Here is a 72,089-nt window from a genome sequence, read left to right as displayed (position 1 = left end):
GTATATCCCGTAATCTTTCAAAAAGTCTCTTATCTCTTTAGCCAACGGAAAACCTTAAGCTCTCAAACACTAACATGGATTGATAAATTTTCCAGACTGACTGAATACACTGAGACCCTACATATAAAAGGAATTTATGGGGCGCCTGGGTGGCTCAGTGGGTTAAAGCCTCTGCCTTCGGCTCAGATTATGATCCTAGAGTCCTGGGATCGAGCCCCGCACCGGGCTCTCTGCTCAGCGGGGAGCCTGCTTCCCCCTCTCTCTCTGCCTGCCTCTCTGCCTGCTTGTGATCTCTGTCTGTCAAATAAATAAATAATCTTAAAAAAATAAAATAAAAGGAATTTGTACCAACCTTTCCTCAAAGAACTAGATGAAATACTAATTTTTATTTTTTAAAATCTGTTGTGCAACCCACATTACTCATCAGCAGTGAGACTTTAATTCACAATGCCAGCACGGAATTACAAAGCAGGATTTTAGTTGTGAGTTAACTGGTAACTGGATAGTTAGAATATGTGGTACACTTGAGAAATACTTTCTCAATGTTTATGCTTGCTACCAGTCAGTATTGTCTCTTCCCATAGGGCTTGCTTAATGATGCTGTGGGAAAAAAATATTGTTTTCTGAATTAATATGTACTACATTCTAAGCCTGAACATATACCATTCCACTGTTGTAAAACATTTGCTTTCCGGTTCCAGAAATATCACTGAAGTCAACACTGATCGTATTGCAGCTAATTATAAAATCCGAGAATCTATTCATTCCATTGATGAGATCTAGAAATAGATTTTAGAAAATTCAGGAGTCCCTTTGGTACCATTTCTCCCCCTGCTTGTGTTCTCTCACTCTCTCTGTCATATAAATAAGTAAAATCTTAAAAAAAAAAAACACCTGTCATTCAAAAGTTAACTTTCACAGTGTTCAGCATCCAAACTAAAATTAACAGGCAACTGTGGAAAGGATAAATAGAATGTGCTATAGTTATACAATGGCAATAACAAGATATGAAATACTGGTGCCTGCTGTAATATGGATTAATCTTGAAAACATTTTGATAAGTAAAAAAAAAAACCAGTCACAAAGGACCACATATAGGGGCGCCTGGGTGGCTCAGTGAGTTAATCATCTGTCTTCAGCTCAGGTCATGATCTCAGGGTCCTGGGATTGACCCCCACATTGGGCTCCCTACTCACCGGGGAGCCTGCTTCTCCCTCTGCTCTCTCTCCACACCGCTCATGCTCTCTCTCTCTGTCTCTGAAATAAATAAAATCCTTAAAAATAAATAAGTAAATAAAAAAATTTTTTAAAGATTTTATTTATTTATTTGACAGAGATCACAAATAGGCAGAGAGGCAGGCAGAGAGAGAGGAAGGGAAGCAGGCTCCCTGTTGAGCAAAGAGCCCGATGTGGGGCTCAATCCCAGGACCCTGGGATCATGACCTGAGCCGAAGGCAGAGGCTTTAACCCACCGAGCCGCCCAGGCACCCCAGCAAATAAAATTTTTTAAAAAGGACTGCATATTATATGATTCCATTTATATCAATGGTTCGGAATAGGCACATAGAGAGAGACAGAAAGTAGACAAATAGTTGTGTCGGTCTGGTGGGAAAAGAGTTGGGGGAGATTGAAGGGGGCTGCTGGCTAAGGAGTGCAGGGTTTCTGTTTGAGGTGTTGGAAATATTCTAGGGGCGCCTGGGTGGCTCAGTGGGTTAAAGCCCCTGCCTTCGGCTCAGGTCATAATGCCAGGGTTGTGGAATCGAGCCCCACATCTGGCTCTCTCCTCTGTGGGGAGCCTGCTTCCTCCTCTCTCTGCCTGCCTCTCTGCCTCCTTGTGATCTCTGTCTGTCAAATAAAAAAAAAAATTCTAAAAGCGATACACGGCGATGCATATGGAGATGCATAACTCTGTAAATATACTAACAAACATGGAATTTTATACAGATAGTCCCTGACTTATGATGGTTTCACTAACAAGTTTTTGACTTTATGATGGTATGAAAGCTATGCACGTTCAATAGAAACAAAACCTTTGAATTTTGAATTTGGATCTTTTCCCAGGCTAGTGATAGGTGGTCCAATCCTCTCTCATGATGCTGGGCAATAACCGTGATTATTTTTTTCCTTCCTTGCTCCCAGGACTGCAGATTTTTTCCAGGTAGAGAGCTATGGCTCACCTCGTTTGTTTCCTGTCTCTGAGGGACGACTGTTCCTTGTTGCCTGAGGTTCAGCATCTTGAAAACCATCATTTCATATTTTTTCCTTTTGAAAAAATTTTAATTGTAAAAACACACATAACCTAAAACTTAGCATCATAAGCATTTTTAAGTGTACAGTTCAGTTGTGTTGTGTTCACAGTGTGGTGGAGTCCATCTCCAGAACTCTTTACGTCTTGCCAACCTGAAACGATACGCTCATTCAACAACTTTCCATTTCCTCCTCCCCTCTTCCTGTCTCTATGAAATTGACTGCTCTTAGCACCTGTTGTGGTATTCCATGGTATGGATGTACCATGGTTTGTTTAACCGTTCACCATTTTAAGAACATCTGGGCTGTTTCCAGAATGAAGCTGCTTGGAACATTTGTGTATAGATTTTATTGTGCATATAATTTTTGTTTCTCGTGGGAATTCCCAAGAATGCAATTTTTAGGTAATATAATGATGCCCAGTTTTATTTTATTTTATTTTATTTTAATTTTTATTTTTTAGAGCTAGGGGGAGGGGCAGAGGGAGAAGGAGAGAGAGAATCTTCAGCGGGCTTCCCCACCCAGGGCAGAGCCCGATGCCGGGCTCAATGTCACAACCCTGAGATCATGACCTGAGCCGAAATCAAGAGTCAGTTGCTTAACCAACTGAGCCACCGAGATGCTCCTCACATGTTCAGTTTTATAAGAAACTGCCAGACTTCTTCCAGAATGTCTGTGCTATTTCACATTCCCATCAGCAATGGATAAGCGACTTAGTTTCTCTGTATTCTCACTAACATTTGTTGTCAATATATTTTATTTCAGTCATTCCGATAGATGTATTGTGATATCTCATTATTGATCTTAATTCACATTTCCTTAATAGCTAATGAAATTGAACACCTTTTTATTTATTTATTATTATTATTTTTAAAGATTTTATTTATTTGACAGAGAGATCACAAGTAGGCAGAGAGGCAGAGAGAGGGGGAAGCAGGCTCCCTGCTGAACAGAGAGCCCGACCCGGGGCTAAATCCCAGGACTCAATCCCAGGACCCTGAGATCATGACCTGAGCCAAAGCCAGAGGACCCTGAACATTTTTTAAAATGCTTATTTGTCACCTGTATATCATCTTTGGTGAAATCTTCGTGTGTTTTGTCTATTTTTTATTTTGATTTTTTTAAATACTGAGTATTGAGAGTTCCTTATGTATTCTAAATACTAGTTCCTTGTGCAGATATATTATTTGAAAATATTCTCTTCCAGATGATAGCTTATCTTTTCATCCTTTCTTAATAGGGCTGTTTAGAGAGCAAGCTTTTCAAATTTTGATGAGGTCCAGTTGATCAAGCTTTCCTTTTATGAGATACGCTTTTGGGCTCCATTTTATTGCATACTTAGTCATGGGCAAGCATGATACTCTGCTTGATTAATATTTATCAAATCTTCACAATAATCTCATAGGCTAAGGGCTGTCCTTTCTATTTTTATCGATGAGAAAAAGCATTGGCTCAGAGAAGTCTTTTCCAGCTTTACCATCTAGTAACTGGTGGGGTTGATATTCAAACCTAGGCTCTGTTGATTTTAAAGCCTGTGCTGACCACCACACTCCATAAGATAGTCTCAGACTTTGAAAATTCATCTTTAGGGAAGATACAAAGAGAAACAGTCTTTGTATGCTTATTATGTATTTCACCTCTGTGAAATTGTGAAATGGAATCAATGACCCTTGGAGATGGAGGTGATTTAGAAATAGTCTAGTTGTCTCCAGAATGTGTCTTAGTCTATTTTTGAGGGAAACCCAATATAGCCTCTTTTGCTGCCACAGATTCAGAATTCAGCATTTAAAGAAAATAAAATTAGGTTTTGGGTATTGGTTAAGAAAATAATCATCATTTTAATGAAAAGAACTAATATTTAGCAAATGTTTTCTATGTGCCAGGCTCTGTTCTCGGCACATCAATATACATCATGTCATCTAATATACAGATAAGGGAACTGAGGCTTAGTGGTATAAACATTCGGCTCATAAGTAATGGAACCAGAATTGAAAACTCACATCTCTCTGACTCCAAAACTCATGCCTGTCAAATACTACACAACCTAACAAATGAGTGGCCTAAGGATGGGCATAAATTAAAAGGATACTTCTTTTCTTTATTTTTTCCTTAGCATCTAAAAAATCCGTGCTACTGCACAAAAATCTCAGTTTGATGGGTGGGGTTGGTAGGGAGGATGAAAGGTATGAAAAGAAAAGAGCCTATAACCTTGCTGGGGAGAAAGACACTGTTAGAGCACAGTATTCAACAGTATCTATCTTTGTTCTCACCTGTGTGCGACACCAATGGGGGAGACCATTAGGACCTAGAGAGCAATGTTCCTGAAGTTATTGGGGCATCTTCAGGCAGGGGGCCAAGAAAGAAGAGACAGTTCTTTAAGGTCGGACCTATATTTCCTTCATCTCTCTTTTCCCATGCCTAATACGGTGCCGCTGGTATAATGTGCCCTCCATCCATGTCAGGTATAATGGAGTAAGGACAGACTAGGAGGGGAAAAGCACAAGTACAGAGTTGGGGATATAGAGATAGGTGTGGTGTCAGGAGTGGAGAAGGGAGACTTAGTAGATTGTAGCCGAGGATTTAGGTTACTTAGTGATGGTTATATTCCATGTTTGGATAGGTGGTCAAGGGCCTTGAATGCCAGTAGGAAGATAGCACTCTTCACTGCAAGCAACAGAAGTGGATTGTGGCTCACCTGAGGTATATAAACACACACCCACACCCACACACATGTGCGTGCACGCACACATACACATATGCACATATATTAGGAGGGTTTAGGATAACTTCCACATCTGAAGGGAATACACAAAAACCAGGCCTTAGCAAGGACAAAATCCATGACAGCTCCAAGACTGTCCAAGAACTAAAATACAGACTGTTCAGCATTCTGCTCTTAGGATGATTAGATCCCAGTACTCTCAATCCTTTGAGTCAAGAGCACATTCCATGGAAAGTCTGATTGGCTTGGCCTAGGTTTCACAACGGACTTTTGGCCAGAGGAAGGTGGGACAGCATCCACCAGGGGCGGAGTTGTTTTCCAAAGGAAAATCATGATGCTGTTACTAACAACGGAGGCATGTTTGCTATGCAACTAGACACATCAGATATACACTGCACCACTGAAGGTGGAACCACGAAGAACAATCTTCTAGAAGAGTACAGGATTGACTAGAGGGGACAGGGCAACAAATTAAGAAGGTAATTTGGAATAGCCTATGTAGGGTTGGTGACAGTGAGAAAAGGAAAGAATCCACTAATTTGACAGGAGAAAAAAGGCCAGCAAAGGAGGTGAAGAAAGAGAAGTGGAAAAGCAAAATATCAGAGAAACTATCTTATGAGCAGTGTCCGACACTCTGGTCAAGGAGAATACAACTGAAGGGGAAAAAATCTTATTCTTCTAGAAGCGTTGCTCTATTCTTAACAGTTCAGACAGGTAATATTCCTAACATGGATAACCATCCTCCTCCCTCCCAGACACTTAAAAAAAAAACAAACTGGTTCTCCATCGCTCTCCAAGACCAGGATCTAAAATCCCTAGTACGATATTAATACCCTCCATGATCAGGTTCCTTCTTCCCTCTCAAGCCAAACCTCCTGTTATGCCATTTCATGTTCTAGCTATTTTGTTCCTCCCCTCTGTGAGTTTTTGTAGTGACTCTTCTCCCCTCCCCATTCTCCAAAACTGGGTTGATACTCTACTCTCCCTATAAGACTCAACTTAGGTATCATCTCCTTCAGGAAAAACTTTCTGGTCATCTAAGTCTGGGTCAATGCCATTCCTATGTGCTCCCATAACACGCATTCTCTTCTTTTGCATTCCAACGCCGTACAGAGTGCTTGGCACATTGTAAGCACTCAAAACTATGTTGAATGACTGACCCAGTGAATGAATGAATGGGATTTGGTAGCCTTGGAAAGCAGTCACTTGAGTGTGGTTGGTATAAAAGACAGCTTGTTAAATTTGTCAAATAGAAATAAGAGGTCGAAAGAGATTGGATGTGAGAGTGACTTTGTATCTGTCACATGTATCAAAAATTATCTAATCGTGAGTAAAACATAATCTGTAAGCTTTTTAAAAAATTTTTATTAACATTTAATGTATTAAGATTTTATTATTATTTTTTTGACAGAGAGAGAGAGATCACAAATAGGCAGAGAGGCAGGCAGAGAGAGAGGGGGAAGCAGGCTCCCTACTGAGCAGAGAGCCTGGTGTGGGACTCGATCCCAGGACCCTGGGATCATGACCTGTCCCGAAGGCAGAGGCTTAACCCACTGAGCCACCCAGATGCCCCTTAACATATAATGTATTATTTGCTTTGGGGGAATCTGTAAGCTTCTTGATGCTTTTCAAGTACTCACTGTGCTTTTTGAGCACCAGCTACAGAATATAAATTGTTAAATTTCAAAAATAACTTACTTCATTTTGTTCCAACACTAGCCATGGTTCCACATTTTCATTCCATGTGATTATGGTTGGTGTGCTTGTCTCCTGGGTTGGTGGCCTCTGTCTAACCATGGTGTAGACCGCCAAACCGCCCTTTCAGAAAAAATTGCCAATGGCCAGGAGCTTCCAGGGTTTTCTTGCTTTGTGGTTGAGGGATTTTAATGTGTTCCAGCAACTCCTGAAAAGGCAGTGAGTGTGATGAAAACTTCATGTCACATTGCGCCTTTGTACGTGTTCAAGCATGGACTGCTCCTCTCTGCTCATAATCATAATTAGAGGATTCTTTTTGAAAAGCGTGAAGCATGCATCTAGTTTTTCAGTGCGCAGAATGATATTTTAGACTTCTCTTTCAAATCTGACTTCAGGACCAGATTATTTTTGACAAGTCCATGATTTTTTAAAAAGGGCCTATAAAACAAAAACAAGGTGATCGACTCACTTTTCGGCTATTAAATGTGCTTTATCTACTCTAGTCTGTTGCTGTGGAGATAGATACAAGACAGGAGCCTTGGCAGTATGACAAGCAATTAAGACACCAAGATGTTTAGCCATGTATGAGTATTTTCTCACAGCGAGACCTCAAAGCTTAGCCTGCCACTGACATTGTTAGTCATTGAATCAATTACACAAGATGAGGTTGACAGGTGTAATTATATATTTCTATGGTGATTATGTATGGCCTGCCATAGAGACCAACAAGCCCATTACTTTGCGCTCATTTAAGCAGTCACTTGTCTAGCAAAGTATTTGGAGTTGGAGAGCCTCCTTGGTGAGAAGGGAATCCAAAACAATGTCAAAATCCATTGCCAGTTCTAACCAATGCCACTGGGTTGAGGAACATTGGCACTGTCATTGGAATGATGTCCAGCTGCCATGTTCTATAAACTATGTGTGGTTATACAAGGCTGGAGTGAAGACAACAATTGATAGTAAAAGTACCAGATGTTTAACTAAAATCAGACCCAGGTTAGTAATCTGTTTAGGAATGGAGTAAAGTCTTCTTTCAAAATTCAAACTAGTTTGTGTGTATAGATGCAATTTTTTTCTGTTTTCCTTTCTTTTCATTTGTCTGCTTTCCTTTCCTTTCAATTCAGATTCTGTGGGTGGGGGGAAACCCAGACAGCATAGTTTAAGACATTACTTGCTTTCTACATGCAGTGTCCCTGTTAGAACAGCTTAAATTTGCTTTGGGAGATCATTGCTTTTATATTCCCATTTTCCCCCAAGTGAGATTTTTTGAGAAGGTGGAATTAAACCAAATCAGCCTCAAAGTATTTCATAGAGAACAAGGGGGTTGATTTAAGAAATGTAATTGTCTTTTTAATCTCCCTCTAGTTTCACCAAGGCATCCCTCAAAGGCAGGATATTTTCGTCATTAATGAAATCTTAATTAGTATATGTCTGGATCAGTGTTCAGTGCCGATCTGGGTCAAAAACACCTATGATGCATCTGCGTTACCAGAGGGTTAAGTCGAGTTCTGTAAATTAGGTCTGTGCTCCATGTGTGAGCATACTGGGAAATATCCAGCAGAGATCAGCAAATGCATAGATTGTACTCACGTTGTCATGTCTGTTCTCAACCTAATTTTACAAATGTAACTGTCCTCTGAAATTCTCCAAACATGAAAGAAACATAAAACAAATAAACAAAATCTTGAAAACGAAACCAGCCTAAGTGTGCCATTTATTACTGCGCCAAGCTTCACCAGTTTTAAAGAAATATAGTAAGCATCCGGAATTGATAAAGTTGTATGTTTAAAAATGTATTTGTTGTAGTTCCCCCTCAGCTATGGTTTTGCGTTCCATAATTTCAGTTAACCTCATAGTCATCTCACGTCGTTACAAGAGGGGTGAGTGCACCCAATAGGATATTTTGAGAGGGGGAGACCATATTGCATAACTTTTATTACAGCATATTGTTATAATATATATTTTTATTTTATATGTTGTATTATTATTGATATCACACTGTGTTTAACTTATAAATTCAACTTTATCAGGGGTGCCTGGGTGGCTCAGTTGGTTAAGCATCTGCCTTAGGCTCAGGTCATGATCCCAGGGTCCTGGGATCAAGTCCCACATCGGGCTCCCTGCTCACTGGGGAGCCTGCTTCTCCCTCTTCTCCCCCACTTGTGTGCTCTTGCTCTCTGTCAAATAAGTAAATAAAATCTTTTTAAAAACTAAACAAACTTTGTCATAGGCATGAATGTATAGAAAAACTAAGTCTATGCCAGGCTTAGTACTATCCGCAGTTTCAGGCATCCACTGGGAATCTTACAGCGGACTCCCCGCAGATAAGTGGGGACTACTGTATTGAGTACATACTACTCGTCTAGCACTGCCCTGGGTCCTATTGTTTAGCGCTGCCATGGGTCCTGGAAAGAGAGGCTGATGAAACACTGCTTAGGACATGGGCCTTGAGAGAACGGAGTTTAGATACCTAGAGGAGACATAAGGACAACTGCTCAACTTCCTGCTTGCTAAACTGAGGAGTGCAAATTTGGAACTGCTGTTGGCTTTTAAAAAAGGAAGAACTGGGGGCACCTGGTGGCTCAGTTGGTTAAGCAACTGCCTTTGGCTCAGGTCGTGATCCTGGAGTCCTTGGATCAAGTTCCACATCAGGCTCCCTGCTCAGCAGGGAGTCTGCTTCTCCCTCTGACCTGTCCCCTCTCATGTTCTCTCTCTCAAATAAATAAGTAGAATCTTTAAAAAAAAAAAAAAGGAAGATCTGAATGCAGCCAGAACAGCCAGGAAAGGCCAGTTAGAGCAAACGGAGTAGGAGCCAGAGGCTGCGGATACTGATGGGCAAGAGAAAGACGGAGGCATTTTCTTTGATGGGAACAGCGTGAAGCAAGGACTGAAGTCAGCCGTGAAAATGCTGAGTTTAGGGACCAGTGAGGAAACTCTCCTGTCTGCACTGGAGGGTCTGTGTTTGTGAGTATAGGAGATGAGGTTGCCGAGAGTTGGTGGGGGGGAGCGGCTGGAACTCGCCATTCTAGAAACCAGAGTCTGAACTTCAGCAGTCGGGAGCCACCAGAAGGACCAGAAGTCAGGTTTGATAAGCCCTCCGTGTGATGATGATGGACTGTCAAGTTTGAGAACCACTGTATAAAGGGCCGTGAAATGGGAGGCTCTTGCTTAATTCAGCTCCTCATCAGGTCCTAAGGACCTAGATCAGAGTCTTCATCTCAGAAGCTAAACAGACCATCACTTGAATGCTAAAAGGTAGTGGTTGTGTCATCTACTGGTTTTCTCATCCATGAGGAATTAGCTGATTGGTAGACAAAGACAAGGATGTATGCAGAAGCATTTTCATACGTATATTACTAAACATACGTGATAGCGTAGGGGAGCTGATGAGTAGAATGGTTTGATGACCGTCTAGAGAGACTTTTGAGTGTCTCTGCCTTGCTTGCCAGGTAGCTCTTTATCTTGCTCCTCTGTTTTCTTTGTCATATCTATGATTGTAATATTCTCCAGGTTTTTTTGACAGAGGCTTGTTGTGACTCATCTATATAACACTACTGGAAATTCTTGTCTCTCTGATAACCTGTTGTTAATTTCTCCAATACCATTTTTATGGCTGCCATGTGTTTTGGATTTCCTTAAGGTTAAAAGTCATGTTTATTGCATTTGGGAGTTGGAGATGGAGTTCCCCCGAACGTATGACACATAGACTATGTCTGCATGGGGCCGGACCCCCTGGGTAGTCTAGTCAATGGAGAGCTGGAGGTGGGGCTGGAGGGAGAAGCTTCAGAAGCCGGAAGTTTAGCATCAAGAAATCAAAGCCTTTAAGTCAGCGACTTTTTTTTTTTTTATAGTCTTTCGACTAGTTATGTTGCCAAAATGAAGGCAAACGAGTTCTTTGGCGCTTCCAGAGTAGTGTAGTGAACTTTGGAGTCAAAAGACCAGACTTTGAATCTCACTTTTTGCCACTCTTTGAGATATGTGACCTTGAGCCAGTTACTTAGTTTTCTAGTTACCTTAGTTTGAATTTCGGTGTCCTTATCTGTGAAGCTGGGGGTGGTGGTGTTTCAGAGGGCAGTTGTACACCTTTGCAAACTATTGAGTGTTGTACTAGGTTACCTGCCAGGATCATAGTTCACTGTAGTTTCAGTGGTATGATGGCTCTTTAGGCAGCAGAGTCTACAAGAATAGCAATGCCAATCCATGTCTGCCCATGGTTTGATGGATCTGTCCTTAACCCAAGCCACCTGGATAGCTCCAGTTGCTACCATTTTCTCTGGTCCATGGAAGAGTGTCCTTAAATATGGGGTATAGTTTGGCCTTTATAATGAATTGTTCTGGAAGTCCTTGAGCTCATTGTTTTCCCTAATTTGGCTAGAACCCCCAAAACATCTAACATTCAAGAACGTTTGGACAACAGGAAAATAGGAATTTTACTGTTAAGTTTCAAGAGAATAACAACTAGGGGTATGAATTAATCACAGGATTCCCCCCATTCAGAGTTTTGCAAAGACATTCCATCCAGGAGGCAGTGTGGGATGGTGAAAGAATATTGGATTTAGAATAAAGCAGATCAGTGTTTGAATCCTGTTTTGCTCTACTGTCTGAGGCTCAGTCTTCTCATCTGTAGAATGGGGATTATATTAGAATCTACCTCATTGGGTTTTTGTGAGAATTAAAGAATGTATGTACAAAGGTCTGGCACAGTGTCTGCAAATGCTAGTTCCTTTTCTCAGGGACACATTGCCCAGGTACAGCATTGCCATGAGTTCTCAGGACCTTTTCTTCCAGAGGCCCCCCCAAATCCTATGGATTCCATAGTATGGGGATCTTTGGGAAGGACAAACAGTTCTGAGACTCTGTATAATGAATGATACTGTTAGGAACAAAATGCTTGAGAATCTGGGGAGTCAACTTACTCGTCACTCCATATTTTTCCAAGAATAATGTTTGCAACATATATGGGCTACTAATTTCATGCAGTACCCTAGACTGGGATCGGAGGTTTCCCCATAATCTGACCCTAACTACCATGATTTTGATTCCCCACTGTTCTTCTGAATTGTGTTCCTGTCAACCCGGGTTTATTCATTGTTGCCCAAATAGTCCAGGCATGTTCCTACTTCTGCACCTTTGCTCAGGCTAGCCCCACTCTAGAACGTCTTCCTTCTTCCTTCATACTCATGTACAAGTAGCATCCGCAAGACCTAGCTTCTGGAATGCCTCCTTCACAGAGACTATCATGACTACCTCATTCCCCAGGAGATCAAGTTGCTCCTCTGAACTATTGTAGCATCATAACCCATAATGGTGGATTGGAAGGGTTGGTTGGGTGAATGGTTGATATTTACACCAATCTGGAACTAGCCTGGGTCTGTGGGTCAAAAGACCTCTTTTCCATTGTATCTGCAACAAGGTACAAATGTAATTTCCTCACACTAGACTATGAGTCTCCCAAGACCAGAAGGACTATGTAGGCATGCAAGGAAGGTTTAATGGTGTTATGTACAGAACTGACATATGAATCTGGGTGTTCAGATGAAAAGCTGCCTTTTAAAACACCACCACACATTCCCAAATGGGGGCCCAAATGTCAGCTTTTGTGTGAAGTTTATAGTTATCTTTTAGCAGCAAATGAGTGATGATCCTCAAAGTATTAGCATCAAATTGTGCATGTTGAAGGGAAGAAGCCTACATATTCTGAACCCTTACTTGGCACCAGGCACTTTTCTAAATAGCTTTATAAATTCCAACATTGAAACCCTTGCCCCAGACTGCTTTGTGTTCTCACCAGTCCCTATGCCCCTCCACATCACCAAGAACCCAAGTGTTATGCATCTTTTTCTTCCTCCCAGTATTGGGCCCAAGGCCTGGCATATAGTAGGTGCTCAATAAATGTTGAACAAATGAACACGTGACTCTGTGACTGAAATCTCGCAAGGCTCAAAATGTAGCCTTTAATGCCTTCCAGTTTTTCTTCCAGAAATAAACAGAACAAACCCCTATTTAACATTTCAAAGATAAAAAGTCCCATGTCTTTCAGCCAGTCATTGCCCTGCCCTTTTGTGCCTGGCTTTATGAAGCTGTTAAAAAAGTTTTCCTTGGAAAACTTTCACCAAGAAACTACCTAATGGGGGCCAGCTGCAGCCCCAGGTTTTATGAACACTTTGATAGAAACCACATTAAATAGCAACACTGGTTCACACATCAATTCTGCCATGTTAAATCCCAGCTCGGGCATGTGGGGAGTTCATGGGAGATTGACTTTTCATCATCATCATTGCAGAAAATATGATTTGGTCTGGCTCTGTCTTTGCAGGCATAAAGCAAAATCACCTCAAAGTGCCTTAAGAAAACTGAACTTGGTCACAAGGTTTTTTTCTGTTTGGGGAGTGCAGTGAAGCAGGTGAGGGTCAATGATTACTGGAGAAATACTCAAAGAGTTCCCTAAGTGGTAGTAGTAGTAGTAGTTGGGCTGTTCCTTCTCACTGCAATCTTTGGTAGCTGTGTGGCCTCCCCAGAACTGGCGGATTTTTTTTTTCTTTCACTGATTGCCACTGCTTTGGTATTTCCCTTTGGTGCAATCTCGGAATTTCATTGGTTCCAGATGTCTCACCCTTTTGCCTGTATTGGCACCCAAGTGGGAGAGGGTACAAATGGCCCAGCAAACACTTAATAGATCCATATGGAGAAAAAAAAATAGGTGTGTCTTTTGAGTCAGGGAAATCTAGATTAGGACCCTGGTTCTGGCAAGGGCTAACTGTGTTTTCTTGGTAAATCACTTAAGTTGGAATAACTTCAGTTTGTTCATTTGTAAAATTGGGATAATTAGTACCCTCTACCGTTCGTTGTTGATCTGGGTTGAACAGGGGATAAGAACAGAGGTTTAGAGCCAAGCAGGTCTGGAGCTGTCTCTTAGCTCTCTCTCCCACTGCTTGTGTGACCTCGAAACTTCAAACGTTTTCTAGGGCCGTGGTGAGGATGACATAAGGCGAGGCATGTCGAGTGTCTGACACATAGTAGAACCACAAACACAGCTACTGTGATTCTTTTATAAGACAGACAAGAGGACAGCATGTATGGCTGACTTTGGCAGAAGTTTCTAATGAAAGATTAACCTTAACTCAGTGGTTTGCCGTGATGGGCAATTCTGCCCACTCCACCCAGGGGACATTTTTGGTTGTCATGACTGGTCTGTGGGGACAAGTGCTGCTGGTGTAGAGTGAGTAGAGACCAGGGGTGCTGCAAATATCTTGTAATGCACAGGGCAACTCCCACCACAACAACAAATTATCCCCCTAAAATGTCTATCGTGCTGACGTTGAGAAACCCTGCCCTCATTTGAGAAACACAGTTTACTGAGATTCTTGGGACTTCTACAAAGTTATTTGACTTAGTGGTTTAGCCTTGTGTATTTCTTCTTTCTCTCTCTTCAATTCTATAGGTACCACGAAATACCAAGTTACTCAACAATCACAAATTCCGTCATGGTAAACTTTCCTTTGCAATAGAATTGCCTAGAATGTACTATGTCCTTTTATTGTCCTATTCTGCTATTTCCAGACTACAGATAATTAGATTATTTGAGTTTGTAGCCTAATTCTTCCACCCCAAATCAAATAAACAAGGTCCCTGTACCTCTAAAGGCCAAACAAACTCCGTCCAGTAGCCTCTGAAACTATTTTTTTCCCTTGGAAGAGAGTAGAGAGACCAATGAGAGGCAGTGACCGCTTGGAACTAGGTCTCATGGGAATGGACAGGATTTGCTTTGCAGAGGTGGTTAGCTCTACAAGTGAGTCTGCCTTGAAAAGAAAATAATGCATAACATCTATGACTATTCATATTTCTAAAGGATTTGAAAGCAGCTTGTCAAATAAAAATAAAGACTGGACTTAGAAGCAAAACGCATTATGCCAGGAAGAAGCAACATGGTAACTGGAAACGGACTGATAAATTTAGCTCTGAGCTCACTGGTAGCCAAAGTAAAAATGGAAATATGATTCCAGTTGTCTAAATAAAGCAAGCTGGATAAACAAAGGAGAGATTTTCTGCCTCGGAACCAGATTTCAGGCCGACTTTATCACATGGCCTGTGATCCAAAGAGTGTCATATGCAGCCTTCCTTGCTTTCTGCAGAGAATGACATTTTTGTAGAGCAATTTTGAATAATAACTTAAAGTCTAACAGATGCATTTCTGCATGGACCTCCGCTTAATCAGTTAAGAGAAATTATTTTCTGGATATTTAATTTGGCATAAAATTAGACCTTGGAGAGTCAAAAGGATTGGATGGTCAACATGTCTTTTAGAGTGCCTCTAGTACTACATATCTAAATTATGTTTTCCACTTGGTAAAATAGCTTTTTAATCAAGATTAGACTCTCCAGGGAGTGACTAAGGTACAGCTCTCAGAATGAAAAGAACTGTAGCCTGAGATTCTAACCTTCCCTGGCCAGAACAGGTTAGAATTTGCTGGGCTCACCACTACCACCCAAGTCTGAGTGGTCCGACACAACAAAAATATTTTGATCACTCATGCTACATGGGCCACACGGGTTGGGTTGGCTCTGTGTTCTCACTCTGTGGCATCTGATGACATCATCTCAACACCATGCTTCAGGGATTACTGGGCCCGGCCAAGAGAGCTCTGGAAGCTCGTTCATGGAAAGAGTTACATGCTTCCACTCAGAATTAGCATATAGCGCTTGGACTCACACATCACTTGCTGAGGCAGGTCACGTGGCCGCGCCTCCCTTCAAAGGGCTCCAGGGTTTGCCTGCCCTGGCTGTGCCTATTTCTTTCCCCGAAGAACTCCATCTTGGTTAGGAGTTGGAAGGCCTCTCTCACTTGACAGGCAGCCGGGCCGCGGGGTTGGCATTCTGTTTTGTAAATTAAGCAGACTTCCTGGTGCTCTCACACAGATGGAGGGCAAGGGATGGAACCTCAGGGATGTCTGCAGACAGGCCCACATTTCTCCTGAAAGTAAAAGGCTGGGAGAGAGCTTTGAACCACCCGTTTTTAAATCTACTATTCAAACCAGTTCAGGTCATCTCTGTGATGCACCGCTCACATCCTCAGTGGTAGGGACATGGGGACAGGCTCTCAGCACCTGGTCTATCAGACAATCACTCTCTTCCCCATCTGACAGTTTTGGAGGGAAGGTTGGCTGTTCAGCCGGGCCCTGAGGCTGGCTGACTTTCTCAAGACTTTTTAGCTCAGCTTTGGAGCTCACAAGTCCCACGGTGAGTGCTTCTCGGCCTCACGCTCTGCACACCTCTGACTTTACATGCTAGAGTACATGAGAGGGGATGGGAGGCCCACAGCCTCCCTCCACGTTGCAGGAAGTGGGAGCTGTGATCCTGACCACCCCACAACACACAGACAGGTGTGCCTTATTAATTTGGGGAGTACGGAATGTGCTAGACTTTTTTGGACAGCGTGACCCTACAGCTGAATTGACTCAATTGACTTGTCCACATACCATGAACCACATTGTTTATTGATGTACAAGAATGATTTCATTTTAGTGCATTCATTCTAATATACAAGCCACTGGAGGACAGCTGCCGCTTCCTGTCAGAATCTTCCAGTTGGTTCTGGTACAGTTGATCTTCCTCCTTCTATAATCAGGAGTGTCTGCGAATGCTTGTTTTGGAGTGACCTTGAAGGAGAAAGGGACCAGGACCTTAAGAAGTGAGATCCATTAGGAGCACCAGAATTATTAGATTTTCCAGGAAAATGCAGGGGGAGGGGGACGTGGGGGAAGTGGTTAGGTGCAGAGGGACTTGTAGGCCAGAAAACAAAACCGTTAGTGGAAAATATCTCATGGGGATGTGAAAAGGAACTTTCAGTAAAGGTTTACTCCATTACATCCATTCTGTAAATCTAATTTGCTCAAGTGACTGCCCGCACCGCACCCCCTTCTACCTCCCTCCGCCTTTTTTTTTTTTTTTATAACTGCTACCAAATGGCTTCAGTTTTTAATTCTTTACTTTCCGTTTTACGGCCCACAGCTTCATACGAAAGTGTGAGTGCCCTCTCCAGATGGACTGTGCACCTCATTTGGGAAGAAGGGCGGCCGATTTTCATCATGTGGGCCTTTAAGAACTCTCTAGGTAGCCCTAAAATACATAAAAGTGCAAATGGTGGACAGGAAATTTAGCAATGTCTCTTGCTGAACAGTCAGACCTTGAATTTTAGTCAGTTCGTTTTCCTTTTACTGTGGGTTGGAAGTACTCGCTTCGCAGGCCGGCTTGAAGATGGGGGAGGTGGGGGTGTGGGGGAGGGGGCCGGCGGGGGGGTGGGGGGAGCAGGGGGGCAGGTGGCGGGGAGCGGAGCGGGGCGGGGGGAGGGAGGGGGAGGCCGGGTTGCGGGAGAGAGGCGAGCAGGGAGCACCAGTCTGCTCTTGCTAGGTGAAGCTTTTCCTTGTGAAATTGCTTTTCAGTGTCGACTTTCCCCACGATCGTGGGCGCTTCATTCCGATTTTGGCCATATGGCTCCGCTCGCGAAATTCCTCAGGCTCTTCCAACTGATGTTTTCCCACCACGTGGCCGCAAATTGACTACTCGCTTTGCCTCGAGCTTTTAATTGGTTTAAATAATAAACTCCCCGAGTCTTTGTTTGTTGGCACACAGAACTGAGCACACAATTGCAAATGAGTTGGGCAACCTGCTTTGATTCGGTGATTAGTCATTGCTCTTAATTGTTTTTACAATTTCCACCTGAGCGATCAGGAAATGAAGCACCGCCTCACACTTCGAGCGAGTTGCAAAGAGCCGAACTATGGCATTTCCTTATTGACTGTTTCCTTGCCTGGGAGGAGGCTGCGATCAGATGTTGGGGCTCGGGAGGGCGGGCGCCGCGCGCGGGGCTGAAACCAAGCCCCCCGCATGTGAAGCTGGTTCCCGTCTGCCTCTGGGAAATGCTGGAGACGACCGAGCCCCCCGTCGCATAAAAAGGGGACGGGGCCCCCCCGACGGGACTCTGAGGCCCCAGCCACACCGCAGCATAAACACGGAAAACGCGACCGTGGCTTGGGGAGACAGAGCTTTCCTCCCGTCTCAAAAGAAGACTTTCTGTTTGTTGGAGGCGGTTTTTTGTTTGGTTCGGTTGGTTGGTTGGTTTTGTTTTGCTTAGCTTGCGTGTATTTTCCTACATCATCAGGGCAGATGGCAGATTAGCGATGCCTTTGGTTTTTCCCTTTGGTTCTGTTGTGTTTTCCTTTGGGGGTCGGGTCTCTGAACTTCTGAAACGGAACTATCAGCAACTGGAATATCGACTTTTTGCTTGCAGAGACGTTTTGTTTTTTTCATTTGAAACGTGTTTATGACAGTTCTCATATGGACACTGCTTCCCGTGTCAGGAATGCGCTCCACACCCCCCCTGCCCCAAGCACCTACCACCTACTCCCTGCCCCTTTGGCGATTTTCATCAGGACTCAGCTCAAGGGGCTGCTGCTTTTAGGAAGACCTCCCTGACCAGCCCTCCAGTGCACCCTCCAAGCTGACTTGATGAGGACACCTTCTTGCTTTCATGCCCCACCATGAATAGACCTCTGGCAAACCTCCATGTGAGCTACCTGTTGGCATTTGCCCCCTTAGTACTAGAGCGTGTACCCCTGAGCCCAGGTCTACTGAGGTCAGGTGGTCTAGTGGGGCGTGCAAAGGCCATTTTGGAGTGGGTTTGACCTCAGCTCCAATCCTAGCTCTGCAGCTGAATATACTGGATGACCTTGGGCAATCCGCACAACCTCCCCCCACCCCCAGCCTCGATTTCTTAATCTGCCAAGGAGATCTATTTGTGAGGTCTTTGGGAGAGTTTAATGAAAAGTTGAATATCGGGGAGGGGGCTGGGGGTTAGGTGAGCCTGGTGGCGGGTATCAAGGAGGGCACGTATTCCATGGAGCACTGGGTGTGGTGCATAAACAAGGAATCTTGGAACACTGAAAAAAATAAAATTAAATTAAAAAAAAAGAAAAATTGAATATCTACCATATAGCGCCATGCTTGGCACAGGACAAATGCTCCAGAAACGGCCCATCCTCCAGGAAGCCCTCCTTGCTCCCCTCCCAGAGAAGGACTCTCTCTCATCTGCCTCACCCCTGCCCAGCCTCCTCTTCCTTGGTTCTCACAAACCCCGAGATAACATGGTTGACTTCTGTCACTTCCCACTTTATCAGCCACTTGGCCGGGAGCTGGTCTTTGCAGCCTCTCCTGGCCCTGTTTTGACGATTCACAGCCTGAGGGTGTGATTTATGTCTATTCACCTACAAAGTCAAGCTGCACTGAACTTGAAGGGCGCCTTTCATCATGATGCACCCAAAATGCTTTGTAGCTATAATGAACCATGGCAGGGAGAAGTGACACTTTAGATGGCGCGCGCAGGGGGCCACTGCGCGCTGGCGTTCGTGCCTGCAGATGCCCAGTGCGAATTCACATCCTTGGAGAGGCCCCGCCGCAGTAAGGGAACACGGTTCAGCTTTCGTTGAACGCTACAATTCCCAAACTGGTTTCACGGGGTGCCTGTTAACGTCCTCAAGATCTTAACGTTTTTATCTAGAGCATGCTTTGGAAAATGTTGGCATATGGGAATACTATTTCCCTCTGTTCGTGGGGCTTTATGAGGCTGAGAGGGAAGATAACTCACCCGAGGGTGGTCATCCTGGTCCTCCCCTCTCCAGGCCACACCTGTACGATGAGCACCAGGTCCCTGGTCTGGTCAAGGGTCGAAGTCCCGGACTTGGCTTGGATTCTATTTTCCGGCTCTTGGGTCTTGATCTCTTGCCTGGCTCCCTGCCCGTGGCCTTGCTTCTTGGGTCTGTACCTTTGGTACCAGTCTTAGCTTCCCTCCACAATTTAGGTTGGCACCCAGCCCTTGAACTAGTTCTGCCTCTGGTCATTAAAGATAATGAGCCCTTGCAATCCATCCAGCCTCAGCTCTCTAGAAAGGGAACCAGACATGTCAGCAGGTCATCCCAGAGGCATTACTGTAATAGGAAACACTTAGCGCTTACTCTGTGAAGGGAGGTCTGGCTCCAGAGTCCAAACTTTTGACCCCTCTGTGAATCGACCTCTCTTTACAGAGTAGCGGCAGATACGGTGAACCTTCCCAGGGATCCTGCATTCAAGCCGAGGCCACCGGACAAGACTGGTGGAACGGATCCATCAAAAAATAAAACAAAGGAAGCCACCAGACTAGCCAGAGCAGGGACGTGGTGCTATTTATAAAGCTGCCAACAGCTTCTGACGTTTGCTTTGAGAATTCATTGCTGGGGAAATATCGCTCTCTTCTTTTGGGAAAATCACGTCAGTGGGCTTTTGATTTGCAAAGCTCTAGCTCGGATTCTGCTCTAGAATGAAGAGATTGTGAAGATGAAGAGCTAAACTCTCCCGTAGGCGCTGCCTGGTGGTGGGGGTGGGGCAGAGTGCCACTTCTGCAGCGATACTGACACTGGCGAGTTCCGCTTTCCTTGTCTCTAAGGGCCTTGGAGGAGAAGGTCAAGGGTGGCCTGCGGACAGCATGGACGAGGTTAAAGATCCTTTCCTGCGTGGGAGATAGGATAGCTACCCCGATGGTGCTAAGGGGAGAGCCAGCCAGCAGGGGCCCTTGGGACCTTTGGAATCTCTTTTATAGAACACTAATCCCATTCATAAGAGCACCTGGATGTGACAAATGACAAGCAGAATGGATTATAAATTGTAGGCGTTTCTCAACAACTGCCAGGAATTCTTGGCAAAGGGAAGCTAATATAAGGATGAGCTTTTCTGCAAGCTGGGGAGATCTTGGTCAGGCGAGGCTGAATTGAACTGAAATAACAACCCCCAAAATTCAGGGGCTTAAAACAATAGTTTGATTTCTTGCCCATGCCCTATGCCCTGTGTCCCTTGTGGGCTGGCTGGCTCTCCTCTGTCTGGTCCTTGCTTGGGGTCCCAGCCTGAGGGAGGCACTGCCTTCAATGCATTGATTCTGTGAGTGCAGAGACAGGGAACGGTTCTCAAAGCTTCTGGACACACTTCACTGGCTAAAGCAAGTTACAGGGCTACGCCTCACTTTAACAGGGGTGGGGGGGGCACCTGGGTGGCTCAGTCGTTAAGCATCTGCTTTCAGCTCAGGTCATGATCCCAGGGTCCTGGGATGGAGCCCCACATCGGGCTCCCTGCTCAGCGGGAAGCCTGCTTCTCCCTCTCCCGCTCCCCCTGCTTGTGTTCCCTCTCTCGCTGTCTCTCTCTCTGTCCCATAAATAAATAAAATCTTAAAAAAAAATAAAAATAAATAAAAGGGGTGAGGAAATACCATCCTGCCAATTTGCTCAGAAAGTGGGGGGTTGGAACCATGGGGAGCTCAGGCTCTTATTTTTGTGGTTGGAACCATGGGGAGCTCAGGCTCTTATTTTTGTGCTTTCAGACCAGAGAGCTCGGGGATGTCTGAGTTGTAGCTCAGGATGGCCGACTGGACTCTGTCATTCATTCTTGCATGGCTGAATTCGGTAAATCTTTATCGAGCACCTTCTGTGTGCCAGGCCCTGTGGCAAACACTGGGGATACATCCTTGAACCAAAAAGCTATGGCGACCGGGTTGAAGAAGTTCACATTCTGGTGGAGAGAAGAGATAGACGATAAGGCTGTCTATTTGGGGTGAAAACAGTGCTTGAGCTGAGACCCAACATGAGGGCCCGTCGCCCACTCTAGATGACCTAGACATGGGGGACTATGGCCTTCTGAACGCGGCCTGGTGAGCCAGACCACTTCTCCAGTCCTCTGTGGCTCCCTGTCTCAGTGCGGCAGTTAGTGGCCATGAGCCTGTGGCTTATTTCTCTGAGCCTCGGGATTTCTTGTTCTTCTTCTTTCAGTTTTTCACTCGGTCTTAGCTCTTCTAGGGCTTAGCTAGTCACAGTGTCTATCCTGAGTCCTCGATTGGCTTCTGCGAGGCTCCGCATTCTCACAGGAACCAGCTGGTTTGGAGACCTCCAGGAGAGATGGAGCGTCACCAGATTGGTCCCATTCAGCTCTAGTCTTCGGGGTAGCAAAGACCCAGGCTTTCGGATTCTCTTGTTTTTTTTTTTTTTTTTTTAATATGGAGTACGGTTCGGGGATTAGGGACTCTAGCTAGTGATTTCAGCCTCACCAAAACCTGGGTTTCAATACGGGCTCTGTCATTTCCCAGACCTCAGTTTTCTCCTCTGTAAAGTGGGTCCATAACTGTACCTCCTTCACAGGGCTAATCAGTGATAAATGAGTTACCCTTAGAGTACTGAGCGCAGTACAGGGCACATGGCAAGTGTTAAACATGAACCTGTGGTATCGTTCGTTGGTTTGAGTCAACTCTGGAAAATATCTTTCCCTAAGAAAAGTGCAGCGTAAACTGTAATCACGAGGGGGGCACCTAGCCTCACTCTACCTCTCTCTGTCTCCCTGTTTCTCTCATCTCTCCGGGGTCCTTCTTGCTCTTGGGTTCTGTAATTTTCCCATGGACTTCTAGTTTAACTGTGATCCCATCCAAATCGTCTCTATTTCGGAATGCGTTTTTCTTTGGCAAGAAAATAAAGAAAATAACACATTCCTTTTGTCATCGAAAATGTGCCTGTGAACTTCCCTAAAACAGATGCCAAACAGTTGATGCTTTAAAAAATATTGCACATCTTTTTACAGTATGGCTCTGACCAGAACAGATGAGACAGGAAGAGATTTCTCATTTTGCGGAGGCTCTGTCCTGGGATCAGCGTGCGTGGCCCGATCAGGGCTTTCTTAGCGGTTACCAGTGGCCCTAATATGTCAGTTGTGGGGTGCGCAGTCATGTGGCGAGCTTGGCTGCTCCAAACATATGTGAAGAAACTTGCAGGAAGGAGACCAGAGGCTCCCGAGGGGCCAAAACAACCGCCACGACGTTGTACACAGAACAGTCCCTCATTCTATGACCATTTTCTTTTCTTCCGCCCAAGAGATGAACGTATCTGGCTCTTGTCATTCTATGGACATTTATCGAGTGCTTACTGCCTGAAGGAAACAGTGCTGGACATTGGAAGAGGAGGAAGAGTGTTGGCAAACAGAGTAACGTGGAAGGGGACACAAAACCCCCAAGAAGAAGGCACACCCCTATCAGAAATACAGAACTCAGACACCATTTAGAGTGCGAGAAAGTGGTCCTGCTCACGTCAGTAGCCTTAGAGACATTGCTTGGGTAAAATACAGCATGTTCGGTGTTCTCTTCAGGTTTTCTGGCTCATGGAGAAATCCCCTAGGCTTCTAGGTTCCTTGGAACCTTCATCAGTCTCACTGTAGGTGAATAACCAGATTTCTCTGGAAGTGGCATTTGCTGACTTTCCATAGCAAGTTGAGAGAACTGAATCCCACTAAAACAGACACTAGCCTTAGGGAAAGTAATGCACAGAAAAGTGGCCACTGCTTGAGCCCAAATTGCCTGATTTATCTTTGAGATCTGATTGGGGTTTGATGCCCTCTCGCCTTCACCGCTTCCATCATGGCTCATCTGGCCTCTTAGCTCGTCTCCAGCTTCTAGTCTGGACATCTGCTGTCTAATCTCAACACAGTATCTAGGGCGAGTCTTTAAAAAATGAAAATATCTGTGATGGGGTGTCTGGGTAGTGCAGTCGGTTAAGCATCTGACTCTAGGTTTCAGCTCAGGTCGTGATCTCAGGGTCCCGGGATCGAGCTCAGTGTGAAGTTGGCTTGAGATTCTCTCTTTCCTCGTCCCTCTGCCCCTCCTGCTCATGCTGTCTCTCTCTCTTTCTCTCTCTCTCTCTCTCTCAAATAAATACATAAAATCATTTTAAACAATTTAAAAATTTTAAAAATGAAAAGCATCATTCACAATAGCCAAGGGGTAGAAACAACCCAAGTGTCCACTGATGGGTGAATAGTAAACAAAATGCGGTTCCTCCACACCATGGGATATTATTTAACCTTAAAAAGGGGGTTCTAGTACATGCTACACCATGGACGGAACTTGAGGACATTATGTTCAATGACAGAAGCCAGTCGCCAAAAGACAAAGACAAAGGCATTATTCCAGTTACAGGAGGAGCCTAGAGCAGAAAATCCCTAGAGACAGAAAGTACAATGGTGGGTCCCAGGGGCTGAGGGAGGGGAGGGATGGGGGGTTGTTGCTTAATGGGGACCAAATTTCAGTTTGGGAAGATAAAAAAGTTCTGGAGCTGGACGGTTGTTGCAGTCGCACAGCAGTGTGAATAGAATTCATGCCACAGAACTGTACATCTAAAAATGCCCGAGATGGCAAATTTTACACTGTGTATTTGGCTGCAATTAAAAATAACAAATTCTATTACAACAACAAAAAAATGAGAGTCGGGTGCTGTCAATGCTCCAAAGCCTCCCATAGCTCCCTAACGCCCAAGGAATAAAACCTGGAGTAGTTACCCTGACCTCCCTGATATGTACTGGCCATGACTTACCTGGCCTTTCGTTGCCTCTCCATTCCCCTCCTTTACCTGCTATGGGTTGGTCTTTGAACACCTCAAGCATTTTTCTGCCCCAAAGCCTTTGTCCTTGCTAGTTTCTCCGGACAACCCCACAGTTACAACCTTCTTCCACTCGCTGTCCAAATGCCAGCTCCGTAGAGATGACGCCAGGCTGTTTTCAGGTAACTGCCGTCCTAGTCCTGCCACAGACCCTCTTCCCATCACGTCCTGCTTTCTTTCGCTCCATAGCGCTCTAGATCACAGAGGGACTCATGTGTCCCCGTTTTGTCTCAGTCCGCTACAAAGTGAGCCCCGTGAAAGCTGGAACTTTGTCACTCTCCACCCTATGCCCAGCACCAAGGGAAGTGGCAGCTGCGTCACAAGTGCTCAGTAAATGTTTGCTGAACGAATGAATGATACAAGAGCTCTTTTCAAAACTCTGACCTCGCAGAGGAAGGTCATCGACCTCATCGAGGGAGGTCCGTTAGACCTCGGAAGAAGGCAGCGGGGGGCAGCAGGCCCAGGCAGTGCCATTCAGGAGGGCACCCAACTTGTTTGCTCTCTTTTCCTGAAATCTTTCAAGTTTATATGGTAACATCCAACAAGGGTTTACTCAAGCGATTTAGAAATTAGGTTGATTTAGTGTAATCACAGCGCCCGCCTATTTGGATGATTTTTAAATACTAATGTGACTCTTCATGCTCGCTGGTAGAGAGCAATTATGGCATTTCAGAATGATTTCATAGACCACAGTGTCATGCCTGGCCTTGTGTTCACACGGAAAGCTACAAGGAACCTTCTCGCAAGTGAAAGTTGCTGCTGGCTGTGGTTTCCCTTGGACTTTAGTGAGCATGAAGGTGACCTCTGGGGAGCCCCAGGAGAGGCGGACTTCCACCAGTGAACTTGAGCCGGACCGGGCTGGGCACTTGCTAGGCATTTTCTTTTTTTGAGTCTCTGATCAGCTTCAATACCTAGCGGTCTGCCCGGAAACTTGTACTAGTAGGAGAGTCTGTAACAAAGGTCTGCCTAGATGGAGTTTGGACAGATGCCTCCTTAAAACCACATCTGTATTTGAAAAGAGATGTGTGAGTGAAGGCTTCCTGGAAGAGGCCTACAGAATGCCCTTGCTCAGAGTAAGATTTTGATAATTGTTTCATTCTGTTTTAAAACCAGGAGTTTGAACTATACCTTGTGGGTGCTGGAGAGTTATTCAAGGCTTCCTTTTTCTTTCAGGCAATCAGAGAGAGCTCCACGAAGGCAGGAACCATATAGTATTCGTGGCAGAGCACAGTGGCTGGCACCTAGTAAATGCTCAGTAAATGTCTGTGGCACACATAACAGAGTTTGTCACTGCATATGTTTAGATAAACCAAACAAAACTTCCGGAAATGCACAGACATACAATAAATTCTTGACATGATGTGATTATGGCCATAATGTAAGTGTATAATGGTCTTGCCTACAACCAGTGGAGAAAAGAGTTTCACTATAATAATTGTAATTTTTAGGGAAATGACTTGGGTATACTTAAAATCAGGATAATTGTTCCTTCTGAGCACTAAAGTGTGAGTTCTGATAACCCCACGCAGCTTTTATCCTCTTGCCTCTTCGCTCTTATTATTGAAGGCTTTTACTGACACGATCAAGCCTGTGTTTTTAGAAAGCTCTCTCTCATGGTGGATGTGGAGGGCTGATTATAGGCAGGGGAAATTCGAGGATGGGGAATGGCAGAGAATCTGATCAATGGGGGAGGGTGGCATTGAAAACCCGAACAAGGGGATGTTCGTGAGACTAGAAAAGGGGGAAGAAATTAGAGTGGAATGAAGAGGCTGAATTTAGTAATTATTATCAAGAAATAGCACATGGTGGCATGCATCTTCCAAGGGTTAGAAAACTGGCAGGGATGGCTTGGAGGTTTTCAGTGGGGTGTGAATAGGAAGAGGGAAATCAGGAGCCAAGCCCTTTCTGCAGGTGGTGGGAGTACAGATAAGGATTTGGGGCTGGAGCATCGTAAATTCACTGTGCCAGAGGATAGCCAAGGGGAGATGTCTAGTAGACATTTAGAAATGATAATCCGTTAACAATTCTTTCCACTCTCCCTCCCTCATGATTGCAGGAATGAATATCCATTCGAAAGAATCTCGTTGTACAAATTAGAGAATGCCCAATATTTAGGTGCCCTCCAGGCACCTGTATCACAAGGACTGGGCTCTGGGAGACAGTATTGTGGGACAGAGTAGGAGGGAGTGGGCTTCTTCCCCCATCCAGTGCAGGCTACTGAGTAGTGATTTCCAAGAATGATAAGGCACTTAAATCCTTAAGTACTTGGTAAGTAAGATTCTATATGAGCAATCAGTTGAAGAAGCAAATAAGATTCCGAGGGGAGCATTAATCATTTCTGTGTCTAATGGGTCTTCCCTAAGGCCACATCTACACGAGTGCGGAATTTTAAATAGGCTTTATTTTTGTAGACTTGCAAAAGGATAAGAATATTAAAAAAGAAACAACAGATATTTTCTGGTAACTCTTCACGAAAATGAACTTGGGACCAAAGGTTGCTTTGGGAAACATGGGGAATGGGTTTGCAAATGCTTCCTTGGGGTTCTTTTCCCTAAAGCTAAACAAGTTTTCTTCAATTCACAAACATTTGCTAGAGCATCTGGGGAGCTCAGCCAAGCCCCTAAGGCTTTTGAAACCCAACCAAAAAGGCTCTCGCAGATAAGACGCCCCGCTCCTGAAAGCATTTGTGTCTGTCGACAACACTTGGCTTGCCAAAGTAGACTTGGTTCAGCATTTCACATCTTCTAATTGAATAAATTCTAAAGCTTGATTTCTTTCTTTAGGATTTGTGGCTATTTCACTTTCTTTGATATAGGAACTGAAAACATATTGGCAGATGTTAAGAGTTACCTTTGTTTCATCTCCTGAAATGTAGCTTACTTCAAAAATTGAGACGCTGTAATATACTCATGACTCTGACGAGAAATACACCAGGGACACTGTTTCCTCCTTCTCCCTCAATGACAGAAACACAGAGAATTGTTAATAAAAGTTGTCAGCATTGAAATTCTTAAAAGGACTTGAAAGCAGAATTTGCATGGGACACCGCCACCCAAACTCACTCCAGGTGTGGCTACTTTCATGGCTCCCTGACCGGAAAGGGAGGGCGCACACTGCTTGGCCGGGATTCTTAGAGAGACATCTGGAAAAGGGGCGTTCCTGTACCCTCATCAGAGGAGATCTTTTGGTCTGCGGTGGATTATTCATTACTGTATTCTGTCCCAGTTTCTGAAGTTGAAGATGAAGCAAGATGCATGTCGTCTCGACTGGATCCTGAGAACTTGGTGAAACATACAGCCTAGGCGGGCAGGGGCAGCCAAGTTTTTACGGCCACCAACTCCCATTCCCTCTCTGCCACAGGGCCAGTGAAGGTGGGAGGAGACTTACTGAAAGCCATCTATGTGTGAGGATATCTTTCGGAGATAATTTTGTGTCCTGATGTGGTTTTATATTTGGGAAGGAAAGCCCAGCCTAGGCAGCGTCATCTCAAAGGTGTAGAGTGTGAATCCGATCTGGGGAGCTCTAGGAAACCTTTCCCTGGGCTGTGCTGCAAGCTCACTTTCAAAAGGCTTGAGAACGTTGCAACAGCGCTTGGAGAAAGCAGACATCGTTAATGGACACCGCAAGCTTTGGAATACTAAAAAAATTACCTACCAGTTTTAAATTTATGCCAAATCTGTGTCCAAATGAATAATCCATCCTACTTGAGAACAAATGATGATGATGATGGTAATGATGATTATGCTAATAAGCATAATAATAATACTAGCTGCCATTACTAAGCAATTACTAAGCAATTACTATGTACAAGGCGCTATATTAAGCTCTTTGCATGCATTTTTCTTATTTGAGCCTCATAACAATACCGAGGAATGGGTATATAATTATCTTCTTCGTAGCCATGAGAAAGTGAGGCTCAGAAAGGCTTAAGGAATGCACCCAAGGCTGCAGGACTAGTTAGTGGTAGAGGCGAGTTCAATACCGGGTCAGGTTGGTTGTAAGACCCATGAAACTGACCACTACACTGTATTGCGTATGTGGTACATATAGAAATGCCACTGAACCGAGACAATCTAATAAGGTGACTTTAACCAATACTAACAGGAACGCAGCTTTCCTCAATCTCACCGATGAGCAGAAATATACAGGATGTCTTTATTTTTATGTAAACAAACCACTGATCAAGTGAGAAAATCCTTTTTTGCCTGAAATTGTAGCATATCATGGAGTATCAGGAGAGACATTAGGATTATGTGGACCCGTGTCTCTCAAGCCTGAATACGTTACAGTTAACCGGAGGGGCGGTTAAAACACAGGTGCTGGGCCCCCACCCCCAAAGGTTCTGGTTCAGTAGGTCCAGGGTGGGCCCAAGAATTTATATTTCTAACAAGGTCTCAGTGCTGACGCTGCTAATCAAGCGAGAACAAGTTTGAGGTCCATGGACCTAGTGATGTGCAAGGCAACGTAAAAATTAAATTTATCGAAGATAACTAAGCAGTGATCTATGTCAGGTTCTAACCCAGGCTCTTTTGCTAACTAGCTGTGTGATCCTTGGGAAGTTACTTCCCTCCTTATGGGCCTGGCTATTTTCCCCTCTGTGAAATGCAGGAGTTGGAGTAGGTGATCACTTACTTTCTTGTTTTCAGTTCCAGATAAATAGAGCTTATGTGAAATTCAAACACACGACCTTTGAGTGGAGAATTAGCTCTACAGTGATAGTAGAAATTATACCAATGCACATCACATAGCTACTTGAGTCTAAAATTTATAATTTTTTTCATTCGTTAACATATATATTGAACACCTGTTATATGCTAGGTACTGAGGATCCAGTGGTGAACAAAATGACATAATTTACCCTCATAGACCTTCTAGGTCATAGTAGAGAACTACACATATTTTAGATAAAAGTAGAAATATATTAATAAAAGTTCTAGTCTGTTATTTTCCTACCTAAGTGGGTCATATTGCATATTCCTGATTTCATAAACAACTGGGCATACAAATAATGTTAGATATTTCTATGATTGAGGACATCCCATATACTATTTAGAACAGACTAATGTTAAAAAATGAATTATAAAGGGGCACCTGGGTGGCTCAGTGGGTTAAAGCCTCTGCCTTCGGCTCAGGTCATGATCCCCGGGTCCTGGGATCGAGCCCCGCATCAGACTCTCTGCTCCTCGGAAAGCCTGCTTCCTCCTCTCTCTCCGCCTGCCTCTCTGCCTACTTGTGATCTCTGTCTGTCAAATAAATAAATAAATAAATAGATAATTTTTAAAAAATGAATTATAAAGCAAACAGCTACTTGGGATCATAGTAGCCTACAACTGAAAGGAAATAAACTGCAAGTTTTGTCCTAAAATCTTACACAATAGCTCAGTTTAAAAATCTAGCTTAGGGGCACCTGGGTGGCTCAGTCGATTAAGCTTCTGACTCTTGGTTTTGGCTCAGGTCATGATCTCAGGGTCGTGGGAGTCTCGGTGGGGAGTCTGCTTGAAGATTCTCTCCCTCCCTCCCTCCTCTCCACTCCCTCTCTCAAATAAATCCTTTAAAAAATAAAAAATTAAAAATCTAGTTTAAAATCTTTATGTTTATTAAAAGTATAGTGGCACATTGCCAAAATGCTTGCCTTTCTGTGTGTTTTCTTCACACACACGAATCCATGTGCTTAGCAAGGGAAGAATGCATGACGTTATTTACAATACTAGTAAATACTAATAGAGTGGAAGATGTGCTGGAAGGGCAGGCAGGAAACCTGTGTTCAACACTGGGCCCTGCCACCGACTGTGACATTGGGCCAATCATTGATCCTTTTAGGGCCTTGGTTTCTCCATCTGAAAGTGAAAAGTTTGCAAGTGTTTTATGATAGCTTTCCTTTCTAGCCTGAACATTTTATTAAGTCAGATGTTAACAACTAATTAAATAAAGCAAAGGACTATCAGGGATTCCCCACTTTTCCCAAGTTCACCCTACACCACTTTGCTTTTATGCAAGACCTACTTTGGTACCGGTTTTTGCTAACTGAAAGAAATCCAAAGAGGATTTTTGCTTTTAAGACAAGGTGAAAAGGGAAAAGAGCATTCAGAGTTGGTTTTGCAGGGAGCCTTGGGGGAGGCAGCAGGCACCCTGAGCAGCGGGAGTGGCGCCGCCCAGCTCCTTCCCTCGGAACTACACTCAGCATCTCTGCAATAAGGTTCCAAGAACTTTGACCTGTGTCTGAGAGCCTGTTTTATCTCCATTTATTTTGTGCATCCGTTAGTAAGATGTGTCCTCGGGGGTCAGAAAAGCCTAAGAGAAGTTATTATTTGGATTTGAGAATGATCAAAAAATCTTCCATGTCAATTAATGGTAACTGCGTCTTTGCTTTACGTCATTTCCGCTTATGAAAGGTTTTGCAGGCGTGCTTTACTTTTGGATAGTGGGGGAAACCTGTATTCCCACTTCCTTTCTAGAAAGCAAGTATTTATTGTATTAAATTCCGCATATTATTTCAAGTGCCGAAATCTTACACCATGAGGTGTTTTTCATTTTTAAAAAAATATTTTATTAATTTATTTGACAGAGAGAGACAGCGAGAGAGGGAACACAAGCAGGGGAAGCTGGAGAGGGAGAAGCAGGCTACCTGCCAAGCAGGGAGCCTGATGCGATGCTCTAGGGAAGGACTCTGGGATCATGACCTGAGCCGAAGGCAGACACTTAATGACTGAGCCACCTCTGTGCCCCCATTTTTTATTTTTTAAATCCATTGGTTTGGAAAGCAAACTGGGCACATCAGACACTTCCTTTTATTTATTTTTATTTTTATTTTTTAAAGCTTTTATTTTGAAGTAATCTCCATACCCAACGTAGGGCTGAAACCCAGGATCCTGAGATTGAGTCGCAGGCTCCGCCCACTGAGGCAGCCAGGTGCCCATCAAGCACTTCCTTTGGGGTGGTAACTTCACATGCGGGCACATAAATACAGTGAGCTTGGCAAGCCTGCAACCAAAGACAGCTATGGGATGGTTCATCTCATGGCTCTGAGGTTTCCTTTCGCACGTGTGTCTACAGCCCAACTGGCTATTTGTAAGGAAAAAACCTCAATGGTGATTCTTCCTGCACCAGACTTTTCAGTTTCTGTGATTAGTATCTATGATTTTAGTCCAACTGTGTTGGTGTTAGAAACTTCAAAGCAGACCCAAAGCCTAGTATTTAGGGGAATATATTTTAAAGGAATACTCACTACCAATTAGCCTAGGCGGTAATGAAAATCATCATATATTTTCAATGATGAAAGATCCCAGTAGGAGGTCTCCTAATGGATGACAGGTGCCAGAGTGAGAGGCGTCCAGTGGGAGGAGGGCAAAGCCTGCTTCTCAGTCATCTTAAGAGAGCACAACATACCCTTTAAGTTAGACTCAACACATACAGAGTTGTGCTACTCACAAATTCTTGTTGTGTTTCGTTCAGAACACCACCACTTAGAGTCAAATCAGCTGAAACCTTCCAGGAAGACTGGACAGGGTACCAAAAATTCATCTCTTCTGGTGTCTTGAAATCGCTATTGATCATATAAAGCAAACCACGGGATATTCTGTTTACTAAAGGTTTAGGTTTGGGGATTCTTCTTGTGTTTCCTTTGAAAGGCTACCACACTTCATGCTGATAGGGTATGCCTCCCACTAGATTGTGAGGCCTACAAGGGCAGGTGTGTGTGCTTTCTTCATAGCTTTATGCCAGACACTTAGAACGGTGCCTTTCACATCATGGTCGCTCAAGAAATATTTGCTGAGCCAACAAATGTTAGAATCATAAGGATAATTTCTTGCCAGGCTTTCTTTTTTCTTTCACACCAAATATTCCAAGAAGTTAACCACCTTATTCCTGTTTTTTGTTTTGCTCTATTCCTGTTTGCCTCATTACAACTGACTTTATACAGTAGTTTTGTCAGTATTGTACTTTATTGAATTTATTAATGAACTGTAACATACCTTCAGAAAAGTGCAACAGTTGTGTCAGCTCAGTGATTTTCAAAGACCAAACATATGCATATAGCCAGCACCCAGATTGAGGAACAGAACTCATATAGCACCTATGAGACTCTCGACTTTGAATGCCATAGATCAGTTTGACCTGTGTCTAGCCTTCATAAGAATGAAATAATACAGGATGTCCACTGTGATTATGGCTTCTTTTGCTCGATATCGTATTTGTGTGGCTCACACATGCTGTTAAGTGTGCTTGTACTTCTTTCAACCTCATTGGACTATAATATTCAAATATGATGCAATTTATTTATGCATTTTATTGTAATAGGCATTTGATTTGTTGCCATATTTGGGGGAATCATGGACAGGCAGTTATGAACATGCCTGTGCCTATCTTTTGGTACCTTTATGTATGCATTTCTTTTGGATATTGACTTGGTCCTTTTCGGGCAGCTATAAATAAAACACCATAGACTGGGGAGCTTAAACCATAGATATTTATTTCTCACAGTTCTGGAAGCTTAGAAATTCAAGATCAAAGTACCAGCCCATTTGGTTCTGATGAGGACCCTCTTCCTGGTTTGCAGATGGCCACCTTCTTGCTATATTTTCACATGACAGGGAGAAAGAGAGAGAGAGAGAATGAGAGAGAGAAATCATCTCCCTTGTGTCTCTTCTTATTAGGATGCCAGTAGCATTCATGAAAGCTCCACCCTCATGACCTAATTCTTTCCCAAAAGTCCCCCTCAAAATACCATTACACTGGGGATTAGGCTTCAACATAGGAATTACAGGGAGAAGGGTCACCAATGTTCTGTCCACAGCAGGCCTATACCTAGGATTGCATCATTTTTAAAGGTGTGTGTCTCAGCAGAGAGGATTATTTGCCTTACCGTAGAAACAGCCCTTTCAACAAGAGTCAAAGACTCCAAAATTCAATGAGACTGAAAAGACTACCTGCTCTATGGCTGATATTTCTGCCATTAACATCCATTCCTAAGGGTTTTCTGGGAATCATACATTCATGGAACCAAAATGTTACTGGTGGTCTGAATGCACCCATGTTTGGATATCATGTACATTTTATTGGGTACAGCGCTGGACTACCTACTTGGTGACACATGCGTCAGTCTGAATTAATCCATTACCACCCATTAAAATCTAGCCAAGAGCAGGTCTTGAAACATGGTGATGCTGAACAGAAAAGTTTTGAATGAGGCTGCCAGGGGAGAAAGCTGATGGGCAGTTTACAGGACCAGTACAACCTAAAGAGCTAGGGCAGGGCATGGGACTTGGGAGGGCGGAAGGAAGGGGGACTTCAAGATGTGAGTGGAAGAGCCACCGTGTGAAGCAGAGGGAGCCAGAAGTCCAGGAATTTTGTTGAATTTTGCAGCCTTGCCTAGAGCTTATGCTGATCCTACCATGTACTCTGTTCACAGTGACCTATTTGATGGGCACACACAGGTCAAATTAAAAACTGGGAATAAGTTCCTAAGACTGTATTGTATATTTGAAAGTTGCTAGGAGTAGGTCTTAAAACTTCTCATCACAAGAAAAAACATGTAGCTGTGTGGTGATGGATAGTAACTAGACTTATTTTCATGATCATTTCACAATATATACATAGATCAAATTGTTTTGTCATACACCTGAAAGTCATATACTGTTATATATCAATTATGTTTCAGTTCAATCCCAGAATGTTGGCACAGATGATGTCATGCATATAGATAGCTATGTCGCTCGTTAAAAAAATGTAAGCACCCCACCACACCGCAGGAAAAAAATTGGGACAAAATGAGTGGTTTCATAGTAATATGGGCAGACCCGTTACATTGCTAATGGTCCAGCAGCCCAGGGGTACTTAAGTTTAGTACTTAAGTGTACAACCTGATGCCAGGACTGTATTTACATGGTCTTGGTTTCTGTTTATAAAGAGCGTTTTTACTGCCACAACTGTCAGTTAGCTTTTGACTACAAACCCACCAGGTAGCAATCATGGGAGCTTAGGTCAAAGTGTGTGTGTGTGGCGGGGGGAGGGGAAATGGTCAAACCAGCTGACTCTGAACGTTTTTAGAAAAAAACAAGGTTGAGGTGATGGATGAATTCTGTCAAGGATAAAATTGACCATTTTGAGTCTCTAAAATGCCATCCCCCCAAACGCTAATACAACCGTTTAAAAAGTCAGCAGGAATTATTTTTTTAATAAATGTATGTTATTTTATTGGAGGTTTAATAAAACTTATTTTTTCCTATCAGAGCTCCTTAGCCAATATCCTGCCTTAGCAATGTTCAGGCTACTAACGATTTTTCTGGCAAGAAATCAGGTGGTATACTATGCCTCCTTTTCTTATACGGCTTTATCCTTTTAAGAATCTTGTGTCAAGCCAAGCTTTCTACTGGTGTGCCAACTTTTGTCAAGTCCGGTACTACGGCACCTAGCTTGGATTCCTTTACACAAGTGTGTATTGGGCACCAACGATCTCGGAAGTGCTAGTTATTCTTGGGGAAACCAAAGGTATAAAATCTGTTTTGAGCCCTCAAAGAGTTCACAGACTAGCAGGGGAGCTGAGGCAGGATTACAATTCTAATATAAGCTGGAATCGGAGAAGTGCCAACGGAGAAGTACAAAGGGCAGTGGTGTTCAAAGGAGAGTGAGATCATTTCCAGATGGGGAGATCAAAGAAGGCTTCATGGAAGAAGTGGTATTTGTGCTGAACCTCCAAGGGTAAGATTTCTCCTGGAGGATATGAATGAAAGAAAAGGAAAGCGTTGTAGGTTTAGGACTGGTGAGAGTTGGAAGCTCATGGGTGAATAAAGTAGCTGGGCTGGGAATATATCTACCCTTGAAAGGACTGAAGACTTTGCAACAGAACCTGCTAACACTTGGTAAGTAGGCCCCACCAATGCCCAGGGCGATGCGAGTACTGGCACAGAGCAGGAAGTTATTATTGTTGACTAGAAGCTGTCCCAGAGCAGTTCTTAGAGACATCTGAACATGTATCATTCATTCATTTCTTTTTTGTTCTTTCAGCAGTCCTGAGTTCCTCCTCTGGGCAATGCCCTGGGCTAGGTACTGAGGGGGGTGGGTGGGGAGAAGGCCTACGATGCTGAAATGTAGGACTTTACCATGTTTATTTCCTTCTTCTTTGTTGGTGAAGACAATTAAATGGCAGTCAAAAATAGCCCAGAACCTCAGAATTTTAGATAAAATTTAGGTCCTGGTCAGGGCTAGAAGCAAAAGTCTCTCCATCTTCCTGAATAACAAGAAACACCAATGCTTATAGCTGAGACTTGAGTTCCACTTTGTGCTAAGCACTGGGAGAGGCATTTTACATCTATGACCTTTACATTTTGCATCAACCCTACTAAGTAGGAATTCCCACTTTACTGTGCTATCCTAATACGTTAAGGTAGGCATTCTCACACTGTGGAGTCTGTGTGGGGGTGTGTATGTGTGTCTGTGTGTTGGGGACCAGTGATGGTGAACAATGGGACAAGACAAGATGGAGTTTAGCAGAGTATGAGAAGTTTTTCCTACTTCCGGCTGAGGTAGGGCTACTTAGGACCACCCTGGAATGAACAAATCCTTAGAAAATTATCAAAAAGCCAATCTCTGTGAGGCCAATTTGATCATGATAGAAGGCTGACTCCATGACCCAACTCTCTTACATGAGCACTGACTTGGCTCAGATACTTTTGCATCCATGAATTCATTTAATCCTCACAAATGTTGGGAGGTAGTATTACCCTTTTTTTAGATGATAAAACTGAATCGTAGAGAGATTGGGACATTTCCCCATAGTATATAGTTCATATAAAACAGAACTAGAACCCGTAATTTAATTTAATTCTAGATTTTGCCCATATTTATTCCACGCTGACTATAAGAATGAGTGTGCCATATTTGGTCCCACTACAGGGACACTTTGACATCTGAGGTTTTGGCATCCAGTTGGGCACAGAAGCCTAACCTGTAAGCCAGGGAAGAACTACCCATTTACCCCTAAGAGCTGCCTATTTGAAACTTGAAAGACAGAATGATAAAGAGAGAGATGGGTGGGGGATTGAGAGAAAGGAGAAAGAGAGCTACAGCAAGAAGGGGGGGGGGCATGGGAGAGAGTGCCTGCCCACAGAGGCTCTCCATAGGTCAGCCTGAATTTGGGCACCAGCTGAAGAGGCACAGTCAAGGTTTTGATAAGATGGTTCAGGTTGGTTGACCAAGAGCTGTTATTAATGCATTTTTTTTTCATTTTTCACAAACTTCAGAAACATCCTGCTTCTGCCTCCAATCTCCACGCGGCCTGGGTTTGCCTGACTCTCCTTGGAGCTTTATCTTACTTTGGGCACTCGTAGCTATAATAATCTTAGGCAATCCTGAATCTCAGTTTGTTCATCTCTAAAATGGGGATAATATTAATAATAATTATAACAGTAGCAACAGCGATAACAATAAATATGTTTCTTACGGCGGTAATGATGAGACTTAAATAGATAATTGGTGCGAACTGTAATGCAACAGCTCCCTTTTACCGGAGGTTTCCATTTGGCTTTCTGCAGTTTCCCTAGTTTGGGCCGGAAGCAGACGCTCCTCCTTCTGACGCAGCGTCAGGTCAACCGTAGCCCGACGCTGCGTAGCGATGCCTACGTCATTCACCTCCCGGGGCTCATCAGGGAGACATTTTATCATCTCACTGCATCCTGAGAAGAAGGGTGAGTACCCTCCAATAAGATATTTTGAGAGATATTTTGTAACTTCTACTGCAGTATATTGTTATAATCATTCTATTATTATTAGTTATTGTTGCTAATCCCTTCCTGTGGCTAATTTATAAATGAAACGCTATCAAAGGTAACTTGTATAGGCAAAAACAGTCTAAGTTTCAGTACTGTCTGCTGTTTGGAACACCTATGGGGCATCTTGGAAACACACCTCTGGCGGATGAGGGGGCTACGGTACATGTGGCAAACATTAGATTTCGTTACAATGTCTCCATTCCATGCAGTGGAGAGGAATCCTTCCAGGAGAAATGTCAATGTCTAAAAATACAAATTTAGGTATTCCGCATTAGAACCACGCCCATCAAAGAGTTCCTTGTCTATAAATTCTTTGTCTCAGAGTTGAGAAGTTATCAGCTGCTTTGTTCCTGTTGCAAATCAGGTGACGCAGCCACTTCCCAAAGGGTGAAATTTGCTTCTGATGTGGTGGTCTTTATTTTATTTTGGGTCTTAAGGTTTTCCATCAAAGGAACTATATAGAGGGAATAAGGCTATCGGAAATGATTTCACATGATTAGTTGGGACTCATTACTCCTCCGAGCAATTTCCTTAGGGCTCATCCGTGATTTTGGGGGGAAGTTTTAGTTTTGAAGCAGAGTACCCACATCTTAGAATCCACATGTCTTCCTTCACCTCTACCCCAAATCTCTTGACTATTCTGTTAGAATTCTATATTTTCTAAGAATCTACCACTAAGCTAGTAGAGTTCAGTATTCTTGAAAATTCCTTTGGAATAATCCACTTGTTTGTGCTGTCACTATAGTTAGCTTACCAGAGAACAAACAAATCGTGGTATTATTTGTAAGGTGATTAAGCGTGTCATTGCCTAAAGCAGCAGCCACACACAAAACAGAAAGCACTCACAAGAGCTAAATTAATCTTTATTTAAATAACTGAGTATGAAATGACCCTCAAAGTGACAAAACAGAAAAAAAAAAATCTTGAACATAACTTCACATTTCCCTAAGCTTGGGACAATGGTGTTGCCTGTTTTTAATAAAATATAAAACTTGAAAAATCTCACTGAAAAATTCAAAAGCCTTCTTTTGACATCAAATACCTCTTAAGAAACAGTATTTGGAGGATTTTGGTGTAAATGAATTGCAAACATGTGGATTGAATTTCCCACAAAATATACACAGTTCAAAAATTAAGTGAGAAAGTGTTTCAGAGGAATGTGCTTTGAGTTTTCTTAACTAAAATGATGGTATAATTAGTGAAATCCTTAAGAGGTCACAGATACAGTGAGTTGGTTTGCGTCTAATTCTCCACTTCAGAATCAGATATACCCTTCCATTTACTAACTGCATGAGTTTGGACAGGGTCTTTTTATTTTCATGAGCTTCAATTAACTCCAGGAGATGAGCTATACAGAGTTAGTTAATACTTAACTCACAGTGTCGTATGGATTCAATAAAAGTGGCTTATTCATGTATACCATTTGTTAGGTGTGTATGTATGTGGATTTGTGAGTGTGTGTTATGAGTCTGTAAGTATATTGTTGCATGTGCATTATGTGTGTGAGTGTGCATGTGGGTGTGAATGAATATATGTGTGTGTGTGCGTATGAGCCTCTGTGTAGGTGGTGGGTGAGTGGGCATTCTTGTGGAAATGTGTGTGAGAGTGTAAGTGTGAGTGTAAGGGTATGTGCCTATGGGGCGCCTGGGTGGCTCAGTGGGTTAAAGCCTCTGCCTTCAGCTCAGGTCATAATCTCAGGGTCCTGGGATCGAGCCCCACATCAGATTCTCTGCTCAGCGAGGAGTCTGCTTCTCCCTCTGCCTCTCTGCCTGCCTCTCTGCCCACTTGTGACCTCTGTCTGTCAAATAAATAAATAAAATCTTAAAAAAAAAAAGAGTATGTGCCTGCATGTGTATGTAGATCTAGGTATCTGTGTGTTGGATGCCTCTTTTCTCCCTAGAAGTGACAGGTTGTGGATTATAAATCAGTGTAACAGCGCGTACAGTGATGCTAACTGGGCTCTATGTTGGAGTTTTACCCAGTGCTGATTCGTCAACTTGTTAGTGGAAAGGAATCAATTCATTAAGTTTTGAATTTCCAGAAAGCTGACATTTAGTGAATTCATTTCTGATGCACTTGGTACATTTGTCACTTTAAAAATGAGAGGGCTAGGGATGCCTGGGTGGCTCAGTGGGTTAAAGCCTCTGCCTTCGGCTCAGGTCATGATCCCAGGGTCCTGGGATCAAGCCCCGCATCGGGCTCTCTGCTCTGCAGGGAGCCTGCTTCCTCCTCTCTCTCTCTGCCTGCCTCTCTGCCTACTTGTGATCTCTGTCTGTCAAATAAATAAATAAAATCTTAAAAAAAAATGAGAGAGCTAGGGTCATCTGGGTGGCTCAGTGGGTTAAGTGGCTGCTTCGGCTCAGGTCATGATCCCAGGGTCCTGGGATCGAGCCCCACATTGGGCTCCAGCCCCACATTGGGCCATTGCTCAGCAGGAAGACCGCTGTGCCCTCTCCCTCTGTCCCTCCTGTGCTCATTCTCTCTCTCCCTCTCTTTCTCTTTCTCTCTCAAATAAATAAATAAAATCTTTTTAAAAAATGAGAGGGCTATAAGCTGCTGTACAGCATGTATAAAGTCATTTTATATCTTATGATGAAAATTTTCTATAAGTTTTTCATTAGAATAAATGTGGTTTAACAAGCAGAATTGCTTTGTATAATACACTTATGCTCTTGTCTTTTAGGGCACCAAACTTACTTAGAAAAATGAGGTGGCCCACGAATTTGTCTTGGTTGGCAACTAATCCCCTCTTGTCCGTGAGAACTTTCTGGGCTGGAGATGGTCTTCTGTAGTGGTCACTACCAGCCTTTGAGGCGTCTTAGCCCAAGACTGCACCCAGAGACCTCCTCCGTTATGCAGAGCCCCGCAAGGAATGTGCTCCCTGATCTCTTTGGAAGAGCATTCCCTTGACAGAAGCCATAGGTGTTTTGCAGCTCCGCAACTGCTGGTCGGTCTCCTCTAGCACATTTGCCGTGCTGGGGAGCTTGCTCCATGGGTCCTGTCGCCCAGGCGCATGGTCTTCCCGGCTCTCCCAGGACCCCGTTCTGCGGAGAGGATCATGGCCACTGTCGTAGGACAGGGCCTCTCCATTGGTGAGTGTTATACATCAAGCACACAGTTCAAAGGTGGTCCCAGTTCTTCAGCTGACTGCTTTGCCTTGACCTGAGTGCTCAGCTAGGGGACGAGCTAGGGAGGACGAGGGAGGACTGCCTAACTCTCTGTGGGCTGTGCTTCTCCCTTTGAGAGTTTTACGCAGCCAACAGGTGTGGTTGGTTCAGTAGTCTGTGCTGGAGGGTGTTTTGGTGCCACTGCTGTGGTCTTCTCCCCTCTGGTGTGATCAGCTCTATGCACTCATACTTTTTCTTTCGAGGGAACTGGTTTGGGTCTGCTGATCTGGAGTTCCAGTCACTTTCTGCTTCCCCAACCTCTGCGGCAGGGATCACGGCTCCCGAAATCTACTGGGCTGTCTCCCCAGAGGTCTTTCTCTCCATCTCCTCTCTGCATGCCTAGGCCATCTCTTTGTTCCCAGCTCAGTGGCTCCTGAACACAAAGATGCACCTAAGAGCAGGGGTTAACACAGCATCCTCTCCTCTGGCGCTCCCTCTTGTCCAACTCTTGACCTCCTTGATTAGGTCTCAATCTGCTTCTGTGAGGTACTGGAACTAATTATGCAGATTAAGAGCTTGCACGCAAATTCAAATAATCACCACGAGTTAGAGTAATAGGAAATTCAAGTGGGTTTTAGTACAGGTCAAAGCCTTTACATTAAGCTCCCTACACCCTGTCCATATTCTTTGTTGTTCAAAAAAAAAAATGTGTCAAATATCTCTCGTATTTGTGAAAACGTAGCTAGGATTCGGTCCTTTTTTTGTAATGAAGAGATTTCGGTTATAGCGAAAATTGGCCTGTGACATTTTGACAACCATGTCCTATGATTGGTCTGTAAAGTCAACTCAATTTTTATTTCCATCTCCATCCATCGGTAGCCTTTATGAAAGAAGGGAAAATAGCGTTGAAGCTGTATAGCTCTTGTAGCAATGTGTCAAGTTACATGGAGATCATAAAAGAATGGTCATTGCTGAGTTGGCACAGACTTTGAGAGATTTTCTCTGACGAGCTTTGCCAGCACTTAAGGCAAGTGCACTTCTGGGCTTGTGTACCAGTTCTGCTGCTTAATAGCTGTGTGACCTTGGGTATTGATTTAACTTCTCTGAACCTTAGTTTCGTCATTGGTAAAATTGTTTAGTTACACACAGGGTTGTGTTGCTAGTAATACTGGTATCTTATGTTCAGTCAGCCTTTAAATAACAGGCACTGTGCTGAATTACTGTGTAGGCATTATCTCATTTCATAACCTTATCTCATGCTCATAACAGCCCTCGAGGCATGTATTATAAGACCCTGATTCTACACCTGAGAAAAATGAGGCTTATGAAAATGGAATTATTTGCCCAAAGTCAACCAGCTGCTAAGTAGTAGAGTTGAAACCTGAACCCAGATGATGGCATGAAGACCCCCAAAGCACTTATGTGTGTCCGTAACGACCGAATGAGAGAAAATTGAGAGTCAATAATAAATAATAACACACTGTTTGATCATTTATTACCATTAGAGCTATGACCAACACCCTGAGGTAATCATGATCAATTTTTTATTTTAGATTAGTTTTTAGTTTTATTTTTCTTAAGCTCCTTAAAGCTGTAGATTCCAAAAGCATGGAAGGAGTTATGGAAGGGCTATGAAATGTGACAGTACAGAGCCAAGACCCCGATACCACTGATTCTGTGATTTATACTCCCATTCTGTGTTCTCAAATGATAGAAGACACTGCCCATTCACTGTTGTTTTGAGGGGGACCTTATACAGAGGGAATCTGTTTTCCCCCATTTGAGAACCACAGTGAGCTGCTTTTCTGATTATTTGATGTTTTCCTTTAATTTGAGTAATTCTTGGCTCTATTTTGAATCCTGTTCCCAAGGAGTCTACAATTATCCCCAAGATGGTCATGAACTTACAAAAAAAAAAAAAGTAATATTTATTTTAAAAGAAATGCTTATGGGCTTGTTAAAAGGTAGAAGAGAAGCTAAAAAAAAAATCAAACGAGGTCCACTAAAGTCTCCTGGTTAAGAGCACAAGCCTGCTATGTAAGCCTCTACCCTTATACTTACTAGTGGTGTGACCCTGGGCAAGGTACCTGATGCCATTAAGTCTAAGATGTCATCAATTCTGTGACACATCATTATTTTACATACCAATAAAAAAGAAATTTTTCTTTTTTTTTTAAACATCACAAATAAGATTTTTTATTTGTCACCATTAAATGTCTCAATTTTAAGCAGATTCTTGGACTGGTGGCTTATATCCATCAGTTCGTTCAACTTTAGCCCTGTCTCATCCCCAGTAGCTTTTCTAGAACTACTACCTTCACCATGAAGCTCCTTGAACTTTCCCAATTCAAACTTGGGCTTCTTCAGCATTTTTACTTTTTTTTTTTTAATATTTTATTTATTTATTTGACAGACAGAAATCACAAGTAGGCAGAGAGGCAGGCAGAGAGGGGGGAAGTAGGCTCCCTGCTGAGCAGAGAGCCCGATGTGGGGCTCGATCCCAGGACCCTGAGAACATGACCTGAGCTGAAGGCAGAGGCTTAACCCACTGAGCCACCCAGGCACCCCCAGCATTTTTACTTTTCTAACGAAGACATCATGGAGTGGATAAATGGACTGACAAGCTTTCTCTATATATTTTCCATTGCTGTCTGGAATCAATTTATTGACCACTTCTTTCAAGTCATTTGTCTGAACCTCTCGGGTCATGATCTCCATCATCTTTTTCTGAATTTGGAGGACCTGTTGGTCCTGAGCATAAGAGGTCTTCCAAATCTGATTATCGCTTTTTTTAGTATAACCAATATAAAACAGATGAAGCAAATAACCATCGGTAGTCTTGACATCAACGTGAGCTTCAGTCATGGTCTGCCATTTTTTGACCATGTTGCACATTTTGTCACGGGCAAGATGCATGCCATGGAAATTAGGCAGTTTTTGCCCTGAACATCCTCAGTAATTAGCTTGAATTTTCTAAATGCAACTTCATCATTCTGCAGATCAGCAAGGCTCATTTCAAAAATGCAACCCTTGAGGCCATCAGATGCGATCTTGGCTCCTTGAGATCTTGTGACTAATGTTTTTCCAATATTTCTTATATTGAACATAGCTGGTGCTTTCACCAATCTTTCTTAGAAAGTGGATCAACCACTTTCTTCTTGGCTCCCTTTTTGCCACCTTTCGTAAGGCACTTGTTCTTGCCGACCGCCATGGCGTTGCTCAGGGAACCCAACCAATAAAAAGGAAAGTTCTAATTAAACAGTGACATAATCCCATAGCAGTAGTGCTGTGCAGTGTGCATTGGCTGTTACTGTATGCCTTGAGGTTTCTTGCATTTTTGGGTGGAGGGATCTGACAGTTTCTCTTGCCTTCCGTTGCTTAGTTTGGCAATCCTTTTGGATATAGTGGTAACAAAATATAACAAAATTTTCTTTTCGTGGGCATCTTTCTTCCATAGGTCCTATAAATCACTTAATTGTCACTTTGCAAGAGAATCAGGAATTGTATATATTCCTCTGGTGATACATCTATTTGTTTTACTAATATCCAGTTGCCTTCCTGATGTCCTGTTTCCAGCGCTTTCAGCCTACACAGTACCTTTTCTTGGCAATGTCAATTCAGAACCAACAGGCTTGAAAACATTAAAAATGTCAATAAAACTCACCATGTTAAGTACTAACATTATCCATAAATTCAAGTGAATTGACAGTCATATCAACAAGTATGACCAAGTATACACACGCACGGGTAATAGCTACCACACCAGGCTATTGTCTGGGAAACAGTGATTGTAAGACACCACTGATTACAAGGTGCATCCTGATTTCAGGAATGTGAAGTGTGTTCTTAAGATAAATGAAATACAGTCCCGAGGCATTCTCAGCCTGTTTCCTTATTTGAAAAAATGAAAGTAGTAACAGTATTTGCTTTAAGGGATAGCATGAGGATACAGTTAAAATCCTTTAGTACAATGTTGGGCACACAGTAAGCATTCAGAGGAATTAGGAAAAAAAAACAGCTGCCATAGTGAGTATCACTGTGAAAACCAAGCATAGGTCAGAAGATTAAAGGACAGCTAGGAATGTCTTAGCCAAATACTAGTGACGTTGTGGAGATGAAACTTTAAAACATGTTTACTGATGGAGGCCGTGACTTCATAATGGCACAGTGGTAAATCGTAAAGAGGACACATTGGTTTCTTTTAAACTGTTTAACTGGTTGTTTGACTGATTTTTTTAAAAAAAGATTTTATTTATTTATTTGACAGAGAGAGATCACAAGTAGGCAGAGAGAGGGGGAAGCAGGTTCCCTGCTAAGCAGAGAGCCCAAAGCAGGGCTCCATCCCAGGACCCTGAGATCATGACCTGAGATGAAGGCAGAGGCTTAACCCACTGAGCCTCCCAGGTGCCCTGATTGATTGATTTTTTAAAAGATTATATTCATGTATTTGAGAGAGCAAGCACAAGTAGGGGGAGCGGCAGGCAGAGGGAGTGGGAGAAGCAGGCTGCCCACCAAGCAGGGAGCCCGAGGCGGGGCTGGATCCCAGCACCCTGGGATCATGACCTGAGCCAAAGGCAGACACTTAACCCACTGAGCCACCCAGGTGCCTCTGACTGGTTGTTTTAATGACAGCAAAAAGTAACCTTAACTTATCTCTAATGGAGTACTTTAAGATCTTGAAATATCCAGTTTACTTAAAGTACTGGAGTACTTTAAGATCTTGAAATATCCAGACACTTAACCCACTGAGCCACCCAGGTGCCTCTGACTGGTTGTTTTAATGACAGCAAAAAGTAACCTTAACTTATCTCTAATGGAGTACTTTAAGATCTCGAAATATCCAGTTTACCCCACATTTGACCCTCTATGCATTTTTCCTCATTTAGATCTTTTATATATTGTAAAATGGTACAATAGCTATAAAAACCAGTATGGAGGTTTCTCAAAAAAATTAAAAATAGAACTCTGACATGATCCAGCAATCCCATTTCTGGGTACTTATACAAAGAAAATGAACTCTGGATCTCAGAGAGATACCTATACTCTCATGGTCATTGCAGCATTATTCACAATAGCCAAAATATGGAAACAGCCTAAGTATACGTAGATAAATGAATGAGTAAAGAAAATATGGTGTGTGTGTGTTTGTGTGTGTGTGTGTGTGTGTGTTTGTATAGAATGGAATATTATTCAACCATAAAAAAGGAGATCCTCTCACTTGTGACAACATGGATGGACCTGGAGGGCATTATACTGGGTGAAATAAGTGAGACAGAGAAAGAGAAATGCTGTATGATCTTGCTACGTGTGGGATCCGAACACATAGAACTCATAGAAAGTGGGGAGAGAGTGGTGGTTGTAAGGGGCTGAGGGCTGGGGAAGTGGGGAAAGCTTGCTCAAGAGGTACAAACTCAGTTATAAGATGAAATGGGGATGATGGGGATGAAATACACAACATGGGGATGGTAGTTAACAATACCGTATTGCAGCCGTGAAAGTCTCTAGGAGAGTAATGCCTAAAATTCTCACTGTAACAACAACAAAGTGGTAATTATGTGTGGTCAAGGCTGTGTTAACTAATCTTTTGGGAAACATTGCAATATGTATGTGTATCAAGCCATCACATTGTATACCTTAAGTTCGCACAATATTCTGTGTCAGTGATATCTCAGTAAAGCTGAGGAAAAAGCAGCGGCTAACTCATTACATGCCACATCGTGGACAGAATGGGAACATGATATTAAGAAGAAAGGGTTGCAGGAGAGCACATTAAATTATTTCATTTTATAGAGTTCAAGCCATGGAAAACTCAACAATATGTTGTTAAGGGATACAAACGCATATAGTGAATACTATAAAGAAAAGCCAGTAGGAGATAAGCACAAGAATCAGGTCAGTCTTCTTACCCCTGGGTGCAGAGACAAGGCCATAGATTCAGGAAGGCACTAATGGGCTTTCCAGTGTAAACGGTAATATTTTTTAAATCTAGGATACTGTATATATTATTTTTACACACTCTATCGTTGTGATTTAGTAAAAACCCAACTTGTTTTTCCTTTTCTGGATTCACTGTTTTCTCCTCTCCATCAATAGTAAGTCAGTAGAAAAACTTGTTAACACTCCTCTTGATATACCATCTTAATGAGGGTGAAGAGGGAAACGTTTTCAAGCAAGATCACCTCTAATGCCCTGGAGTGGACGGCTCCGGCCAAGAGTGTAGGAAGTGGGGTAAGAGCGAGTGTATTGGGAATATAAACAAACCGACTTACAGAATCCAGTTGTTTTCTCAGGTAATTGTCGATAGTTCAAAACACATTTTTGTTCAACAGCTTTTAAGAGCTGCAAACAGACTTACTGGCAGATTTTCTGATCTATTATGGCAATGGAAACCATCTGATGCCTGTTTTCAAATGTGTTTGCAGACGGCCAGAACTTATGACTCAATTAATAAAACAAACGTGTCTATGAACTTAATGTAATCCTTTTGACCTTAATAAAGTCTTAAATCCTGAGTAAATCTGTTTTAAGATTGAAAAATGTACGCAAAAGTGAAACACGCCATACATTTGCTCTAGAGTTTATGACCCTTGCCTCCTGCCACTGCTCCCTAGCTAACTTAGTGCCATTTAAAGTGCTTCCCTTGCTGGTAGCAAATTATAAATCCATATCTCTGTAAGACACTCTCATCAGCCCACAGGCTTGTGCACAAGTACATACACATACGCGCGCACGCGCGCACACACACACACACACACACACACACACACAGTTTTCTCTCAGCATTGATTTGGTTGGCAGGTTGAAAAATGACCAAGGACTTTCTGTTCTAATTCTAAATATCATTGTTTGTAATGATAATATGCTGTTCATTTTCCTGGATTTTCCGCTATGAAAATGCTAGACACATTACAATAAAATATATTCTTATGCAAATAATCCAAATAGGGTTTTTTTTTAACCCCCAGAAGAATGTCTGAAAGAGCGTCCTGTCAAAAGCAAAATAATAAAGTTTCTCAATAGGCCACTATTCTTTATCTGAGCTGTTAAGTCTCGAAGTTATTATATTATTACTGAATTGAAGGAATAATAAAATAATACTGGAGAGTCAGCCCCTAACCCCTCCCCATACACAGCAATTACAACTCCAGCTGAAAATGACTGAAATTTTATCACATCAAAGAAGACACCAGCCATCCATGGCTGCATGAAAGCCTTTCTGGAGTTTTGAGTTTGATTCAAAAAAGGGAGCTGTTTGTCATATTCTTCTATTGTTTCCGAGGCCCCTGTCAATCAGCACAGCAGTCAGTGAGGAGCTCTCCTGCTTGCTCCCGCGGCCAATAGGCAAACCCGTGTGGCTCTTTCAACCTAGCTGGTTATCTAATCTATTTTTATTATGAGAGGAGAGTCCAGTCGGTAGATTTGGTCATGGCTGAAATTAAACTTGGATGTTTTAATGTCATTAGAACATTTGGTTGTCAACCAAATCATGCCTTCCATTATCTGTATTCAAGTCTGCTTTGAATAATTACATTAGTGAAGAAAGGAGGAGGGGCCACCGAACTGGCAAGAAGGAAATGCAGGTTCTGTCCTCCCCATGAGTCCGGCTCCATTCTCAATATGCTTTGCAAGAACCTTGAGGATCCTGGTTTCACTTTGGGATGTGGCGGTAGTTTTGTCTTAGAGGGAAGCTTAATCATTTCTTCTACAAGCCAGTATAACAGGATTGAAATTGAAACATTTGTAAGTGTTACCATATGTAACATTTGGTATCACCTAAAACTTAGGTCGTCTTGCTCTGGTATCTCCAGTCTTGTTGATGATGGAAAACTTAAACTTACCACGAAGGCAACCGAGTTCCTCATCTTAGGCTCTCTTGGGTAGTCATCCCCTGCAGCGTTCAGACCCCCTCTCTCAGGATTGCATCCAGGGGTTTTCCCGTATCCTTTTCCCCACATTGATGTCTGTGTGCAGGGGAGGGCCCATGTCTGATGGCAGCAGAGGTGGGACAGAAGGAACTTAGGGTTTTTTTTTTTTTCAGGAATATTCTGCATCCTTCTGAGTCATGTAGCATCCAGTGCTAATGCCTGCTGTAGTGTGGCTGTCTCCCTGGATTATCCACTGGGATAATCGAGGGCCCCTTTGATCTTGACTTCCCTGAACCTCCTTGTCCTGCGCCAGACTTGTGCTGGCTCATTAGTTCTCTCAGTGTCTTCCATCCCCCACTACTCGCAGGCTTCGGACCACGGAAGTGTTCTCAGAACCATCTGCCGTCTCTCCTACTGATGCTGCCACACTTAGTGTTTCTAGAATATCACAATTACTCTTTCTGTATTAGCACATGGCCATGAAAGTAGACCACCATGAGGATGTTCAAGATTCTTTCAATATATTTAGGGTTCCTTTTGTTTGACCTACTTAGGGATGAGGCATCTTCTCCCTCCTTTTATCTGCCCAAAATGTATGACCCTCGCCACCAGCTCCTCCTCTCGGCACAGGAAGGATTTTCCCCTTCCTGGGTGGCAATTCCATTATATGACATATCCTTCATACTCTTTTACACTGTGGTTAATAATAAGTCTCTGTTCGCAGAGCCCTAAGTTTAACTCTTGCTATACAATGGAATTTAAAAGGAGATTTAGAAACCCTCCAATGAACCTGGCTTTCCAGTTCATTGTCTTCCTAAGGACTTAGAAGAATTGAGTTTGAGATCCAAGCTGAGCAAAGACTTCTTTGTTCTAGGTTGTACTAGAAGCTCCCATCTCCACCCCCACCTCGTCATGCCACATTGATCTAATGGGTGAGAAGTCACAGGAAGATATTTTTGAAGAATAAAACATATATCACTTCAACGTTTTCATAAATATTATCTCCATTATATAAATATCTTTCTTTTCAACTGTTGACCACTGTTTATTTTATTTTAAGATTTTTATTTATTTGATGGAGAGAGAGAGAGAGAGCACAAGCAGAAGGAGGGTCAGAGGGAGAAGAAGAAGCAGACTCCCCACTGAGTAGGGAGCCCAATGCAGCACTCAGTCCCAGGACCTTGGAATCACAGCCCGAGCCAAAGGCAGACGCTTAACCGGCTGAGCCACCAGGTGCCCCTATTGACCTCCTTTTATAGCATAATTTTGGTGCACTAGGCTGTCTGCTGAGGAGCCAGCAGTCTCAGTGTTAGGCATGAGACACCCGGTACAGAGAGTGAAGGAGAAAACAAATCTCAGGTGCCAAATAAAGTTTTTCAAATCAAAGAGGAAGATTCAGAGTGTCTTGGAATTCATGGGTCCCTTGTGAAAGCGATTGAGAGTATGTGCTACCTCAAAATGCTGGTGCAGTAAATGATGCAGTTGTGTTAAAAAAGGCATTGGAAGTACATTGGAAGCAGCACATTGAAGTGTCTGTGTGAGCAGGTAGGGCTGACACTTGCACTGGGCAGAGATACCTAGACTCACATTTGTTGTTAATTTCTTCTGAGTTGGTACTATCATGGACAGTCTAGAACCAAACTAGCTGTGTCTGAGAGGTAAGTAATGTAACCATTTTATATTTAGCAAACATTTTTGAATTTACTACATTTCAGGGTTCATGGTCTTCCAACATTATTTATCTCTGCAGTCAATAAATGTTACTTTCTGTATTTTATAGTTAGAAATTGAGACGCAGGGAGGGAAAAATGATTTTCTGAGGATACATCTCAACTCATTACTATGTATTTTGTGGTATTTCTTTGCTGTAATCCTCAAATTTTAATTACAAAATAAGTATCTACATAAAATGTTTGTTTCAGTCACAGTATCATGAGGTCATCATACTTCCCACTTGGAATTCATCTTTTCAGAGCCTGAAAGAAGCTGGAGAGAGCATAAATTTTAGATCAAATGTGGTGGAAATAGAAAAGCAAGGAAAGTATGGGGAAACATTCAAATAATTTTGAGATTAGTTTTCAGCGTTGGGGGATTCTGAAGTTAATTAATATTTTTATATCCACCTAGATGGTACCTTAAATTGAAAAACTACTTTATTGTGAGCTGTGAGATCTTGGTCTTAGGCCCTGCACCACCATAAAATAGATTGGTTGACCTGAAAAAGTCAGCCAACTATTCTAGACTTCCAGTTTCCTTATGCATAAAAATGAGAACATTTAACTAGATAATCTCTATGTTTTCCTCTACTCTTCAGTGAGTCTTTGTGAATTCCACACCCCCACAGATCTATCATGTCTCTCCAATTCTCAGATCCAAACAATCACCATGTTCTGCTGACTCTCCCCTAAATATTACTTGACTTTATCCATGCCCTTCCATCGCAGCTGTCATTCCCCTTGTTGAGAGCCTCAGTATCTTTCATCAGCCTCCTAACCAGTTTCCTTGACTCCTTCCATTATCTCCTCTTTAATGGTGTCAGGGTGATTTCATTATCTTTTCTTTAATGGTATCAGGGTGATTTTTCTAAAACACTAATTTGATCATACTGCTCTCTTGGTTATAGCTCTTCTGTGGTTGCTTCCTTGCTGTAGCATAAAGCATGGCTTGCGTGTTCTGGCTCCCCCCTTCTTTCTGCCCTTTTCATTTTCAGTGATTATGCCAATCTGTTCATGTCACTCCCATGCTTCAAAACTGCAAGAGTTGTGTCAATATTCCTAGTCCCTAGTCCAGGGCCTGGCGTGTCATAGGTGCTCCGTAGAAGCCCGTGGACTGTATTGAGTGAATTCAGTTATAAACTTGGCCCTACAATGGCTGTCATGGCAGTCTCTCACTCTCAGGCTCTTCATCCAGAGCCCCAAGTATGGGTTAGGTAGTGTCCTCTGTGCTTCCTCAGCCTCCTCTGCCGATCCCTGTGGCAGCACTTATCATGCTGCATGATCACTGCCAGCTTGCTCTTTTGTCTGCTCCCATGGACAGCGAGCAACTTTGGGGGGGATGGGATTCAGGTCTTGGTTGCTACTTTATTCCCAATCCTAGCACGTGGCAGGTCCCCAACAACTAAAGGGCTGAATAAATGAATGAATGAAAGAATGGCACAAAAAGAGGATGCGATGATATTAATAAACACCTTTTTACATCACGCTGGCTTCTACTTCTGCCAAAATGGGAGGTTAAAGCCCATATTTAAAGAAGAATGAGACTTTACCCTAGTAGCAAATGTCCAGAAGAATGGGTTCTTTTGCTCTTAGAACTCTGACTTCCAGCATTGAGGTGCTGGTGGAAGAGGCAAGTATTGACTACCCGGGAGAGATCGTCCTCAGGATGGGGACAGGAAACAGCACTCCTTAGGAGTAGGAAACAGCTGGAACTGTAGGAATGGTGCAGGAACCTTGGAAAAAGACAAATAATGAGAAACCATCAAGCAGCAAAAGCAGAGAACCAGTTTCCATTGTGTGATTGTGTTGGTTTTTGAAAATGAGAAGGTATTTATTTTACATGTTATGGTAATTAAACAAACAAAAACCTATACGACCAAAAAGTAAAGACTGATACATGCGTTCAATGAGAGCAGGGAAAATTACGCTCACGGAGGAAAAGATTCCATATGTTCTCCAATACCTAGGCACAACTGGGTGCCGCTTTAATGACTTTCCAAATGCACCCCGTTGCTCTTAGGTATTGAAGAACATATGGCACGTTTCCCCTTTAACTGTGAATTTCCTTGCTTTTGTCAGTTGGTGTCTCAAGCTTAATGTATTTTAATGCAGCTTTTGTGGGTGTGAATAAAGTCCGAAGTTGTTATTAAAGAGGCCATGTTAATAGTATACGCAGATGTTATCTCTTAGTCTTCCCCAAATATGCTGTGAAAATCTACATATACAGGTCTAACTTTGAAATTGTTAATAAAGGCCCTTCGAGAGTTTCCAAACTGTTCTTCTCAGCTCCAAACTTAGCATGGATGATAAATGACCATTTAGTTGCCAATATAGCACAATATTTCAATTTCCTGCCTTCCCAAAGGTATTTGAAAGGTTGTACGAAGTTCATACTCACAGTATGTGTTGTCTACAACGCCGTGATCTCCAACTGGCTAACCTTAACCAAAACCTTTTCAATTAACTGAACACATTCCTGGAGAAAACCAGCCCACTCTAGGTTCTGTATAAATATGTCTTTATTGATTTTCTTGGCAAAGACTCCCTAAATTATGGTGAAATCTGTTCTTTCAGATAATGTACAAAAGGGAACATTGACCATGTAAGACAAACACTAAACGAACAGAAGGATGATCAGCATTTTATCTACAAGAAGTTACGGACTTAACTGTCTGTATTTTGTTGCAAGCACAGCCTCCGAGAATGTTAATGAAAATCTATAGGAAAGAATTTAAAAAAATCCTCACTCATCGTCCTGCCACCCCCTATAAATCAAATTGTTTTCATTTTTTCCTCATTCCCTTCCAGTCCCTGTCCATATGCGTACATAATTTTTACATAATTATACTTCCAGTGTAGAAGCAATTTTGTAATCTCCTTTTTTTTTCTTATTTAAGATGATAGCAATTAGAATCTAAGGAAAGCTATATAGCACATTCTTGTGGACAAATAGAGCAGAACCCAGAGTAAAACACTGAGACTCGTGTACCGAGATTTCCAGACAGCTAAAGGCCAGCATTTCAAAGTATGGAAAAGTCCCTGACTAGACTAGGTTGGCTCACTATTTGCTTCTGAATCTTCATTGTAAACAATGGAGCCCAAAGAGGGCTCCTCGTGAGTGTCCCATTATTTGGAGTGCCGGGCTGCCCAGAGAAAGGAGCCCAGTGAACAACTCCGTTTGGGACTTAATATCATCCAAATAAAAGAAACAAGGCTGATCTCTGCTGATCCTCCTTTAGGAAGACAGCAGAACGAGCATTTCTGAAATGGGTGACTTCTTGGGAAGCTGTCCTTTCTGTTGTCCAAGGACCTTAAACTTGCTATATAGAGACCAAACCTGTGAGACCAAGGCTCATTTTAAGGGTGGTGAGTAGCGAGAGACAAACACAACGATGAGTGTTGCAGGTGGAAATCATCAGCGCTTACTAGAGTGACAGAATGCCCACGTAAAGATCCATACATACATTAATGGGCCAAGCGCTTTTTTAAAAGTACATGGATAGTGTGTTTCAAGCAGTCATGCATTTCAGTCCAAGCTCTGTTTAGTATTTGACCCAAGCAGCAGTTTACTTGAGGAAGAATAAGAAATTTCTAATATTATTTTCACAAAATCCGCAATGTTAGAGAAATAAGGGAAATCCAAGTTTGTGGGTTTGCCGAGTCCATGTCCTTGGACCAGTTTTCTCTGTTTATCCTCTGTAAGATTTAACAGCAAACAACCCCTTCTGGATAGTGCTGCGTCTCTCTTCAGCTAACTATGATCTTAGCCAGAATGCGGACGGCAGCTGTGGTGCTGTGATTTTTACCAGTGTCTGCAATATCAGAGTTGGTCGTCTTTGTTTAACAAAGAAATACGTCTCATATGCTCTACGGTTTTTTTCCATTTTGATTGAAAGTCTAACTGTCCTCCAGACTTAGGAGTCAAGGCTAACTCATGAGACTGTTCTGCTAAAATCATGACAGACTGACATGTACATAAGAATTGGTGAAGCTTTCAGAGAAGATGGAATAACCCTGTTTAGGACGTAATACTGCAGAGTTCTTACGCTTCCCCTCCCCAAGTAGCCTTAACAACAGAGGAGTGTGAACTCTCCAGGGGCTCTGGAGCAGTCTGTCACACGCTTGAAATTACTTTGAAGATTCTGGTTTTCATCTTGAAATATCATAGGTTTTTGCATACTACTTCAGGATGTGTTCCTGTTTGTTTTGACTTCCCCAACTACTTTACATTGTCAGGCAAATTATGTAACTTTTCCTTCCAGATCTTTAAGGCAAAGACATGTTACAGAAAGATATCATGTTGTTCCATGGTTTATGCTGGTTGTGCGTGCCTGTTGAAAAAGCGTGATGTAGGGCTTTCGAGATTTTATTTTTCAACTATTCAGAGATGCTTTGGAATTAATTAAATACCAGAGAACATGAAATACCTGGAGCATTTTGCCACTGAACTTCACCCAGCCTGCCAGATGACTGATGTGAGATAATGAATGTAAAAATGCCTTGAAACAGACCTTGGTGCTACTTCGGTTAAGTTCTAGCACTTGCTGACTTCTTCCTTTCTACAGAGGTGCACCTCCAGCTTCCCCAACTACCTCGCTTGCTCCTGTGAAGTTTTCCTGTTAGAGTTTTAGAATGTGATTTGGAGTGAGACAGACCTACATTAATATCACACCTCTGTCGCTTCATAGCCTTGTCACTTACCTTCTCCAACACTCAGTTTTCTCATCTGTAAAGTGGGGAAAATCACATCCATCTCCAAGGGTTGTTGGGGGGGATTACATGAGATGATGTAAGCATCTAACACATGGAAGATATCTTAATAAGGCTAGTTCCTCTTCCTGTGTACTTCATTGTCTGCTAGGACATCTCGGCTCAATTCTGTAGCTGTTCTTGCTGCTGTGAGCTGGCGTTGGTTGGGTCAGGAATGGAGGTCTCCACTGCTAGCGTTCTCACTCTTCTCTTTTTTAGGTGTGGGGTATGGGGTTCTTTAAGTGTCATTGACGGCAGCTGGAGATATCTTCACACATTTCATGCAGTAGATAAATAAAGAAATAAAACCCAAAGCAATCTAGGTTAAACGTAGTACCTTTCTCCCCACATTCCAGCACTTAACTGTGTGTCACTGTGAAACTCTCAGGATTCTAGGATTTTCTTTGGTTGATGGATTTGCATATTGAAATGTCTAATGGCCCCCATTTCAGGGGATTTTGGTAATTTCTTCTGAAAATAAAGATTATTTGTTTTGGATAGGGATTTAAAGTTTTGATCTTCAGTCTTAAAACTAGAATCATATAATAGTAACAAATAATGACATTGTCCCAGACACTGTTCTAAGTGCCTTACAGATAGTAACTTATTTAATCCTGCCAGCAACCCTGTGAAGAGGGCAGTCTTATTATCATTCTTGCTTTATTGATGAAGAAATTGAGGCACAGAGATGTTAAGTAACTTGCCCAAAGCCACATAGTGAGTAGGTACAGGAGCCAGGATTTGAACCCAGGAAGGCTGCACTGCATTCAGAATCTGTTCACATGTACATGCACACATGCACACATAGAGCCTCTGTGTGTATATATATATGTAGTATGTGTGCATATGCTCTGGCTGGCTGTCTAGTTGCTGTAATGTCCTATGTGAATGGTCTTTACATTCTCCTGTTTTCTTAGTGGAGCATCTGGTGTCAGACTGTCAAGGTTCAAATCCCAGCTCCACGGTTACTTACTATACCTCAGACTTCTTATTTATAGAATGTGGACATTAATAGTTCTTGCTTTTGTAAGCCAAGACTCTTGGCTGCAGACAACAGCTACCAAATCCAATTAACATAAGCAAGACAAATTTTATGGGAAGAACTTAGGAAGGTTGGCAAATCAGGCTCAGAAAATGGCAGAAACCAAAGGAAACTGCAGGACCAGGTTAAATACTGCTTCTATAGCCTCTAGATTCTGGAAGCCGCTTTTGGCACCATCACCACTGACCACCGGGTGTCTGTACTGCTAAAATGCATTACTCATTTCCTGTGCTGAGTCGTGATGGGATTAGCCAGTTAGCCAAATTTAGGGCACCTGCTCACGCCCTAGCCCAGGGAGCAGGGAGCGCCTGGTTCTGGCATTGGTAGTGGGAGGTGGTCTTCCATCAAGACTCACCCAGTGATGGGGTTTCCACAAAAGAGGAATGTTCAGGTAGTGGACAGCCAAGAATCAAATCAAGGCAAATCAAGGCAAAATCAAAAGCAGAATGAACAAAACCACTGGACAAAAGTCTATGATTCACCTCTTAGAGTTGTAAGGATGAAAATGCAAAGTATACCTGTTTTGGTAACAGGTTTTGGTAATTGGGTAATTATATGCTATTTTTTAGTGAGCTATAACATATAGGACTGTCCTTTCAGCTCTGATTTGTGCCTTTTTGTCTAAAGTTTTCATGCAATTACTTCTTTTTTTATTTAAGTTCAATTAGCCAACATATAGTATATCATTAGTTCCAGCTGTTGCATTCAATAATTTATCAGTTGCATATGATTACTTCTAATATCCTTAAAATGTCTTTCTATTTGACTCTGTTCCCACCAGGATAAAACTAGTCGTAATAAAAAAAACAATGATTTCGTATTTACGTAGCTCCAACATATTAAAATTTATAGCATCTCATTTAAACTTCTCAGCAGCCTTCTGAGGTAAGACTTATATTCTCCTACTTCCCAGTTGAGGAAATTGAGGCTCAGAGAGTTAATATAAATTGCCCAGGGTCAGAGCTAATTGGTGGTAGATCCAGGATTTGAATGCAAATCTCCTGACTCATCCAACACTTTTGTCATATGTGCCCACTCAGGAGAAAAAGAAATTTCTTTCCACATTTGGGTCTTGCCTTGATTTTCTGTTCTGGGAAATGTTATAACTACCTTCCCAAATGACTTGTTGGTAGTGTAGTTTGACAGTTAAGAGCACAGGACCAAATCTGAATTCCGCCTCTACAACTTCTTGACTGGGAGACCTTTGGCAATTAAAACTCTTCCAGCATCCGTTTTCTTATCTGTAGAATGGACACACTGGTACCTCACTCATAGGTTTCTAGTAAAAGTAAAATTAGATAATGGCCAAGAAGTGCTTAGCATAGTTCTTGGCACAAAGTGAACTATTATTCCGCTATTATTATTATTACTGGATGAATTCAGGGAAAGAAGGGTAGGAGAAGCCGGTATTCACTTCAATTATTTTGGCAATCCAGTCATTACTCCCCTTTGCTTGAATTATCCTTATGTCCCTATGTCTGCTTAGCCAATTCTTTTTTTTTTTTTTTAAACAGCCAAATACTGTCCAGATAATCTGGAAACCAGGAATGGTAGAAGCATTTATACTTTTTTTTTTAAGATTTTATTTACTTATTTGACAGACAGAGATCACAAGTAGACAGAGAAGCAGACAGAGAGAAGGTGGAAGCAGGCTCTCCACTGAGCAGAGAGCCCGATGTGGGGCTTGATCCCAGGACCCTGGGATCATGACCTGAGCCGAAGGCAGAGGCTTTAACCTACTGAGCCACACAGGTGCCCCTGCCTAGCCAATTCTTGAGAGTCTTTTGAAGTCTAGCCTAAGTTTCATTCTCTATGAGGTCTTCTAGAAATACCAGTCTCATCAGTCTCTCTCTTCTCTGCATGCCTGTAGAGTTGGCATTGTCTACACCATATAATTACGCACTTCTAAAGTCTTTGGTGCAGTATCAGCTAGTGCTAGTGGACTGTTTGTGTTTCTTTGAAGTTCATAAAGTTCATACACTGAAACCTAATCCCCAACATGATGGTATTTGGGGATGGGGGTCTTTGGGAGGTGATTAGATCATGAGCGTAGAGCCATCAGGAATGGGTTTAGTGTCTCATAGGAGAGGTCCCAGAGAGCTTCCTCTCTAAGTCTGCCATGTGAGGACACTGAGAAGTCTGCCGTCTGCAACCCAGAAGAGAGCTCTCCCCAGAACTTGACCTCACTGGTACCCTAATCTTAGTCTTCCAGCCTCCAGAACTGTGAGAAATAAATATCTGTTGTTCATAAGCACCTTCCCCCGCCCCAGTCTATGGCACTTTGTTGTAGCAGCTCAAAGTAAGACAGCTAGATTTTAAACTTCTTGAGGACGATGGTTAGTTTCCCCCAATGACTAGCAGAGGGCTGAGAAAGTGCAAAAATTGTTGCCTAATAAATGTTTGTAGATTCGTTTTCCTGGGTCCTTAGTAGGAAAAGCCAATAAAATGGCTGAGTAATAGTACCATATATAGTGTAACTCTCCATTTTTCAAAGCCCCTTCCCAAATGTAATAATAGGATAACCTCATGAGCCCCTGTGGGGAAGACACAGAACAGTAAGAAAGGGCTCTCCTGTTTTCCTTCCATTCTTGGTATTCTGTCTAGTAGAAGCGGTCCGTATTTCCAATCTTCTCTGCTAAAATTTTCCTAGGAACTAGATCTAGCCTTAACTAAGCAAGCAGAGAAGACTTTGATCCTACAGCCTTTAATTAGCATCATATCCAAAAGGGCAGGGTGTACTTGAAGGAGTCTGAGACAAAAGGTCCATTGAAGTAACTTGGCCAATGACTCTGAGCCTCAATGCCTCTCGCACAGTGGAGGAGGTTTGTAGGGGTTCTGCTCTTCTGTGACTTAGACAGTATGTTAGTTAGGATCATGCTAGCTACTGCAACCTCAAAATTCAGTGCCTTAACACAGTGGAAGTTTATTTACTAGTTACATAGTGGTCCGGTGTAGGTGTTCCTGGTCAGTGGTAGTAGTGACAGGGCTCTTCTCTGTGTGTGCATTTAGGGATTCAGCCTGGTGGAGTTTCTGACATCTTCAACCTGGGGCATCCAAGGTTGCCCTGGTGTCAACATCTAGCAGGTAGGAAGGGAAAGAACACAGGAGATTGTGCAGAGAAGGGCCAAGCCTGGAAATGTTGCACATAACCTTTGTCCCCTTTTCATTAGCCACATATAACCACTATTCACTGCAAGGGATGTTGGGATATGTAGTCTAGCTGGGTGCCAGGAAAAAGAGAACATGCATATTGATGAAGTAGTCTTTCCCCCAGATAAAATTAATGATTTTTTTAAAAAAGATTTATTTGAGAGAGAGAGAAAGGGAGGGAGTATTGGGGGGTGGGCAGAGGAAGAGGCAGAGAGAGAATCGAAAGCTTCCTGCTGAGTGTCATGATCTCTCATGACCCTGAGATCATCACGTGAGCCAAAACTGAGTCACACACTTGACTGACTGAGCCATCCAGGTGCCCCCAAAATAACAACAATTTAAATTAGTATCTTGGGACACTTTCCTATGCCAGGTTCTGTGCTACGTGTATTTATATGCATTATCTCATTTAAGCCTTGCAATGCTAATGGGGTGGGCACTATTTTTCGCCCCCCCCTTTTTTTTTTTGGATGATGAAACTAAGATTTAAATCATTCAACAACCACCTTGTAAAGCTATGCTTTGACTCTGGCTTTGAATCTGGCTCTATTTGACCCTGGAGCTGGCCCTCTTAACCTCTCTACTTTTATAACTGTCCCATATGATAATTCTATGTTCCAATATCTTCTACTGGCTTCTAACCTAATGGAAAGATCATTTAGTAGAGGGCTTTCTTTTGCTCTTTGGGTGTTTATATCATGTTATATCTGGCTGACTTCCCAGTCATATTTCAGTTCTCCACAGGTGAGCCTTCAAAATGTGTCCATAGATGAAATATATGGCTTCAAACAGATTCTTATCCACAGTTTCTCTTGGAACATTGTCTACATGGAGTATATGAAGTGTTTATGAACCTAGGGGATGATGATTGGAAATGAGGTTGGAAGTCTCCCCAGCTACCTCTCTGATGAGGTTTCTGGTTCCCTCTGAGTCATATGGGACACAAATATAAGTGCACTCTTGTGGTTCTGAGAAAGTTCTGCTTTGGGCTTGGCCGTCATCAGATAGGCTGAGAAGGGAAACATTTGGGAATGCAAATTAGTGCAGCCATAAAGCCGGTGGACTGCCTGAGGCCAGGAGTGGGGTTCATGGGACAGGACGTGCACCTGGAGAGAGCCCATACGTGGTGAGGGCAAAGGCCCTCACCTGAGTGGGGAGGGCTGGGGCAGATGCGCATTTCATACCAACTGATTGACCGAAGATGGTGGCCTGACTGAGGCAGTTTAGAAGCCTGCTGTGAGCTCAACCAATGTGGGGAGGAAAACATAGAAATTTCAGGATTTTGGAATCTCAGAAATGTTTGCTTTTCAACCTGTTGCTCTGGGATCTTGTCAACAGACTGTTTACCTGGCCTATTTTCACTCACTCCGACTTTAAATTCTGAGGAATATAGCTACTCTTTTAATTAGGTTTGATGACTTGGCTGGCCACAGTGGGAAATTGAAGGCCTTCCTTCTTGCCCCACCCACCCCTCCCCACCATCTTACCTCCTCAGTTGTGAGGCTAGATGGGAAGTGGGAATTTCGTTTTTACCGTTTACAGCAGAGAAAGCAGCTTCCAGTGTACATGTGCACGGTGGTCCCCCCATCTGTACCGGGGGAAGGGAGGGCCACAGCGGAGTCTGGTGCTGGTCACACAGCTTCCTGCCAGAGGAGTTCAGGCCCGGTGCTCCCACCAGTTACGAAGAAAGGGTTTGTGAAGATTAGCGAGTGGAGGTCAGCAAGGAGGCCTCAGGCACTGTGCTGGGTGCAGGATACAGAGGTGCGAAAACATGGATCCTGCCCCCGAGTAGCTCACAGTCTACTGGGATGACACAGTGTGACCAAGGTTAGCATGGGGAAAGCCATGGGGGCAGGAGCAGCAAAGGGCATTGCCCTTAGGCACTGAAGACCTAGGCTGTTGAAGGGACAGCCTGGTGTATGACCAGGGCGATCTATGGTAGTGCACTTTATAGAGGCTGGGCTTCCCCAAACCTACACATCTCAACCGCGTCTCAGAAAAACCTGTGAACACCATACTTTGGAAAATGAGTTTCTTCTCTTTTCTTCACGAAGAAATATTTTTTGTTCCCATCACAAACATTTATTTGCTCTCTGCTCTGAGCCAGACACGTGCAAGGGCTACAAAGGACTCATCTGTGACACTGACGGGGATAGGAGGTTGGAACCAGTGGCTCAACAGATCACGTGGCAAGTGGATGCTAGACCCGCACAGGACTTTATGGGAGCACAGCGGAGAGATACCTAATCCAGGCTGGGGACGGGGGTGTGATTGCTGTTAGTCTCCAAAAGTTTTTTGAAGGCGTGAGCCTGAGCTAAATCTTAAGGAGTAAGTGGGAGTTAGGCAGGACACAGGGAAAAGGACACAGCAGGATGGGTAGGAGAGGGCCTTCCAGGTAAAGGGGATAGAGCAAGCATGTGGGTGAAACTGTAGTATGGCACTGAAAATACGTCAGTGATTCCATTCCGTCAAATGGATTTTAAATTAATGTATCTATCTGATGATAAAGATAATACAGATTCTTTGTGTAAAATTTGCGAATTATAGAAAAGATCAAAGAAGTAGAAATCACCTTGAATCCCTTCACTCAGAGAGCGCCACGATTAACATCTTGCAAGTTCCTTCATCTACGTAGCAGTACATTCGGATCATTTTCTCAAGTTATTAAATAATCTTTAGAACATCATGATTATTGGCATCACCATAGTATTCCATTGGAATGATTTAACCAAGCCCCCGCTGGTGTTTGTTTAGATTATTTATATATGTGTTCATGTTCCCAAACATAAATAATGCTGTAATTAACGAATTCTCCTAAACATCATGGCGTAGGGATTAGGAGCAGGGACTGCTTGGGTTTGGACCCAGGATTGCAGAGCCAATTCCTGGGCTAATTATGTAACTTCCATGTGCTTCCCGTCCTCACAGGTAAAACAGGGCTGAAATAGTACCATCCTTAGAAAGTTGTGATAATTAAATGAGTTAATACATGTCAAGTTCTTAGAACAGGGCCTCATACCTAGTAAATACTCAAAAAAAAAAAATCTTTGCTACTGTTAATTTTATATATTTCTGATCATTTCCTGAGCATAAAACTTTGGCATTAGGATGGCAGGGTTGAGGAGTGTATTTATTTTTAAGGCTTTTAATGTATATCATCAAATTGCTGTATGGTAAGGGCATACCAATTTACTATCTTATGAGTAGTGCATGACCTGAGCCCAAGGCAGATGTTTGTGGACTGAGCCACCCAGGTGCCCCAGTGTGGCTTATTTTTAAGCAAATACTTTCTCTGATCTTTTTTCATAACAAAGTGAAGAGGCAGACAACAAACCCAGAAAAAGAATTATAGCATATATGAAAAAAAATTAATATCTCCAATACAAAGAAAATGCTTCAAATCTATAATAGAGGACAAATACCTTAGTGGAAAAGTAAGCAAATGATATGAACAGATAAGTCACAAAAGAAGAAATACAAATTGCCAATAAATATGAGGAAAGAATCTTCTGTCTCATTGCTAATCAGAGAAATGCAAATTAAAATAATACCAGAAACAATATTAAAAGGCTCAGTTATTAAATAAACTCAGATAAAGTATTTGCTTAAAAATAAGCCACACTGGGGCACCTGGGTGGCTCAGCCACTAAGCATCTGCCTTGGGCTCAGGTCATGATCATGGGGTGCTGGGATGGAGTCCCACATTGGGCTCTCTGCTCAGCAGGGAGTCTGCTTCTCCCTCTCACTCTGCCTCTCCCTCTGTACTCTCTCTGCCTCTCTCTCTCTCTCAAATGAATAAATAAATTCTTAAAAAATATTTTAAAAAATAAGCCATACTTTTAAAACAAAATATTCAGGGTTGACATAGGTCACTAATTTCACAAACATTTATTTTTATTTTTTTATTTTTAATTTTTTAATTTTTTTAAAATTTCACAAATATTTATTAAGCAACTGTTACTTATCAGGTACTGCATTAAAGTAATAAGGATACAAGGATACATGAATTGGATGTGGTCCTTGTCCCATGAAGCATTTGTATGGTGATGGAGAAGGACAGGTGATAGAGTTTCACATAAAAGGCACTGTCACGCACTACTCGTAAGATAGTAAATTGGTATGCCCTTACCATACAGCAATTTGATGATATACATTAAAAGCCTTAAAAATAAATACATTCCTCAACCCTGCCATCCTAATGCCAAAGTTTTATGCTCAGGAAATGATCAGAAATATATAAAATTAACAGTAGCAAAGATTTTTTTTTTGAGTGTTTACTAAGTATGAGGCCCTGTTCTAAGAACTTGACATGTATTAACTCATTTAATTATCACAACTTTCTAAGGATGGTACTATTTCAGCCCTGTTTTACCTGTGAGGACGGGAAGCACATGGAAGTTACATAATTAGCCCAGGAATTGGCTCTGCAATCCTGGGTCCAAACCCAAGCAGTCCCTGCTCCTAATCCCTACGCCATGATGTTTAGGAGAATTCGTTAATTACAGCATTATTTATGTTTGGGAACATGAACACATATATAAATAATCTAAACAAACACCAGCGGGGGCTTGGTTAAATCATTCCAATGGAATACTATGGTGATGCCAATAATCATGATGTTCTAAAGATTATTTAATAACTTGAGAAAATGATCCGAATGTACTGCTACGTAGATGAAGGAACTTGCAAGATGTTAATCGTGGCGCTCTCTGAGTGAAGGAATTCAAGGTGATTTCTACTTCTTTTCTTTGAGCTTTTCTATAATTCACAAATTTTACACAAAGAATCTGTATTATCTTTACCATCAGATAGATACATTAATTTAAATTCCATTTGATGGAATGGAATCACTGACGTATTTTCAGTGCCATACTACAGTTTTGCCCACATGCTTGCTCTATTCCCTTTACCTGGAAGGCTCTCTCCCACTCATCCTGCTGTGTCCTTTTCCCTGTGTCCTGCCTAACTCCCACTTACTCCTTAAGATTTAGCTCAGACTCACACCTTCAAAAAGGTTTCTTTTCGGTTTTCACGTTTGACTTTTTATATCATCTGGAATTCATGCTAGCTCAATTTATCCCCAAATAGCTAAAAACTGTCCCAGCATTTTTCTTTCCCCACCAATTTGAAGTATCATCCTTAGCATATACTATATTGGTATGTCCTTTAGGTCCGTTCCCATGCTTTCTTTCCCGATCCGTGGATGCCAGTCTATTCCTATGCTAGTGTCATGCTGTCCTAATTATTGTTGCTTTAAGAAACATGGAAGTATCTGGCAGGGCAAGTTCTTCCTCATTACTCACATTTTTGTTCAAAAATATCCTGGTCATTAAATATATCAATAAGTATAAAAATTGTGTTAGGTACGTACATATTCTGAGATTCACAATTCTCCAAAATACTTTTTATCATCTTTCAAAATATGCAGGTATTTTTACAGATCGTGGTCCTAATAGAGGGCTGCTATAGCCAAAGCACATACAGTTTCCCCTCTCTGAAAACATTTCAAAGCCTTATTATGCAGACTGCTGTAGAATTTCACAGTTGTTTTTAAAGATTTTATTTATTCATTTGAGAGAGAGAGAGAGACTAGATTGAGGGAGAGCTCAGAGGCAGAGGGAGAGGAAGCAGACTCCCTGCAGAGTAGAGAGCCTAATGCGGGGCTTGATCCCAGGACCCTGAGATAATGACCTGAGCTGAAGGCAGACGCTTAACCCACTGAGCCACCCAGGCACCACCAAATTTTATAGTTTTTACAAGATAGAAGTTACCTTCAAGATTATCCAGTCCAGCTACCTTATTTCATACATGAGTCATTCAAACTTCGTCAGGCCATAGTGGCAAAACCAGGGAGAGAACCAATGGTTCCTGCCTCCATGATACCAGCACTAAAGAGGTAGTAATGAATAATTATTGTTTCATCTCGTGCACTGCCATCCATGAGAGCACTTAACACTTTACCCTTTGATGCAAAATTCTCCTGAAATTTGTTCCTTCTTTCCCTCACACCCCAATTTAAAGGTCTAAACAAACCTCTCTCTGCCTCTATCATAGACTTTAAAAATATAAATGTTGTATGTAGTACATAGTATTTTACCAGAAAACTACAGCAAGATAAATTTAGACTATGGTTTGAGCATATAATTATAGCATGTCATGAAACAAAGGGAGTTAAAAATACAAAGCTAAGCCCACAGCAATAAATATTGTACAAGACACTCATTATTTTACGGGAATCCAAAAGAATTTGCAAAATCTCTGCTTGAAGAGTTTCATTCGGCTTTGTAGTGCAGAATCATCAAATTGAGCTGTGCTTTTGGATATGCCCAAACCGTACCTTTTAAAGGAAGTGTTTAACAGTTAAGGAGATTAGATTCAGGGCTTTTGGAATAGATAACATAGCCTATCACATTGAGCTCACCAGGGCCGAAATCAGCTCTGACTGGCAAAGACCAAACATTGTGTTGACCTCAAATGTACATGTTGGCCTCTTGAGAAATATTTGGATTATAACACTTCATACTCTGAGCCCAAGTAGCATGGTGGTGCTCCCAACAACCTGCAGGCTCAGAAATAAAAAATCTTTGATGGGAGTTCCTGCCAAGGAGTCAATATTGAATAGTCAGAGATCATGCAAGGTTGAGAAGTAATTATGTAGCTAGGATTTAAATTGGGGTAGGAAGAGATTTGAAAGAGGATTGGAACCTACAATTCTATTCCTGTTTGAAAAGATCTGATACATAAGTGCACAGTTCAGTGTCAGCATTCAGGAAGGTTTCACATGGTTTTACATGGCTCACAAAGGGAACTGTTTATAATAATGGATGCAGGAGACCTCTGCCAATCTTGGAAAAGAAATTGCCTTAGTGGAAGGAAGTTAGGCACCAGTGAACTCCTACTATTGGGTTATATTAAACTGTTATTTTCATCAATAAGAGTTGAATCCTTACTTTCATCAGTAAGAGTTGAAACACCTTTTGGGTATATAGCACACCACTAGGTATAATGGAAGCTCTCGGGTTTGGGGCTGAGCTCCATGGTGTGGTGGACAGAAGTTAGGCAAATGAGTTGAAGTCCCATCTCAGCCACTCTGTCTGGGCAAAACACTCTCCCTCCTTCAGCTCAGATGTTATCCTTTCTGAGTCATGGACAACTCTGAGAACCTGGAGAATGTTCTGGCTTGCTACAGAGAAATGCATACACATACATTCCCCCTCCCCACCCATGCCCCCGCAACACACCAGGTTCAGAATCTCTGGATGAGGTTGTAGTTGGGTCCCTTTGTATTCTATTAGGACCTCTGCTCCAAAAGGTTTCTTTACAAAGTAAATTATAGGTAGGAAGCTATAAAAACATGAGATGGTAGTCTTGAGTTTATAAAAGTGAATAATATCCCCTTAATGGTTACATTTTTAATGATGGGCTTTTCCACTGTGTGTGTGTGTGTGTGTGTGTGTGTGTGCATGTGCATATGCCAAATTTGATGGGAGATGGCCAATATAAAGAGCTTAGCAACCATTTACTGAAAACATCACCATCCTCTTATTGTGGGTAATTTTGGTAGTTGGTCTTCACCAAGGAAGATGAATAAATGACTTTGGTCCACTTGTGGGATTCCTATGGTGCCTAACTTTTGAAATATTCTGTATTTGTCAGTATTGTGTATGTGTGCATTTGTTAACGAAGGATAGAGTATATCTGCTGTCATGTTGTGTTTAGTTGGGGAAGTCTCTTAGCTTTCTTGTGGCTTCATTAACTTACTCACTTTGAAATATGGTAATTAAGAGGAAAGCAAGAATAGGCCTAGATTTTTAGTGACCTGAGACAAGACTTGGTTTTTAAACCTGCTTCTAAATCTCCATGTCCCACCTAATTGCTTCTGTCTGCAGCCCTCAGTTTTCTTATATAACATCTTCCTGAAAAGTTGGGTACAAAATTCAGAGAGGTAGTTTACATGCTGTAGCTGTGATCCCATTGTCAGAAAACTAAAATATTATTTGATAATTATACCTTTGCCTTTTAGACATACGTTTCGATGACCAATAGGGATAGAATTTTCCACATATTTTATAATTGAATTTTATTTTTTATGTTTTTAAAGATTTTATTTATTTATTTGACAGAGAGAGACACAGCAAGAGAAGGAACACAAGCAGGGGGAGTGGGAGAGGGAGAAGCAGGCAGGGATCCCCATTCAGGGCTGGATCCCAGGACCTAGGATCATGACCTGAACCAAAGGCAGATGCCCAACAACTGAACCACCCAGACACCCTGTAATTGAATTTTAAATTCACGCTTGCACATGCTGTGGGCCAGTTTAAGCCCAATACATGGCAGACTGAAGCCAAAGACTTGTTACTCGGACATATCTAATGATCTTTGTCTCAACTGCGTTGTATTTATAAGGCTTTTATTTCCATTTAGTCATTTTTATAAAATAGAACAAAGTGTAATAATATATTAAATGATTACACAAGCACTGACGGTTATATAAAGATAGTGACCCAGCTAAAAATGGAATTGTTGGCTAGTAGTGTAGATGGCATAAAACTCTGATGTAAGAAAGTCACTTATCACCTTTAGGTTAGGGAACTCCAACCTTTGGCAAAATGAACACTCGTATGCTCTGCATAGCTCTAGAAGAAGTTCCAATAAAGAGTTTAATTCAGCTCCTTTTAAAAATACATCTTTTAACATCAAAGTGTTTTTTTAAAAAGGAAAAAAAAAGTCCAATAGTGCTAAAAGGGCTTTAATGGCAAAATTGGTCCCTTGCCCCACCCTGCCCCCATCCCAATCCCTAGTGACAACTTCTTTCAAATCTATAGCTATTTCTGCTGATAGTTACCTCCACTCTTCGAAATTATACACATACACACTTTCTTTTAATTCAAAATTAAACATCACCTACTGATTTCTACTGATTTTTTTTACCATGTCAAATCTGGATTTTAGCTCACATACACACCCTCCCCTCCCACACCCTCCATCTGTCCAGTGTATCTCATTTTTTGGGTTTAAGTCTACATGATACCTTTCCTACCATGTTTTTACAAGTATCATTCACTGCTGAGCCTGTTGATGAACTAAAATATTTACTTTCTTTTTCAACGTTTTGTTTTTCCTGGAGTCGCTTGATGACTAAGTTTTACGTTCCTTTTTTCTTTTGTGTTACGTTTGACGAAATTTCCCAGCATGCTTCAGCAGTTGTGTAAAGAGGCTTGTAACAATTTTCCATAACTTGTCAGATAAGAGAAACTTAAAGCTCCACTAGAATGCAGATTTCAAGAGGTCAGAAACTTTATCGTGTTCATTACTCTATCCTCAGTGCCTAGAACAGGCCCTAAAATGCAATAAGTTCTCCATAATACTTGGTAAGTAGAAATAAAAAGAATATGTATCATTTCTTTATTCCCCTGGAAGCATGCCTTCTGAGCCCTCCAGCTCCCATCTGGACTGACTGCTTGCTTCACAGCTGACGTCTTTGGATTGACCTTCACATCCTTACTCTGTTAGATTTTCTGTATCCTGGATCCCATGTCTATTTTCTTGGTTTGCACCCTCATTTTTGTAAACCACATCCTCCAGAAGCTTCTTGAGTTTGAGAATTTTCTTTTTTGAAGACACATTGTGCGCTTACACAACTGAGACTGTTTTCACCATGCACTTGCTTTATTATCATTTGGTTGTGTATCAAATTCTTCTTTAAAAAATATTTTATTTATTTATTTTTAGAAGTCTGATCGAGCCACACATTGATCAAATTCTCTCTTTTTTTTTTAAAAGATTTTACTTACTTATTTGAGAGAGAGAGGAGGAAGAGAAGCAGAGGGAGAGGGACAAGCAGACTCCGTGAAGACTGTGGAGCTTGACATGAAGAGTTGGACGCTCAACCAACTGAGCCATCCAGGCTCCCTGATATTTTATTTATTTGAAAGAGAGAGAGCAGGAGAGCATGAGCATGAGGGGCACAGAAAGAGGGAGAGAGAGAAGCAGACCCCTGCTGAGCACAGAGCCCAACTCAGGGCTTGATCCTAGGGCCCTGGAATCATGACCTGAGCCAAAATCAGATGCTTAGCCATTTGAGCCATCTAGGCACCCCTGGTTGCTTATGAAATTCTAATTTGAGAGTTATCTTCACTTAGAATTTTGAATACATTGTTCTTCCAGTATTATCATTTTTCCACCCTTTGTGAGCACTTTTATTTGAATTTCCTCTTCTCTAATGAGCCATTCATCATTGCTTCACCCACTTTCTACATCTAAATACTGTATTTTAGGGTTGCAGACATATCCTAGTGTTTCATTATCTATTGCTATGTGATGCACTACCATGAAACATAGCGGCTTTAAATAATAATCACATTCTTTTTTCTCAAGGTTCTATGTATTGACTGGTCTCTCCTCCATGCGATGTCATCTGGGTGCTTGACTGAGTTAGGGGTGCTCAACTGAGCTACAGTCCCCAATACGAGGGATTCACATGGCTGGCAGTTGATGCTGTCAGCTGTGAGCTCAGTCCAGGCTTTCACTCAGATTGCCTTTGGTTCATTTCCATGTGGCATTTCCATTGGGTTGGACTCTGCTTGGATGGCACCTGGTTTCCAAAAGGAAGGAAGTGGATGCTGCCAGTCCTTTTAAAGCTTGCATTCCGTCATCTCAGATTGTCACTTTTGCTCTACTCTATGGTCAAAGCCAGTTACAAGTCCAGCCTATATCCACGGGATGGGAAAATAGTCCCTAGGTGTTGATGTGAGGAACAGCGGAGAAAGCAGGGAGGGCTCATGAGCAGTCATCTTTGGAGATGACCGACCATAGCTGGTTTCATCAAAGAGTTCATGATGTGGCTTTTTATTTTTCTTACTGGTTGTGCTTGGTTTTCCAAGAGGAGAAGGGGACAGAAATATGTTTACCATCTTGAAACCAGAAACCTGTGCAACTCCATAAAATCACTTGCTTATTAGATATCAAGAGATTATACTTTCAGATTTTTTTTTATCATTGTTGGGACTTGATTCTTCAGACTGTCACAGCAGGTTGTTGCTTAACATTAATTACCTTTGGCTACACAGAGCTGGCTAATGAATTAAATTAAAAGGTGACAGGGAGTAAGGGAAGGAAGCTAACATCCATCTGTTTATCCATTTATTTATTCATCCTTCATTTGTAAAGAGATATTAAAATAGAGCTCTTTATATTTCAGTATTAGCTGAGACCACAAAAGGCTGAGAACAACATCCCCAATTCAGAAGTGGGACCCTTTTAGGGAGGACTTGCAATGGTAGAAACAAAACCAGTAGATAGGATTTCGTCGTCCCTATCCCATCAGCAGTCTTGAAGGTACAAAATGGATTGCAAATAAAGACAGAGGGAGACAGACCATTCCTTTCTAGAGAATTGTTGGGTTGCTGTAGAATGCTCGGTCACTTTTCCACCTCGCTTCAAGCAGGGTGGAGAAATGGGTACTTTCCCACATCGTATGTCGAATGAAAGGGATTAGAAGAGACCATCCTGAGGGTGTGATGATGTCGCTTTAAGTTTAGGAAACATAAAAACACGGGCATCTGGTTCTTGGCTGAGAAATTTAGAGGCTGTGTCTGTGGACCTGAGGAAGAAGAGGAGGAGAAGAGGGAGAGAGAGAGCAGGAGTAAGAGTAAAAGCAACAGAGGGAGAAAGGGAGGTGTATTGTTTTGTTGTTGTGGATGATTTGCTTTTGTGCTCTAGGCCAAGTGGGTCTGTAGGGGAGAGTCAGCTTGAAGACATCCTAACAAAGGACTCTGTCCCAAAGGCTGTCTGGAGGGAGAGGCAAAGTGTCCTAGCACGACGTGATGCTCAGAATCCCAGTGCTGACAGGTGGAGTCATAAAAGGCCAGCCAGAGGGGTAGACATACAGACTAATGGAACAGAATCCAGAGTCCACAGGTAAACCCATACCTCTGTCAACTGCTTTTCCACAAGGGTGCCAAGACCGTTCAACAGAAGAAAGGATAGTCTCTTCCACAGGTAGTGTTGGGACTACTGGATAGCCACATGCAAAGGAATGAAATGAGACTCTTACTTTACATCATATATAAAAATGAACTCAAAATGGATCAAAGGCTCTTGCATAACAGCTAAAACTATAATAAAGTCCTTAGAAGAAAACATAGGGGTAAATATTCATGACCCGGGATTCTAATAATGAAAATGACAGCAGCTAGCATTTCTTGAGCTCTTAGTAATAGCCTGGGCACTTCCATTTGCATTGTCTCATTGAATCCTCATAATCACCTTAGGAGGGAGGGAGTATTACTGCTTCCATTTTACAGACTGAGGCTCAGAGATGTAAGGTGACTTGCCCAAGGTCACACAGTTTGTAAGTGGTAGGGCCAGGATATAAATCCTGGTCTACTTGACTCGATAACCCAGATACTTAAATATAATAACGCACACCCGCCTTGAAGCCTACAATCGCTGACCTGGTTTTCTTGCTGGGGACAATCAGGCTGGACACCGGACGCTGTTGCTGCTGACTGCCAGTGGATGAGCCTGCCCCGTTCAGTCCCTGCCTCGCTGTCTCATTTCCTACTTCTGTACCATCTGCAGCTGGCCTAGGTCCTCCTGTTTCTGCAGGAGCAGAACAGCTGGGTTAACCCTTTCCTTCTGTAGGGGATCTCAAGGGAGGGTATGAGCCAAGGGCTGCTCCTGGAGAGGCCTGGCAATGCTTTTACTCTTCATTAAAAGTTTATGTGCATTATACACTTCATTATATGCAATTGGGTTTCTTCTATGTCACTCCAGTGCATAAATGACTCCCTAGACACATTCGTGAGTTTCCATTGTTATAACATAAAGGCTGGCCAAGTCACAAGGCAGACATGTTTTAAACTATTCAATTATTCCCAGTACAATAACCAAAGCCAGGGGAGGTTTGGCTTTACACCCTCCACAGGACTGCTTGCTGGACAGCGTCAGTATTTCTATTGGTCAAAACCTTTCAGTTTTCAAATATGAGTAGTTAGGAAGTTGGGAAAGGCCATGGGTGGACTGCCACTCCCCTGTTCAGTGTATCATGAATTGACCCGTGCCCTATTATACTGTGGGCTAGTTGGTACAATATAAATGTAGCTCCTAGAAAGACTAATGTTTTTGTACTGAGTAGATGTTGAGGCCGTCGGTACTATGTTCTTGGAGGGCTGGGAAAGAGATATGCCTGCATGTGTTTGTTTACTCGCTCGGTCGTTTTCGACTGATACTTAGTGAGCCTTGACTGTGTACCTGGTACAGTATTAGGCACTAGGTGCATCGAGATGAATGTAAGACATGATGCTGACCCTCAAAGGACTCACTGTCTAGCAGGGCAGCAGGTAAATGTACCATTTCACTGCAGTGTAATAACTGTTATGGGAGAGGTATGTTCAGAGTATTATGAGAAACTGAACGAGATCATGGTGCCTGAAGCCAACATGGATGAGGACCAGCCATTCTTAAAGCCAGAGAGGTTTGTGGCTTCAGGGAATTGGGCGTTCAGCTGGCTGGAACGGAGATGGCCCCCTGGGTTACCT

The 72,089-nt window shown here is 42.5% G+C and overlaps 1 protein-coding gene across 1 annotated transcript; it reads right to left on the bottom strand.

Moving 5' to 3' along the window:
- Positions 1-21,121: 21,121 nt before the first annotated feature.
- LOC116857406 (40S ribosomal protein S3a-like) lies at positions 21,122-43,250 on the bottom strand. The gene is given in 8 exon segments (XM_032841446.1): positions 21,122-21,250; positions 27,319-27,451; positions 30,165-30,204; positions 36,657-36,824; positions 42,235-42,397; positions 42,602-42,957; positions 42,960-43,148; positions 43,151-43,250. Coding segments are annotated over 8 exon segments (1,266 nt in total). The 5' UTR covers positions 43,239-43,250.
- Between the last annotated feature and the right edge of the window lie 28,839 nt (positions 43,251-72,089).

Source organism: Lontra canadensis, unplaced genomic scaffold (genome assembly GCF_010015895.1).
Source record: "Lontra canadensis isolate GAN:19392208 unplaced genomic scaffold, GSC_riverotter_1.0 scaffold123, whole genome shotgun sequence".
NCBI lineage: Eukaryota > Metazoa > Chordata > Mammalia > Carnivora > Mustelidae > Lontra > Lontra canadensis.
Note: the sequence above shows the minus strand (reverse complement) of the source record. Positions and strands in the feature narration are given on the sequence as shown.